The sequence below is a fragment of the Mya arenaria genome, chromosome 11, assembly GCF_026914265.1.
Source record: "Mya arenaria isolate MELC-2E11 chromosome 11, ASM2691426v1".
Lineage (NCBI taxonomy): Eukaryota > Metazoa > Mollusca > Bivalvia > Myida > Myidae > Mya > Mya arenaria.
This window is the reverse complement of record NC_069132.1, coordinates 45,773,717-45,837,975: the sequence shown is the minus strand read 5'-3', so window position 1 is coordinate 45,837,975 and position 64,259 is coordinate 45,773,717. Positions and strand designations below refer to the sequence as shown.

The 64,259-nt window shown below is 34.5% G+C and overlaps 6 protein-coding genes and 1 long non-coding RNA gene across 9 annotated transcripts in view; 4 read left to right on the top strand and 3 right to left on the bottom strand.

The window, feature by feature from the left end:
• Positions 1–4,802: 4,802 nt before the first annotated feature.
• On the bottom strand, positions 4,803–10,751 carry LOC128208074 (radial spoke head protein 4 homolog A-like). The gene is given in 10 exon segments (XM_052911400.1): positions 4,803–5,556; positions 5,802–6,061; positions 6,716–6,825; positions 7,096–7,237; positions 7,657–7,754; positions 8,474–8,639; positions 9,074–9,352; positions 9,931–9,977; positions 9,980–10,119; positions 10,484–10,751. Coding segments are annotated over 10 exon segments (1,563 nt in total). The 5' UTR covers positions 10,576–10,751; the 3' UTR covers positions 4,803–5,327.
• A 100-nt stretch (positions 10,752–10,851) lies between these two features.
• On the top strand, positions 10,852–23,873 carry LOC128208073 (scaffold protein salvador-like). Its single transcript, XM_052911398.1, has 9 exons — positions 10,852–11,004; positions 11,489–11,637; positions 12,250–12,849; positions 13,285–13,397; positions 13,687–13,873; positions 14,306–14,501; positions 15,259–15,404; positions 16,469–16,530; positions 16,898–23,873. Exons 2-9 carry the CDS (start codon positions 11,550–11,552, stop codon positions 18,050–18,052), a joined length of 2,547 nt encoding a protein of 848 aa, XP_052767358.1. The 5' UTR covers positions 10,852–11,004; positions 11,489–11,549; the 3' UTR covers positions 18,053–23,873.
• A 1,267-nt stretch (positions 23,874–25,140) lies between these two features.
• LOC128209078 (coiled-coil domain-containing protein 42 homolog) lies at positions 25,141–31,248 on the bottom strand. Its single transcript, XM_052912920.1, has 7 exons — positions 31,077–31,248; positions 30,351–30,570; positions 29,274–29,431; positions 28,533–28,725; positions 27,909–28,079; positions 27,082–27,198; positions 25,141–26,393 (listed from the first exon to the last, which is right to left on the bottom strand). The coding sequence occupies exons 1-7, from the start codon at positions 31,166–31,168 to the stop codon at positions 26,253–26,255; spliced, it is 1,092 nt and encodes a 363-aa protein (XP_052768880.1). The 5' UTR covers positions 31,169–31,248; the 3' UTR covers positions 25,141–26,252.
• A 57-nt stretch (positions 31,249–31,305) lies between these two features.
• On the top strand, positions 31,306–38,653 carry LOC128209866 (countin-1-like). The gene is made up of 7 exons (XM_052914123.1): positions 31,306–31,380; positions 34,042–34,225; positions 35,675–35,807; positions 36,842–36,954; positions 37,552–37,647; positions 38,011–38,151; positions 38,464–38,653. Exons 1-7 carry the CDS (start codon positions 31,375–31,377, stop codon positions 38,550–38,552), a joined length of 762 nt encoding a protein of 253 aa, XP_052770083.1. The 5' UTR covers positions 31,306–31,374; the 3' UTR covers positions 38,553–38,653.
• A 2,115-nt stretch (positions 38,654–40,768) lies between these two features.
• Positions 40,769–45,311, top strand: LOC128209707 (countin-1-like). Its single transcript, XM_052913876.1, has 7 exons — positions 40,769–40,831; positions 41,230–41,434; positions 42,248–42,380; positions 42,726–42,838; positions 43,179–43,274; positions 44,323–44,463; positions 45,144–45,311. The coding sequence occupies exons 1-7, from the start codon at positions 40,826–40,828 to the stop codon at positions 45,227–45,229; spliced, it is 780 nt and encodes a 259-aa protein (XP_052769836.1). The 5' UTR covers positions 40,769–40,825; the 3' UTR covers positions 45,230–45,311.
• A 10,975-nt stretch (positions 45,312–56,286) lies between these two features.
• LOC128209459 (uncharacterized) lies at positions 56,287–57,412 on the top strand. Its single transcript, XR_008256999.1, has 3 exons — positions 56,287–56,319; positions 56,655–56,718; positions 57,311–57,412. It is a non-coding gene; the product is annotated as an uncharacterized LOC128209459 (long non-coding RNA).
• A 47-nt stretch (positions 57,413–57,459) lies between these two features.
• Positions 57,460–64,259, bottom strand: part of LOC128209458 (putative nuclease HARBI1) — an 8,010-nt gene continuing 1,210 nt past the window's right edge. For all 3 annotated transcript variants that reach the window (XM_052913486.1, XM_052913485.1, XM_052913488.1), the window contains 4 exons: positions 63,924–64,118; positions 63,458–63,530; positions 62,027–62,208; positions 57,460–61,690 (listed from right to left, as the gene is read on the bottom strand). In XM_052913486.1, the coding sequence (XP_052769446.1) occupies positions 61,465–61,690; positions 62,027–62,208; positions 63,458–63,530; positions 63,924–64,118 (676 nt within the window). In that variant the 3' untranslated portion in view covers positions 57,460–61,464. The remainder of the gene's footprint in view (positions 61,691–62,026; positions 62,209–63,457; positions 63,531–63,923; positions 64,119–64,259) is intronic.

The window sequence follows — 64,259 nt, the reverse complement described above, 5'->3', positions numbered from 1 at the left end:
CTTAAGCTTAAAAATGGTTTCTGTTCAGTAACTAAAGAATGCTTGTACCCAGGAACTTCATACTAAGTATGTTAGTTAGTCATGACAAGTAGATGACTCCTATTGATTTTAAGATCACTAGGTCAAAGGTCAAGGTCACCGTGTTCTTGAGGTGAAGTAATGGTTTCCGCTCAATAACTTAAGAACGCTTGCACCCAGGATCTTCATACTTGGTATTCTAGTTGTTCATGACCTGTAGATGACTCCATTTGATTTTGAGATCAGTAGATCAAAGGTCAAGGTCACCTTGACCTTGGGGTGTAGAAAACGTTTCTGCTCAATAACTAAAGAACGCTTGCACCAAGGAACTTAGTACTTGGTATGCAAGTTGGTCATGACTAGTTGATTGCCCCTATTGATATTGGGATCAGTAGGTCAAAAATCAAGGTCACTGTGAATACTGTGAGGTAAAAAATAGGTTTCCGCTCAATAACTAAAGAATGCTTGCACTCAGGAACTTCATACCTGGTATGCCAGTTGATCGTGACTAGTAGATGACCCCTATTGATTTTCAGGTCAGTAGGTCAAAGGTCAAAGTGACCTTAAGGTAAAATTATGGTTTCCGCTGATTTACTAAACAACACTTTGGCCCAGGAACTTTATACTTGGTTTGCTAGATGGTCTTGATTATAAGATGACCCCTATTGATTTTTAGGTCAGTAGGTCAAGGTCAAAGTGACCTTCAGGTAAAAAACAATTTGTTGGTCACCAGTCTGTATGTCACACTTCTTTCCGCTCAATAACTAATGAAAGCTTGGACCCAGGAACTTCATACTTGGACCCAGGAACTGAAACAAACAATTTTCCTCTATTTCATAACTATAAAATAATTTCTATGAAAAGTCCCTAAATTCATCAATAGGGGAAAGAATGGCGATGTAAACCCAAACATCAACAATTTTTCTTTTTTATTTCATGCCTAAAATTGGAGTTCAAAGTCATTTAATTACACTTTTTTAGAAAATGCGCATATTTGTATGCACACCCAAAATCAATTTGGAAATGACATCATTGAAATTGTGTCTCAGCCCTGTGTGCGCTGATGTTTTATTTAGTACAGAGAGCAGGCTTAAGATTCCAAACCATGCAGTAAAAAATATCAAATTGATCTTTTCACTGTTTGAAAGAGTGCATATCAAATTTATTTCTCTGATAAATCTTGATGAACCACTGGGAAGCAAATATAATAATTGATCATTTTTTTGTATTTGTCAGTACCGGGTATGTCTATTTGTATATTATATACATGATATATTGAAATGGATTATATTTAAAGCATAGTTATTATGTTTCTCTCCAGAAACTATTTTAACTATTAATCAGGATTAAAGTTTTCTGCATTCGAGTGCAAGTTGGTAAAGCCTACTAAAGCAACTCATTCATGTTTTAGCATCAAAATTGATTTTCCCTTAGGTGCATCTAAAAGCACTTATTTTTTTATTATTTTTTTTTACTCTTTAAAGCTGGGCTCTCACAGATTGAACATTTTGACAACTTTTTTAGTTTTTGTCTTGGAACGAGCTAATTTTTGCGAAAATCATTGGAAACCAGTTAAATAAGACTGCTGACAAAAAAATCACAGATTTTTGTAATTAAGTTAAAAAAATTATGTTTAAGCATTTTTCTTAAACCGTTATAACGGTTTAGGCAATAAAACAATAATTTTCGAAAGAAATTATGAAAATCTATGATCTGATTTTTTTGTCAGCAATCTAATATCATTGGTTTGAAGATATTTACGCAAAAATTTGCTCTTTCCAAGACAAAAAATAAAAAAGTTGTAAAAATGGTAAGTCTCTGAGAGTGCAGCTTTAAAACTGAATTTGCAGATAAAAGTACAATTTAAGTATAAAAAAAATGATTCTGGTTGAGAGCGAACCCACACTAGTTCAGCCAAGAAAAAAATACAAAAAAATAAATACTTTATCCACTCGCCCAAAGGGACTCATCCTAAGCTAATGGATACATTATTTGAGCATATATCATCATTTGTTGAAAGGGTCTAGCCTCAGTATCTTTGTTTTAACAGTCCTAATGATTTTCCACACTTTATTTGATTAAAAAAAAGCATTGCATTTTACAAACCGTGAATAAATCCTTTTAAAGTAAGGTTATTAACAACCTATGTGCCTAAACTAATAGCTGTTAATAGTAATGTCATATTCTATTGCTAAAATGATGTCAGGCTAATCTAATCAGAGCGCAATATTAGCAAAAATGATGCCATACGCTCTCGTGGGTTATAAAATATGAATGTCTAGTTTTTTCTATACAAGATTAGAATACTTAGATAATAGGCAAGTATGAACAAAACGCAATCTGGGTTTGATCGAGACTGCTCATAGGCAGCATTGGTGAGTACACACAGTAAACAGTTCATTGGCAGCATTGCTGAGTGCAAGGCGACACAGTCAACTGTTCATTGACAGCATTGGTGGATGCAGCACAATCATCTTTTCATTGGCAGCATTGATGAGTGCAACACAGTCAACAGTTCTGTGGCAGCATAAGTGAGTGCAACACAGTCAACTGTTCATTGGCAACATTGGTGAGTGCAACACAGTCATCATTTCATTGGCAGCATTTGTGAGTGCAACACAGTCAACAGTTCATTGGCAGCATTGGTGAGTGCAACACAGTCAATGTCCCCTATCAAAAGCTTAAGAGGTACATGTATTCCATTTCCAAGAATCATTAAGTAATGCTTACACTGGGGATTAAGTACAAAGGAATCTTAATGATGTCTAGTAGAAAGAAGTCGAGTAGAAGAATACTTGGGGGGAAAAGAACATATTTTGCCTTTCAACAAGAACTTACACAATGATGGTTGTCATTGAATTGTTGACCACTAAAGGGATTATATTTTTCAAGATATAATAGCATATGGTGGGCTAATTGTTCAGGACTTTGTGGAAGTTTACAATGTTGTTAAATCATCATTGTCAACTTTCATATTGTTACTGCTTGGGAAGTTTAATGGATGCACTTGTTATTTGCTGTATTTCTAACAAGATTTGAGACAACTGTTTAAGATGTACCGGTTTATTTTTAAATATGTGAGCACATCATCAAATATTTCATGTTTAAAAGTTAACAATGACGTCTTTAATCACAGTGTTAACTTTAACAAAGTTCTTAACAATCAGCCCATTAATGGTTGTATAATCCAATACATAACTTGCAAAACAACCTCCGATAAGTGACGGGTGGAGCGTGGCTTCCATTAAGCCATTCGCTTCGTGTTAATGTGAACTTCTCAAGTACAGTGCACTTAATATATTTTGGGTCTTCTTTAATTAATTGTCTGCATTCATTATCTCAATTTTGATAAAGTTAATGTCTGTTTGTTTGATAAAAAAATCCATTCAGGTCGTTGAGTGGACCGGAGTTTGAACTTGCTGCAAATGGAATGTTTTCTGTATATCTGTTAATTTATTTAGTTTTGAAGGGCAGTTTAAAACTTATATTTAATATACTCATTATTTATATATAAATATATTGCATGTCTGCAGTAATAATTTACAAGATCTTTTCTCCTTTTTTTTTTTTTTTTTTTTTTAAGGGTACTAATTTTGAAGGGTAGTTTATTATTTTTATTTAATACATATTAGATTTCTATATTGTATGTTTGCAGAACTAACTCTTTTCAAGATCTTTTCTTCTTTATTCAATGTTATTTGGGGATATCAATTTTTATCATTACCCGATGCCCTATATAAATGTAATTCACTATTTTCGACTGTTTTACAAATAGTAATCAACATTACAACGTTTATAGGTATGTCACGGGTTTTACTGAGATTCTAGAAATAAACTGCATATCGTGAATTTAACTATGAATTCTAACTCTGAAGCAAATTAACCATTGAACAATCCGGTTGAAAATCAGTGCTTTTAGTCTTTAATTTCATATGATTTGCTTTAGTAAAACCGGTTAAAACATAAAATTTAAATATTTTAATTTGTTTTCAACATTTCTATGTAATAATGAAGGGCTACCATCATGATGTCATAACAAAACTGATCGGGCATTACTTGCAGGAGATTTTCCAAATGATAAAAAAGTTGTCAAAACGCTATCTGTGAGAGTGCAGCTTTAAAGCTTTGAGGGATAAATAAATGGACTCTAGAAGAGATAACAGTTGGTTGGTTGATTGAAGCTTGCGCTCTCAACTTGATTCTAACCTTTCATTTACTGTACATAATAAGTGTAAGACTGTTTACTTCACCAGCTTTAAGTAGTATTTTATTTTGTCACTGCATGTTTCCAAATCGTTTGTCAGCACAGAAGCATGGTTTAAATAATTTTGTGGTGCATTGGGTATTGTAAAGAGTATAACATTTGTTTGGTTATCATATAGCTGTGACACATGTGAACCTTGTTTAAGAAGATGGTGGGATCTTTTAACTAGACTCTTATGGCAAAGGGAAACAATTCAATATATTTTATTCTTTCAGGAAAATATGAGTAACTTCCCATAAGTTCTTTTCAGAAATATGTTCAAAGAAACTTGTAAATTAAATTTGGTTTAGTTTCTTATGATGTCGAACAAAAGCTTCTGAGATTTTAAACTAATACATACAATGAAAACTGTTCATGATGCCCCTCAATATGTTAAGTTAATTTTCACTTAGACACATAAAATATCTGTATTTAGCACCTGTGATGGGAGTTTTTCTGTAGATTTCAATATTGATGTTCAACTGGGTATCAATTACAATGTATGTTCAATTTTTAATGAAAAGTGAAAACAACATTATGTTCAAATTGTTATTATTTTATTCATAAATATACGAAATATCTTTACATTTTCAAAACTGCTTCAAGAAGAAAGCAGAGACATTTGAAACTGTACCACCTTTCATATCACAGTCAAAATCTCAGTCAAAGAATTGCAACGAAAACATATAAAAAATTATGACAACCGATTGCTTCTTGATAGAGAAAAGAGGTAAAAACGATACGAAGAATCATCAGAGACGTTGTTTGACAGATCTTTGGAATAAAAAGATTTCCTATGGTATACACATTCATTTAACATATGTTGTGACAAACTAGAAATTGTAACACACAGGTATCATTTTGTAAACAAACAAAAACGAGGAGCATGCTTTAAATATTTAAATTCTTTATCCTTTTTTTTCATGAATAGATAAATAGTAAACCAAGAAGACACTGTAATGCTAAATGAATAGAAATGCAAGTTTTGTCCATCACATTTATAAAATCATTCTCATGAAAAATGGAGGAGAGGAGTGTAATGTCACATTTAATAGTTGAGTGTAACCTAATCCTCATCACTCCCCTCTTCTTCAGCCTCCTCCATGTCCTCTGCAGCCTCTGCGGCCTCCTGCCGTGCCGCGCGCAATGCTGCCTCCTCTTCAGGGGTTGGGTCTTCCGCCTCAGTGATTTCAGGGCCGCTCGGGAACTCCTCCATGATTGCAGGCACTGATGGTGGGCTGTAGTTGTCCTGGGAGTACTTGTGACCATGGCCAACATACACATTCTCAAATTTCCTGCAAGAGAGAAGAAAACATGTTTTCTTATATCTGTGTTTCCTCTAAATTATTGAAATGGTTAAAGCAAAAAACTGAGATATAACTTCATTGGTCTTTTGGCCTAATTTTTTTATTTACATTCTGGTCATAACGACATCAGTCACCCACAAGAATATAACAGTTTACTTCAATGTACAGGTCAACATTTTCATAATTATAGGCAATTACAAAAAGTTAAGGATAGAAGCTCCAAGTTCACATACTTTCCAGTGGCGAAGGCGTGAGCTCCTGGCCAGAGGTTAGAGTTGATGCATGCGATGGCATACTGTGGGATGAGATTGGATGACAGTCTAGATGTCCATGGGGGCATACTGCCGATCTCAGCATCTTCTGAGAGGGGGGTAAGAAGTGGGGGACCCTGTTCAGGCTCTGGCTCGTCAGGCTCTTCACGTTCTTCCTCTTCTTCCTCATCTTCAAATTCATCCTCGTTCTTCTGGACAGGATTCCACCATACACATCGACCCTGAGAAAAAAGTCACCAGTTGAGGAAATTTCAAATTTACCAAAAAAAATATAGGTCATGAACTTTTAAAAATTGTGTTAAATATATATATATATATATATATATATATTGAAGAAAGCAGTGGTAGTAAAATGAATGTTAGGCCTTTTGAAATATAAAATTATAAAATACCTTTAGCAGGGCTTGTTATGGAATTTAAAACCAAAACATAGATCTCGTAAATTTAAGTTCTATATAATTCATGAATGATAACTTCAAGCTCTAAGTCAAACAGTAATATAATATAATGTGAAGATTGACAGTGGCTTTTTACGTAAAGCATTTATTAATTTTGGAGGCATAGGGCTATTGAAGAGAACCACATAAGAGCCCACTGAATAAGTCAACCAATGGAAAAGAGTGACAGCGGGAAATGATAAGCCCTGCCTACAGAATATTTTTTAACAGTTCATTTTTTATGCAGATTTCCTACACAACTTCCTTAAACAAAATATCGGTTAGGCAACATCATTCTAGCCACAGTGACAAAGGCGGCGCTCTCAGCTAATGTATCATTGCAAAAGAAAGAGATGTATAGATTAGGTAACACACATGTGACAGGAATAGGTCAGTGTTAATTAAGTGAGAATACATGTACATGTAATATCATGTTACCTGAGGCAGTATATGCTGAACGTGATGGACCCAGTTGGAGAGTGACGGGTCAACCAACTCCTTGACGGGGATACCCTCAAAGTCGAGGTTCTCTACAAAGTTGTCTCGGCCTGTGGGAAAACAAGAAAATATATTAGATAAAAAAAGGTTTGCTGGTAACGCTTTTGAGGTATAACATTTGTTCAATATCTATACTGGAAATGTTAGCGTAACAGTCTATTATTTCTTTGATAATTCAAGGCCAAAAATGACACTTTTATGTCTTTAAAACCATGTTGGTTAAACTTTTTACATAAAAATCCCTACCTTCCTACTATTTTTGAAATAGGGGTAGTGAAATCAGGTCATTTATTGGGGGGCTATGAAAATGCCCAACATACCTTCTCCTTCCTCCTCTTCCTCCTCCTCTTCATCAAACTGATAGAAGCCCAGTGGTGAGATGTGGGTGCCTGCAGAGATACGGCAGATCTGGGCCCGCAGGTAGTTGGACTCATTGCCAGGGAATGGTGGGTAGCTCACAACCTGGATTAAAAAATTATAACATTGGTTAAGTGGCAGGGCTTTTGACATGCTTGTTATTATGATTTTTCACAAGGTATAATATTGAAGTGTTTCTTTGTATTGTAACTTTTTTATCTTTACGACCAGTAATTCTCCAGTGTACTTAATTTTCAGGACTTTTGTTTTATTAAACTGCCCTCATGACTCCTTATTTATAACAACTGACTTTCTGTTCCAACCTTACAACAAAGGCACAAAAAAATGATCTGTAAAATCAGTATGTATTCGTAGATTTCTTGTCTAATCATATTCAACAAGTGACAGGAATATCTTACCACATGCACATGCAGCATCAAAATGTCCAAAGTTCTTTTTGAATAAAGGTTTTATTGAAGCACAAACCAAATGTAAAATTATATTATAATTGCCACACAACTTACTGGAGCATCAAGCCTGCCGGTGAAGAATTTCTTGATGCTTCTGGCTGCGGTGACCTGGGCAGGAGTAACAAGTGGGAGTTTTATCCATGGCTTGCCAGCTATAATACAGAAATTCATCATGGATTACTTCAAGAAAATCTACCAAGAAATAATACAACCAAAATATCTTTAGTGATTGTTGCTGCTTGGTTCTGCCTTTAGAAAAAATGATTGTAGCAGGCAGTTAATGATTCATTATATGAACTTAAGTTCTGAATTCTTCATATTAAGGTATCTACGGTATATCATGAACATATAGAAACTGGATCTGCTCTTATAACCATCCTTTAAATTCTGAATTTTGTTTGCACAAACTCACAGTGCAGTACTTGTATCCAGCAATCACTGAGTACTGTCCTCTCAGACAAATGTGACCAGCCACGTGAATTTTGACTAATGTGAGATACGCACATATCTGCTTTCTGTAATATGTCCTAAGTACAACTTTCCTTTTTTGGAAATTCCCTTTTTATCAATTTTTGGTATTTTACCCAGATTTTAAGGTACCACTGTCTTCAGATCTCATAAACACTAGAATATAAAGTCAGATATCCCCATTTAACACTCTGCTTTAGATTACTAACATAGTGAAAATGATTTAATTTGCCCAGGGGATGTTTCATCAAGAATCTTAGGAGCAGATTCCTAGCTAGGAGAGACTTAATGTTTCATACTACTGTTGAAAATCTCTCCTAGATAGGAAAATGTTTCTGACATCCCTGCTGATGATTCTGGTTGCCAATGAAAAGAGCGGAGTAAAGCATTTAGGGGCTCTTACGGTCATTGCAAACAAAGTATGTTTTCTTGTTTGGGCCAGCCTTGTCCTCCTTGGGCACGACAGGTGGGGGCTTAAAGTCAGGCTTGGGTGTGTCATCTTCTTCTGCCTCCTCCTCACCCTCCTCTCCTTCCTCTTTCTCTGTGTCCTCATCTGCATTCTCCTCAGCCTGAAAAAACAAGAAAATATAATTTGAAAATAATTTATATAAAATTGATTTTTCCATTGAAACAAACAATTATCCTCTAAACTTTTGAGAATATATATATAGCCAGTAATATTACCATAACCAGCCGATAAGGTAAGACAAAACAAAATATTAAAAGTATTTGATAATATCTGCCACTATGGAAGATGACTTTACTCAAGTTAAAGAAATACACAATTGACAATGGTCAGTTTATACAATGTTAGAAATGATGAATAGGGCACAGATTACTGAATAATTTTAAAACCAATGTAGAAACAATTACAAGTATAATTAATGTGCTTACGTTTATAGCAACCTTTAAACATTACATTCAACAGCAAAGATATGAATTGTCTTGTAACAACAAAGAAATAATTTAAGAAATTAAATCATAATAAATATTGGTCACTAACCTCTTCTTCCTCTTCCTCCTGTTCTTCCTCACCCTCCCGATACTCGACCTCAGCCACGTAGTAACTCTGTTCTGTACCAAACACCTTTCCCCAGAAGCGCACATGCTGCAGATTGTGGGTGTCTACCAGCTGTTTCAAAGCCATCCACACACGGATCACCTCCTCGCGGTTCAGACCTACGCCTGCTTGCTCGAAGTAGAAAGCGAGCTCCATAAGGTTGGGCAGAGGAGTTTCTGCATCATCTTCTGGATCCTGGTCTGCATCTTCACCTTCTCCCTTCTGTAGAAGAGAAATTCATTTACATGTTACTATTTGGTTGATTTTTTTTAGATTTTTCTCTGTTCTTGAACAGTCAATTAAGTATAAATAGTGTACAGCTTAAATGTACAATAAGATCATATTTAAAGATCTCATTAAAACAAAGCCATTGCAAAGTTTGTCATATGTGATGGTTACGTAATGTTTGTAGCATTGAAATTATTGAAAAACTACAATAGTAATGCACATATAGTTTACAAGCTGAACAACAGCAAAACACACTTCATTTAAAGAGATCTTGTGAATGTACCAGTATACATCAACGGTGATTTAATGCAACTGATAACAGAACAAAACAATTTGTCCATTATACAACACATTGGTCAAACCTTGAATGATATTCCCATATTAAAATGATTCTGAAAAACCTGTATAAAATATGACATATTTGAAATGGCTCAAATCACATTAGTCATAAAGTTTGAGATAATTATGCAATTCTTACATGTAATCTAGTAGGGTAAGCCCAATTATACTTCTTCAAATAGTTTAAGATTGCAAAAACTAAAGCATGTTAAATGTGTTTTTATGGTACTCACTGCAAACAATTTCCGTTGGACTTGAGCTAATGCAACTTCTGTTGATGGTCAAGTTTATCTTGGACTGTGTCTACGTTAGATGTGAATTTGGAACGCTTGGTGTCTTTGCTGATGTCCTCAAAAACATCATAGACATTTTCTGGTCTTTCATCAAGGATTTTGGTAAGACATGTGCTAAGATGGTCATACCTGAAAAAAAGATGGTATACAACATCTTGAGGTTAAAGGTTGTATAAATCACAATGCATGTGTCAAATAATTATAAACTACTATTTTAGAAAATACATGGGAGCAGCAGAATTTTTGCAATACTGTTTGTGATAAAGTGGAGGAATGCAGTTTGAGTATATGAAATATACATATAGCTTAGCTTTTAGAGCACACTGTGCTAGTGTTCAGATAGGCATGGTCTCCTGTCTAGTTATGGGCACATTTTTCCTGATATTGTTATATTTTACTGTGTACAATCATTACACGGATAAACTCTAAATGTATTAATCATTAAGATCACAAACATGTATGTACACTAATTTATATTAAATTATATACTCACAAGTTGAATCCTGAGTCTGTGCTTGTCTGTAACAGGTAAGATTTTGCACTGATGTATTCTTGATCCTTGGGGTTAATACTTGGAGTATCCATTTTTCGAGTTTTATTTGGTTTACTTCGCTAATATATAAAAGAAATCTGTTTGTTTACGTATTGTGTCACACTTCCATCAGTTGGAAAGTGCAACTTTATTCTTAACACGGAGTAAAACCTGTTTGTTTTCCGTTTTTGTTGCCCAATATCTGTTGAGCTTCGTTTCTAGCTACACTTGTGAAGTTGCTAAGGTAAACATGGCCGTCGCTTGTGTAATTCGTCACTTCCGCTAAAGAAACACAGAAATGAAGTACGTTTTGCGCAGGTCATGTTCAGCTGAACACTTCCTGTATGTCATTATTTACATTTTATTGCAATGAAACTTTCTTTCTTCCTTTCAAAGTTAGAATTTGGAATTAAATCGCCAAAGCTTTTGCTTTTTAACGTATGTGGACAAAATCAATTCGGTATGAACGTACGATTGCAAACGTGAGTAAACCTAATTGTTCATTGTGAAAAATGTAAACAATTTTGGGGCAGGTCCTTGGCTTAGTCATAAAGTATTCATTTATATAGATAATAGAGTCTAAATTTAACGTTTATACCTTAAAGTTGATGATTATTACATTAAGATCGGAAATATAATTTAGGAATTTTAGGAATACAAAAAAGTAAGAAACATGTGACTACAGGTTTGTGTAAAAAGCAAATTAATTCCTTTCAAATAGAGACATTTTCTTCTTTAATATTATTAAATTGGCAGACTGTTGTTCCTATATGTGCTGTCTGAACTGTACATTCTCGTTCAGTAGAGTGATGATGCTATGCGTTCCATGTTAGATTTATCACGATTGAATCTCTGATGATGAGAATGGAACTGATATCCATTTAGGTATTTTCAGAATTCATTGAACATCATTCGTTTTATAATAATGTACTAATTTTATTTGATAATCATGTTCTTAATTTTCAGATTTGTTGAACACAGACAGCCTCAAAAAGAAAACTGAATGTGACGAGTGGAATCCAGCAAGATGTTGTCGAAAAAGAAAGATTCCACAGGCCTAAATGATGGCATTGCTGGCAAATATGTGAAGCGAGATACTCCACCAATACTTCGATGTGAGTTTCTTTATTTTCATGGAACCTGATCAAATAGCCCCCAAGTCAAAACGCCCCAATTTTGGTCAAATTGCCCCCACTAGTAAAAAAATGGTCAAAATGCCACCGTTTACGTTAAATTTATCACTTCATTTTGTAAAAGTAAAGGTTTAAAAATGTTTTGGAATAACATAAGTATGCATACATACATAAACTTTTTTTAAAAAAGTGGGGGCATTTTTGGGGGGCTATTTCACCAAATTCAAAATGTGAGGGGCTATTTGACCCAAATGGGGGCTATTTGTCTTGAGGGCTATTTGACTAGGAAGCATTTTCATCATTACTCAGAACATAATCATTATTGAACATGTACCATTGTGTAAAAGAATAATTTTAAAATAGTCATTAAACATTGTTGCAAAACCTCTTTTAGAAAAGAAAGACAATTTTTTATTTGTTGAAATGGAATTGGCCTATAAAAGGCATTTTCGAAAAGTACAAGTTCCAGTTTGAATAATTTAGAATTGCAAAACAATGTATTCTAATTTGTAGCCACTTTAATGAATGATAAAGAAAGTCTATAATATATTTTGTTTAGTTAAAAAACATTTGTGTTCTGTTTTTCTTCCTCAGCATATTACCAGCAAGTCAGGCCACCTTCAGGTCAACGCAGAACTGGTGTAAAGACTCCTGCCTCATATGTGCCGCAGCAGATGGTCAGCAGTGCCAATTTTCCATTTGCCAGCAAACAGCTGAGTGCTAGGCCGAAAAGCCACATTGGAATCCCCAGTTTAGAGTCTATAAATACAGGCAACTCTCAGACTAATGTCCCTGTTAGTTTTGAACGACGGACAGCATCGCCTAAAACGTCTTCACCTATTCCGCACCATAAGATGGCACAGTCACAATTGATCTCTGGTGGACAGATGGCAAGCCCTGTTTCCGTTTCGTCAGCGACTGGTTCTAACTTCAACTCAGATGTTTCTGCAGATATGAACAGATTAAGCTTAGATCCAGGAATATCCGAACCGTTTCGTGTTGCTAGTCCACATATATCACACGCCGTAAGATTAAATGCTCCTGGCGGTGTAACAAAATCTGGTTCCTCTCCTGCCTTAATCCAGCATCTTGCACAGCCAGGCACCAGCAATAGTCGAGAGCATGTGGCAGGGGAAAACACATATGGACAAGCGATTCAAGAGCCCCAAACTTTGGCGTACAGTGGACAGGAAGGTGTGTAACATTGGAGTAGCAAATATTGCAATGGCACAACTGTCAAAACTCACGCCATGCTTAAAAACGCCAAGTGGAAACACTAAATGCTAGGCATTTGACTTATTTAGTTATTACCTTAAGTAGTATGTGAGGAAATGTGTCTGTAATTTACTTACATTTATTTTCATTTTTTTAAAAAGTTTAAAATACCTCTTTTTTATGTGATTAGAGAAAAAAAATTGCTTTCACCTGTTTCTATTTAAAACTGACTGACTCATTTTATTTTTCATTTTGATTTCCCCTGTTCACTCAAATTTCCTATCATTGAAATCTGTAATAAAATTTAAAATAAATTTGTGTTTCCGAATTAAACTGTCGGATATGAGTTACTGAAAACATGAGGCTTTGATGATGTTGATGTGTCTTAACATTGAAAGGTTTTTGATTATTCAGGTGAAAGGGCAGAGGACAGTAAAGGCCAACTTGTGGCTGAGGGTGGGGCATCTTACCCGGGAGCGGAGTCATCACAGAAATATGATGAACTCGAAATACAGCAATATCATCAGGTAAAAAACGTGGAAATTATATTAGAGTACAGTTTACTTTGCTCTTTTGGGTGGTGGTTATCAAAATTTTGTTTGAGGACATTTGTTACCTCTTCATGTTAGCCCTCTTCATACAAATATCATGTCTCTTATAATTTCAAAAGCTAAGTTGTGATTGTATAAATTTGAGATTAAACACATTTGGCTTTTAGTTCTTAGAAACTTTGAGTGGCCATGTTACTGGAAGTGATGCCCCTTAAAAACCATACTTAAGTAAGTTCTAAGTACTAAAGTTTTTGTTATGTTTTAGGACATACGTAATCACTATGCCCAGCAGCAGCTAGCTGCCCAGGGTGGGCTGTCCGCCAGTGGGAGTGGATCCCCGCTCACCAGTGTTGGCCAGGAGAGCAGTGGGGGTAACCTCAGTGTTCCCCTAACCAGCCACAACCTTGCTGCACAAAACTTGGTCTCCAGCCTCTCGCAACAGGGATCATCTGGTATGATTTGAAAGAGGTCTTCTAAAAATATTTAAGAACTAGAATGGTTAACTTCCTGTTTGTTTTTTCATTCCCATAAAGAGTGGCAACTTTAGTGTACAACATTAAATTTGAAAAAATTAATATGGAACGTAGATAACATCTCTGGCCAAACATATGGTATGCATCATACAAAATTTGGGATGGGTCTTAAAGGAAATTCTGCATTGTTTTCTGTGATTTATCAATGCTAGCATGCTGTCTATGGTAAAATTCTACCGTCCATTATTCTGATAAAACATATGTTTAGTCCTCCGAGTCTTGAGGACCTTCTCCTCCCTAGTGGTTGGTAAGTGGAAATGCCACAAAGGGCAGAGGTGCTACCATCGTGATCTAGTGTATTATCCATATAAGCGCATTTGTATTGTAAAATATGGTACTTGTAAAATTCAGGTAGTTCGGGTTACCTGAGTCACGATGAACTGCCCCTTCCCACTGGCTGGTCAGTGGACTGGACCGTAAAGGGAAGGAAGTACTATATCGACCACATAACGCAGACCACACACTGGAGCCATCCCCTCGAGAAGGAGAGTCTACCTACGGGATGGCACAGGATCGAGTCCAATGAGTTTGGGGTTTATTATGTCAAGTATGTGGAAGATTTATTTAGAACAGTCCAGCAAGAGCCCGTTTTTATCTGAATAAAAAATAGAAGCATCTCTAAAAATTTCCTGAAATGCCTTTAGTTTGATTTATCACTTTTCATTGCGAAAATGAAAGGTCAAAAGTTCATTTGAAATGAATGGTATTGTTTCAGTTTTGAAACAAATCATACTTTTACAGAGTTGTCTTCCAGGTCTAGGGGCATAATGATGATAAGGATAGGGCCTCTCTGAAGGAAAATTTTGACAGAATAGGAATTTTTGATAAACAGAAATAATTTTTTTTAGTTGAAATTTAGTCTTAGTAAATTGTTGTTTCATATACAATGTATGCACAATCACATTAACATTAGTTACAAATGGATTCTATTGACAGCATATTGCAGGATAAACAATGCATATGCTAAATTTCGTCTGACTTGGTGTTTTTTTCTCTTCATAAACAGGACAAACTAAGGGGAATTCTGACACAAACTTGTTCCAAAAATATACTATTAAGGTGCGGAAAAGCTGGACCATAAATCATTAAAAATATTGATTATTGGCCCTTATCATCAGTACAATGTTTGACCTTGGGCCATAGGTTGGCCTTGACCAGTTAATGAAGTTCATTGTTTTTGAGTTCAGTAAGTTAAAGGTCATGGTTGCAGCCAACAGTTATTGGGCAACTTTGTCAGCTCAAGTTATACTTTTATTATTTGTAAATAAATACATTAGTTATCTCTCATAAATCTCCTTTTTCAGTCACTACACAAAGCAGGCCCAATACCAGCACCCCTGTTCGCCCCTGACCCACTATCAGTTAGGTAACCGTGGAAACCACTTACCAATCACATCGCAAGCCCAGCCCAGGGGAAACCTTGTCCCTGCAAACCCATATCTAAACACAGGTTTGCATTGTACGGTACACTATTTTATTAGGACAGTATGGCCTTAGTTTGACAATATATATTTCTTTGAGTTTCCATTTATTTTAAATTTATCTCATAATTTCATAATTGTATTCTTTAATTCTATGACACTATTGTATGCAGGCATTAGACTGTAATCAACATATTGATGTATATGTCGCATTTTTTGCATTATTTTCATTTTTTAAATTTATATACTTGTCCATATATTTTGTCAGTAGAAGAACAATTTGCTAATATCTTGTGCTTCATATACAACAATATTATATTATGTTCTGTACGACAATTTGCTAATTAAATGCAATTTAAGGCTCTTAAAATGCTTAAACCCCATGAGCTTCAGGGGGCTTTGCGCCCTCTGACCCCCACAAGGGGGCTGCCCTGGACCCGTAAGGGGGTCGCGAAAGGCCCCCTTAACCCCCTGCGAAAAAGTGGCGACAACTTTTTAGAACCCAGGGGGAACCCTTGTACCATGTACAATTTTGAGCAGTTTTGCAGGAAATTTTTCCGTATATTTGAATATAAAAGCAGTAGAATAATTTATTTTAAAATTTAGCTAAACCATGTCATAAAATGTTCTTCCTCTGTATTTAAAACTTTTGTTTTTAGAGGTAGACACAGTTTTGGTTTTAGCTTTTTTATGTCATTACAAAATAATAACATTTTCATAATGATTTAATATTTCATAATACAAACTAATCCATTATCTTTCTTGAATGATACTGTCAGAACTGTGTCGTGTTTTATGAGGTGACACTTGTCATTTATGAAATGCAGCACTTTAACTGAAATGGAAATTCTTCATTGAATGGGCTTGAATTAATTGTTCATAATTGATCTTTAATGATAAGATGTTTTGATTGCAAGTGAATGCATACCTTTCCTGAATTGAAAATAACACTTGATGTTCATTTTTACCAGTGCTTGAACGCGTTCTGTTATACAAAAAAAAGAGTAAATTTGTATTTGTCTATTTGGTACCATGGCATTTTTTTACCATCAAAACAGATATTTTACCTTTATACATGTATTTAAAATTTCAGAGATACCAGAGTGGCTGAAAGTGTACTCAAAAGCTCCACCAGAACACGATCATAAGCTTAAGGTGAGAAAATGTTTCTTGAGATAAAACTTGCATGTATAGCATGGCCCATAATTTTAATAATTGTCTAGACAACCGACAACTTCAATATAATAATAAATTCACTAACTGCTTTACGGCATACATGAACAATGTGTGCCTACGATGTAAACATTTTGAAAAATGCCTCTCTATTTGATTGTATAAAATGTTCACATAAATACTTGTAGACCACTACAAAAACACATCATTCAGAACTCAAGGCTAATCAATCAAGTTTTTTGTTTGTTGTTTTTTAAAACAGAAAATTGTTGAGGTGTAGGTATCCAACACTATGAGAATATAAAAATAAAATTCTTCGGCTAAAATACTAGCTTTTGTTTCATTTTAGTGGGACCTTTTCCAGCTGAACCAAATGGAGACTTTCGAAGCCATGTTGAATAGACTGTACAAGCAAGAGCTCGAGAAAATAGTCATGAGCTATGAGGCTTATAGAGCGGCTCTTAACCAAGAGAAGTCCCAGCGGTTACAGAGGGAGAAACTAGAGAATCAGAAATCAGAGTCTGAGGATAATAATAAACAAGTGCCGGTAACATCTGGGTCACAAGTTCAAAGGTCAAATTCTAGTGCAAGCAAAGGTCAGCCTGGAGGTCAGGGTCGTAATCAAGGCCAAGGTCAAGGTTTGCAGCAAGGAGATGATGAGTCTGTGGGTCTGTTTGGTTCTGATCAAGGAACAGTGTATGAGAATGATACAATTCTGAAACAACACTTGAAACAGGTTCAGCAACAGCAAGAAGTTGCCCAGTTACAACAGAGGCTTAAAATGCTGAAAGAGCAGCAGATGTTGCTACAACAGCAGCAGCAAATAAAGCAGCAGCAGCAGTTACAGCAGCAGCAGATGCAAGCTGCAGGTCAGCTTTCGAGTCACGATCAACTGACGTATCAGTACATGATGATGAAACGACAACAGCAAGCTGCTTACCATCAGCAAATGCAAAAGTATCAGCAAATGTTGCTTTACCAACAGCAACAGCAGCAACAACAACATCCTGGCTTAACCCAGCCACAATATGTTATGTCCCACCCAAACATTTTAATGTCTCAAGGCCAATATGTGTCTGAGTCACAAATGCTTGCCAACCAACCAACCAATACTCAATCTGTTGCCCAGCAACAAACCATGTACAGTTCCCAGTTTCAACAAGTGCCAAACAGTGTACAGCAATATGCAGGAAACCAGTCCCACCAAGTGCAAGGTCAAGGTCATCTGTCTCAGTATCATGGTCAGCAGGTTCAACAAGGTCAACAAGTGCAGAGCCAAGGTCATTTGATGCAAATGCCTACACAGATGATGCAACATCAAAGTCAAGGAATAAACCAAGGCCAGAACCAAGGTCAAGGCAATCTGTCTCAAGGTCAAGCAGTTCCATTGCCAGGGCAACCACAGCTAGTCACTTCACAACATGTGCAACAAATGAACCCTCAACAACAGTTAACTGCTGAGCAACAAAGGCTTATAGCACAGAACATAGAAACAAAAGTGTAGATAGTTGCATGGACCTTCAACTCTGTATGGCCAGGATGTTTTTTTAGATTCTCATTCCCAACTTTCACTGTCTGAAGATACAACCCCTGCCCACCGACCCCTAACCCCCAGCCCCGCACCTTAATTTTTTGTGAAAAGAAATTTGGCCATAATGGTTGGAAATCAAGGAAATGGTACAGAAAAGAAATTTAAAAATAGTATATTTTATTCCAGTCACTGGCCCTGTTGTTTTATCGATGAGGATGAGAATTGAAAAAACCCTATTCCCTTGGTATGTTGATTTGCTATTTATTTATTGGATGTGCAAATACAGTCAGCTATGCTTTTATAAAGCAAACAGCCCTTTTTAAAAAATACTGTCTCCCCTCAAAATTCTTAGTCATGTTGACAGCAATAAGTTAATTATTGCATTATGTTCCATTTTATCATTTCTTTTTAATTTTTTAATTTTCCTTTTTGGTATTAAAAAGTCATTTTCTCTGTTTTATCTTTTTTTTAACGTGATTTTTGTCTATTTTTATTAATAATAAAGTACAGGTTTTTGTTGACATGAGTTAATTTTGATTCTTATATGAATAAGTTGTCTTCTTTCCAGATGAAATAGCTATTATTTGATTTATTCCTTTAGTCTAAGATGTAATTACCAGGCCACAACATCTCTTATAACAGGATTAAGCTAAATTCACTATTATTGTTTTGACTTACTTTGTGCCATATTTACATTCTTAAAGAGATTTTGGACTTCCAAAGAAAATCATCTATATGCTTATCAAAATGAGGTATTTTTCATATAGTAAAATCACGATTATGTTAGAAGTGTGGTTTAATGAAATATGCTACTTAAGCTTGGTACAATTAAGAAGTTTCGAGAAATTGGGGCCAGGTTATCAGAACTTAGTATGGCATTTATTTGTGTATTTATTGGTTTACAATATTTCCTTTTATTTTCTCTTGTTTTTCATTTTCGGCAAGGGCTTTGTTGTGGAATCAGTATTCATTCAAGATTAGCGATAATTCATTGCTTTATAACATGAATCAGTATTGGAAATAATTGTATATAATAGCCATCATTAGAATCTTAAGCCCATAAATGGTGAGGATGCAAATATGTTTTTCTTTTATGATTTCTTTTTCAGAAATTAAAAGAGACAACATAGTTTGTGGGTATTAAGTTTCTATTGTGATTTAGATTTACCGGTAATGGTATAAAATTTGTGAATCAATTCAATTTAACATACTAGTATTTGTGAAAACCATCAAAACACTTCAGTTATAATTATTACCATGGTTTAAACTTTTAGCTTGACAGGTTTATCGAAGAGAAAAAGTTGAGGTATTTTCATAGGGCCATTTGGCCATAACTCAAATATTTTATGAGTACATTTGTATGAAACTTGGTGCACTTATTACAAGGCACAATGCTGGTATGTGTAGATCTTCCCATAACTTGGGATTTCATTATGGCTGAAACTCCTTTTCAACTGAAAAATTACAGCAGACAAAATATGGTGTTCGCTTTGCGTCGCTCATGTCACATTCACATACTTGTATTTGTTTAAATCACAAAAACATTTGACTTGAGTTAACACTGTTTTCATGATGTAAATGATTTGTCCATGACACAGAAAAAATGTACGAGTAGGATCTAATCACCGAATATCCTGAATTTCTTATCATGCATAGTTCCTTTTTTTCTGCCACTTAATATCATAAAGATATCATCCTACATTGTGTTCCTAGCTTGTGTGCCATTGTTAAGGTGCATGTTCGTTTAACATGACATTTGTTTAAAATGAGAGTTAAACCATCATCATAAAATTGATTTCAACTAATGATGGTTTAATCTTAGATTTTCAGAGAGGTATCAAATTATATTTCAGACTGAAAATATCTTAGATTTTTGGGCAGTCAATATCTTAGATTTTCAGACTAAAATAACCTTTGAATTTTTTTTACAATTGCTATCTTAGATTTTCATAGGCATCATATTAGATTTTCCAACTGAAATTATCTAAGATTTTTGGGCAGTCTCTATCTTAGATTTTCAGAGAAGCATCATATTAGATATTCAGACTGAAATTATCTTAGATTTTTGGAAAGTCATTATCTTAGAATTTCAGAGAGGCATGATATAAGATTTCCAGACTGAAATTATCTTTGATTTTTGTACAGTCATAATCTAAGATTTTCACAGATTCATCATCATAGATTTACAGACAGTCATTATCTTAGTATTTCAAACAGAATTTATTTAAGATTTTTGGGACAGTCATTTTCTTAGATTTTCAAGTCATAATCATAGAGAAGATATTATCTTAGATTTTTTGACAAACGCAATACTAAAAACAGAGTATTAAGTAACTTTCTTTTGTTTTATTTCCTGTTATGGAAATCATATTTGAATGGTTAGATTTTTTTTCAAGTAATCATTATTTTTTCTCAAGTTTGATGTTGTATAGGCAGAAATATAATACGACGAATTTATAGATGTGGTATAAAGTTCTGTGCTGTGTCTGTTGTGTTGTACTCTACTAGAATGGTACTAGTTGAAACTGTAAATATAATGACTATGCATTAATAGTTGAATCTGTGATATTGCTGTAGGAATTGTTTTGCCAAAATAAGCTTGCTTAAAAAGTAAGAGTTAGGCTCATTCAAATAGTGCTGATATGTAAAGTATGGAAATTGTGTTATGGAATGTTTCAAGATAAAAAAGTGATACTGGAAATTACTTTTTTATGTTTTTAATGTTACATCTTTGCTGTTATCTTTGTTATAAATTCATACGTAAGTTGAAATCAAATCTTTGCTATAGTGACAACATTTTGAAAACTGTTGTAAACAAATACTCTTATATTCACAAAGCATAATAAACAAAACACCATGTTGAAATTTACATGAATAATCACATTGTGTTTCAATGTAGTTTTATAAACTTGTGTTGTATCAACATTTATATAAAGGGGGGAGGGGGGATAGAAAGATGATAAGATTAATTCCTTTATAAAATGTATAAAACACGGAAACACATTTAACATGAGTAAAACAATAAACATTAGTTAATAAACTATGTCTTCTACATTATACGCAAAGGATATCACTAAAAAAAGGGAATTATAATTCCATTGTGGTCATTGAACCCCTCCACCCGCTAATGTCACAAATTCTTTATTTTTTACTGGAGTCCTGTATAACAATATAGATCAGCTTCTTTGAGAGTCCCTGTACAAAATATTGCCAAATTTTAGTTTCTGTGTACTGTGTACCATCAGTTTAAATTCGGAATACTCTTTAAAAAGCCTCTGAATACTGCATACTAAAAGATAGGATTTCTGTGTTAGTACTGGTTTCTTCTCAAGATATGGGCTGTTGCTTAGTTCATGTGAGGTGAATGATACAGCTGTCTTCAATATGGAGCTACTAAAGAACTAGTGTAAATACTCATTGGTAAATATAGAAAATAGGACAATCCTGACTATGAGGTGATGGATAAGTGATTATAATGTAATATTTATTCAGTCACTCACCTAGTTCAACTTTGATGTGGATTTTATTATTTTTTGCCTTTCCTGGAAAAGAAGAAATTTTCAGCCTGTCTGTTTTTCAAAAAAAATTGGTGTTGGTATTTGGATAGCCAAGGATTTTAGTGAGACATTCGCATGAAATTTGGCACGCATGTTACATGACAATGCACATGAAACTTGGCACGCATGTTACCTGACAATGCACATGAAACTTGGTATGCATGTTACCTGTGATAATGCACATGAAACTTGGCATGCATGTTACCTGTGATAATGCACATGAAACTTGGTATGCATGTTACCTGTGATAATGCACATGAAACTTGGCACGCATGTTACATGACAATGCACATGAAACTTGGCACGCATGTTACCTGACAATGCACATGAAACTTGGTATGCATGTTACCTGTGACAATGCACATGAAACTTGGGTTGCATGTTATTTGTGTCAAGGCAAACAGATTATTGTTGAGCATGGATCTGCTTTGCTCTGATTTAATTGAATAGTGTATTAAAATAAACAGACTTAACTGTTTATAATGTATATGTGTTTTGAATATTCTGTCCTTTAATTTGACTTATTTTTGCTTGAAAAGCTGTAATAGTTAATACTAGCATCATTCATTTAAAAATCGATGATTCCTTGTTGAAGGCCAGAGGTCCTTGTAGTGTTTTTAGGTTTTGTTAATGAACCGTCAGTAGGCAAATGGCAGAATGAGGGCTTGGCGCATTTATATCTGGATATAAAAATAGGAGTTTTGCGTGAAGCCTTTGTGTTATGGCAAAATATTTTCAAGTTATTGCTAGGAAGTTTGAGATTACTTGAAGAGATAAACTGTTTCAATTCTGTTTGGAATGTTGACGCTGATTTAAGTGCCTTACTTTGTAACGTGATTATATGGCAGATACATAGTAGCATATACGTTGTTGTGAACTACATCAATAGTTTTGTAACATAGCATAAATGATCATAGTTAAATAAGTTAATCATGAGAACTTATTCAACGCTTTTTTTTTTTTTTTTGGAACATATACTTAAAAAATGTTAAAATTAAGATGCTTTGTAAAGATCTTGCCATAGAAATATTTCTTTTTGTGGATATCTAGAAACAGAGTGAAAAGGAATATTTTGCAGCTAAACTTTCTTCTTAGACTTTGAGCTGGGAATAAGAGTGCTGTTCTAAATAATTGGAAACAATGTTTTTGGCATTTTTGCACCTAAATTTGGTTTCACACATAGAGAAAGTGTGCTATTCTAAATGAGGTTATCATCGTGATGTGAACAATGGACACTGTGAATTCACCATGTGGTCCCAGTGGCATGGTTGTCAGACAGGGTTGTACGTGTTTCACCCCTCAGAATTTAAATAATACATTGGTCTAACGTTGCAATGAAAAATGACTTTATTACTCACAGTATCAATGATTTTGCATTAGTAACTAGTTTTTGTAGGACTTAAAAACCATAATTAGGTTGTTGACTTTAAAATTAATTTGTTTTAATATGTCCAAGTTTTAAAATGAAATGGCTTAAAAATTAGTTTGTTATGGTCATATAGTGGCTTTGTGCCATTATGTTTAGTTCAGTATCATTATGCCTAAAGTATGTAATAAGCGAACAAACAACAACATCTTTTTGTACCTATGGGTTGTTTTTTCAGAACTTTGTTAAAGTCAACAACATTGTTAATGTTATCATTATTATCTTTCCAACCTTTACTGCTCCGGAAATTTAATGGTTACACTTGTGATCTGCTGTATTTCTAACAAGATTTGAGACAACTGTTTCAGCTGTACTTGTTTATATTCAAATATGTGAGCACATTTTCAAATAATTCACAATTAAAAGTTAACAGCGATGTCATTAAACACTTCGTTAACTTGAACGAAGTACTGAACAATTAGCCTCTTTCTATAAGTTTATTACTCTTAGACTCTTTATACTTATTATACATACCAATATTGGTCTCATCATATGGCATTAATTTCGATTATGTAACAGTATGATTATTGATTTTTTATCTGCCTTAAATTATCTAAAAACGATGCAGCATCTATTGTACTGGGCATTTGTAAAATAATCATTTTTAAGGTAGTAATAGCTAAAGCTTTGACTGATTAAAACGCAATTTCATTTTTAGGCATCTTTTTGATAGTTTGGCAGGTTTAAGATAATGGCTTTTGCTTTAAAAGAATGTTTATAAAAATAATAACCTAATGTTTTTAATGAGATTGTATATTTCATTTGTGCTAAGTTATTATATCTGTTGAAGAATAAATTTTCAATAATGTGATTTTGTTTCTTTTGTTTGAAATATGAAGCAAGGCCAACATCTCTTGCTTAAATAATTATAAAATTATGCCCCTTTTTGACTAAAAAAAACCCAAGAACAGAGGAGCTTTGGCATCTGTGTGTGGTGCACTTGTATATCTGCGGAATAGCATCACTAAAGGCTTGCTTATTCGGATGTCATGCGTTGTCGGCATCAATTTTTGCATCCTGGCTGCTTGAAGGAAGTTTGGACAGAACCCCCATCGAGACAGCTTTTGCCTCTAATTCAAAGTCAATGTCATATTTGAAAGATCAAAGTTCTAAATAATGAAAAATGCTATTTATTTTGGTGTCCCTGCTTTTTATTTTACATTGCGGAAGATTTCAAAAATTATCACACTAAATGATAAGTCACATGCTAAAATCAAGAACCTACCTTACAGGTAAGGTCAAATGCTATATATTGGTTAGTTTGTTAAAAAAAATACTTGTATTACGAAATATTTGTGTCCACCAGACTATGAATTTACATAATGTAGCAAATGATTGTGAATGTCTACTTGACTCCTAGTTGGATAAATTAACGTATTTTCCCAATCTATTGTGGTTTTGATTGGAGATATTATTGCAAGTAAATGTGTACTATACAAACACATATGTCCTCAGGCATAGGCAGTTCTTTGGAAATATGCATGTGCATTTCGTCATAATCAAGTGTTAGCTTAAAATGCGAAATGAATTGTCAACATATTTAGAAAAATAATTTTATGTTAATGAGTTCATGTAATATTAACAAATTGCCTAGTTACAATGTACAGATGTCTTAGTTATAGAAATGTTGCTAAACTCTACTTGTTTGGGTTTGTAAACGTGATGGCCACTTTTTGAACACTATGTCATCCAGGTTTTTTACTCTCTCCTTAGCGGATTCTTACTTCCATGGCCACTGTTCTGCTGTCTATATCAACACTTTTTATGGTATCTGATGGGCGTCAGCATTGTGCGCCTCAACCCAGTTTTTTAGTTCATCCCACAGTGCCAGTTCTGCTTACCAAAAGTGGCCCACTTGGCACTAGACATTTTATGTGTACATAATATCAAGGTTAGAATGACATATACATTAGGACAAGGAATGAGATTTATACCAGTATCAGCAAGTCTACAAGTACAAGTGAAATGAAGAAAATCACTTAAATGCAACCTAAACACGAACATACACTTCATTTTTTGCAGCCTCTCAAAAAACTCATTTCTGGTGTCATCATATTCAAAGAAAAAAAGTTGTAACACAATGTCTGAAATTTTATTCAGATTCAATACATATTTCAATGCTGTCACATATAAAACAACATTTTTCAATCATCTTTCTAGTAGCTAACAAATCTTCAACATGTATAAGACTTAACTCTTTAAAAGATCATTTTGGTTCAACAATAAACGACAAAGGAAACGATTAGAAGACAATTTAACTTCAAACTTGTTTCCAATCATTTTGGCATATAAGACCAACTCTTTACATTGTAAATGTATAACGTGTCATTCCATCTCATACTATTTCAGGCATTTCATGCTGACAGACAAATTCTACAGTGCATAAAAACCAGTTTGTGACACTGTCAAAATCTTGAGCAAAATCTAGTCTCGTTCTAAAAAAGCTTACAGTAACAATACAGACATTACCAGGGACGCCATGTTTTGTACATTCCGACATATCCATTGAAACACAAAATTTGTGAAAATGGCTACACTAGCAGTAAACATATTTGGTGAGCAAAGGAATGACATAATTTCCTTCACATAGATTTTGCCATTTACATTATTCAGTGTATATTCTATTCTAGCATTTTAGCCACACCCAAAAAATGTCCTATCCCATAAAAACATGCCTTAGATTGCATAGAGACTCTAACCCTGCAATGGCAAGAAGAACATTAGCAGTGAAAGCTTTTAAAAGCATATGTTTGTCTGTTTTCGTCAATAAATAAAGGGCCATAACTCAACAAATATCACAGCATGAGATATGGGCCTTGCATGAAATAAAGTGTATTGTCAATGGTAACATGTGTACCAAGTTCCATGTGAATGTCTTTAACAGTTTTGAGTTAAAGTTTGGCATGACTGGCTGACAACTATGCCAAAACAGAAGAGCTACAAACCGAAAGAGGAAGTCTTAAACATTGAGGGGAAGCCTATGGGTCACTCCTGCCTGACATGAATCCACAAGACAAAGGCAAACTTCCTAAGAATGCAGCATGGATAATCATGCAATGTCACACAATCATGCAATGTCACACATCTATTCACATCATTAAGGCACCATTAGTCAAGTCTTAGAAAGCACAAAAAGTTAAGCTATATTGAAGGCCAAACAATGATCTTATGTTACCAAAGATAATTCTAATCATCCATTTAATGTCACTTTCTTTTTTGTTTTTGAGCGTTTTGAATTGTCGACACTGCCCCTTCTGCTCCCTGACCGTGATTCATCATCGCTATCTGGCTGAGCCATCAGTGCAACATCTGCCCGGTCATTCACATAATCCTGTGAAAAAATGAGGCATTATAATTATTTGGAAACTAATTGGTTCATACTACTACATCTTAGTTTGATTGTTAAGACTGTGCAGAAACAAATACTCTGTCCTTTTTGAGAACATTTCCCTGGTGGGGATGAAGCCCACGACCTCTTTAAGACCACTTTCACCATTGAAACTAATTTTACTTTGATTCTTTTTTTGACCATTTTTATACACAAAAACTTGTCAAAGTATTGTTAAGCTTTCCTAATATTCAATCTTTATAGAAATGAAAATGAAATCATTAGAAAATAAAGATGTATAAAAAAGCCAAATGGGTGTATAAAGCCTTATTGCATAATATGAGTGAGTTAATGCATCCAACCCGGAGTCCTGACATCACCAGGCACTCTGCTTCAATATTTAATGTTACAAGTTTAAGAAGAAAGAGATTAAAATGACAAAAATTCATAAGAACACAACTGATAATTAGTTTCTATGGCATTACTTGACCTATTTAAAAAACTACCACTACCTGATTTTTTTTCCATACATTCCGGTGATTATGATTTTCTAGGTTAGGAAGTTTAAAAGAAATGAAAACAGAAACTAACCTCCCTGAAAATGTTGGTAAGTTAAAGCCAAATAAACTATTTATTAATTGTGACTTAACAAGGTTAAGATTCCATCTATTTATAATCTATTTATAATTACCATAATTTTCTTGAGTTTCTGTTCAAGGGACATTTCTATAACAGGAACATCTAAACGTTTGTGACAGATCTCTGCTATATTATCAATGGCCATCATAATTACTCCAAGCTCGGTTCTCTGAAATATTCATGAAAAAATAGTAAATTTCTGTGGAAAATGAATTGAAATTTATTAATTTTTACATGGTTTTATATTTATGCATCAAAGCCACTTAAATGCCATTTATATCACCAGAAGAACGACTCAAGACAAAGTTGAGTGACAGGAACTGGCATACACCTAATTCCAGACGTTTGATTCAAATATTATGCAAGGAAAATCAAGCAAAAAAAATGACATAAAGCTGGACCAAAATGTTTATAGTTAGTCCATTAGACTTTAAGAAATGTACCTTTGTAATGAAATTGTAATTTTTTCCTTTATATATAGCTTTTTAAATTTTTTTCTGTAGCAAATAACATTATTCATTTTGAACAAAGACTGTTGAATATTGTAAACACTTTAAAGATATTCATTATAAACACAATAACATTTACATTGAAGACAAATCCTAGATCAGTTGATAATGAAGCTAAATGTCATGTTTCAGACAATCAGATTTAAGAAAAATTGACAAATTGGACCAACTTATCTGGCATAACTGATCTTATCATTGCCATTATGACTGCCTTCCACATATAAATAGACCTATGACCATTAATTTTATTGCAGCAATATACTTTATTCTCATCTACATATACTTCAAATTTTAGAAAAACTGATTACTCTCTGCATTATTTTACACTTATCCAAATGTAACTAAAATTCTAAGTAGAGACAATTCCTACCTTTTGTCTGAGACCACCTTTCGTTGCATTATAGTGGTTCTCCATTTTCTGGTTGTCCGCACTCTCCACCTCCTGCACCTGTTGTAACCGTGACAACTCACTGTTGATCGAGATTACCTGCTTGTTGTGTTCATTCTTCATTCCGTCAAGATTACTCTTTAGTTCTTCCAACTGTAAAGGAATTTTATAAGCATTAATATTTAACAAAAGAACACATAAAACATCTTAAGAAGATTGATCCAAAGAGAGCACACTAAACTGTGCTTAAAAACCAATTTACTGATTAGTCAAAGAATTTGGCGTATGAAACCAAATTGTCAACTCAAACAGAAGTTTACATTTCATTCCATGACAAGTACCAATAATATTTCCTTGCTGACCTTAAAGCCTTTATCAAACTTTAAACCAATTTTAATTACACATGCGCAGATACTAAGTTATGTGCATAATAGTAAGAATATATTTAAACAAATGTGCAAAGTTGTAAAAGGGATGTAATTTGAATGTACCATCAAGACTGACATTTATTTGATCATCATTGTAATGAAGTCTTAGATTATCCTACCAGCAGTGACTGGGGTATGTACATGATACATTTAGTAGGTTTCATGCAAACTATTTCACCTCATCTGTCATGGCCTCCAGTTTGTTGACTAGATGTATGTTGGAGTCACTCAGCGTGCGATGTCGGGACATCAACCCTTTCATCTTGTCATCAGATGCAGCAAGATAGTCTTCGGGCATCACATCAATCACCCGTAGGAGGTAGTCCTCAAACTTCTTGTACTGTTTCACTTTCTTGTCCAGTCTCAACATTCTAAATAATTATAATACATTGGTTTCATGCTAGTAGGTGGTATTTTGGAAAAAAATATATATTGGATTGTAATGAATTTATGATCATATTACTGTTTGAAACATTTGAGCTGTTTCACTGTGAAAAATTAACAGTGCTGGTAAGAAAAATAGATTTCCAGTATGATATCATTAAGCTTAAGGTTAAGTTTTGATTTCTTACTCAATGTCAATTTTCATATTGAATGAAATGATGAATTTCAAGCATAAAACAAAAGTTGTGTGTTTCAGTGTAAGATTGCAATATTTCACCTTGTGAACACCAAAGTAAATATTACGCTCATGGCACAGCCACTCTTGCAATACATCTTTTGGTGCTCACTCGAGGAACTATCATAATTTCCAATGCGATGAAACTGTTTATTTAGCCTTCTTGAAAATACATGAAAGAATGGGTCAGGGCACTATGTGGGTCACTTGGGAAACTGCAAACAAGAAATGCTTTAAAAACAATGTACGGTTCATGAATATCAGTATAACCAGCAAAAACTAAATGCTGAAAAGACTTACGTGTCTTTTAGCACTTCTAATTCATCCTGCAGCTGTTCCATTTCCACAGTTTTCTGCTCTTTCAACTTGACTTCTGTCTGGTATTTCTGAATGGCTCTCCGCCGCTTAAGTTCATTTTCTTTCAAGAAAGATCCAAACTGGGCTACTCTGTCTTTCATCTGTAATAAGGAAAAAAAAATTTCAAAGGGGCCCTTAAGGCCTAAAAAAAAAATTGTTTGGTTAGGGTTACATCCTTTTCAAAAATAGGTAGGGTAGGTAGGCTTTTAATTTATTTATTTTTATTAGGCTTTATATAAGAATATGATTTTCATCATTGGAGAATGGTGTTTAAGTTATCTTCTGTATAAGCATTTAAGGTTTAAACTACATATTGAAAAGCAATTAAAAAAACAACCGAAAAACAATTTTTTTTTTTTTAGTTTTTCATTTTTTTTTCAAACTGACTATAAAAATGGTAGGGTCGGCGCCTATTCCGTAGGTAGGGTCGGGTAACCCGAACCAAATGTATTTTTTTTTAGGCCTAACTAACCAGTCAGCATACATCATTGCTGATAACTTCTTAATGCTGACATAGTATACGAAGCAAACAACCCAATATCATTTTAACTAAAAATATAATCATATGATAGTATTTATTGTTAATGTTGTAGAATAAGGCTGGTCACATTTTCTTAAAAGATTTTATGAGCAAAAGTTTTCTCTTATTTCTTTTAGCCATACGAATTAAACTTGATTTTTGGAAATGTAAAAAAAAATATCACTATAATTTCCTTTAAAGGTCTCAAAATTCTATTTTATTTTATAGCTTTAATACCGGGTAAGTTGTGTCTAAATATCATTGTCACACTGTCTTTATAACAGTGCCATTTGATGATAACTAGAGGGCTGTAAATAAAGGATACATTCAGGCGTCTTTTAGAATGATAAACTATTGTAAAGAGATGTATCTTATAAAGGAGAAAAAATAACAGGCAGATGGCAGTAAAGACATTAGAGTCGTGTGGAAAATATTAGGGTAGATTGGGAAATTGGAAACATCTTTTTTTTTTTACACCTAATGAAGAATTTGGATTTTACCTTTTGCTGCCTTTTCTGGATTTCAATCTGGCGCTTTGCACATTCCTCCATCCTTTCTCGAAATTCATATCGCTTTGCCTCAAGTTCCGCCTGTACTCTATCGACTTCAACCTCTTTCTTGAGCAACAATGTCCTTTGCAGTGTGTTAATTCCAGTCTCGATGAGTTTGTCACCAGTCTCTTTGACAACTGGGAAGGCTGTGATGTCATCTTCATCCTCTCTGAAGATAACGTAAAAATGTTATAGATTCTTTTGACTTCTGAACTTATTTCGGTTGTTGAGAGGGTCTTGTAATAGTTAAATAGTGAAAAAATAAGTCATAAAATGTCCGAACTCATAAAAAAATTCATAACCGTTCAATAATATGATTCATTTTCTGCACAATCAAAGATCATATTTTTGTTGCAAGGGTCCCTATTATGCATTTGTAAGTAGTGAGTTTATCGTTAGGGAATAGTGGCTGTAGTAGGAATATCTTTACCATGGTATGCTTAATACAATGTACAATGTACATATTCAATCAAAAAGTTGAACTGTTTAATTTATTGCAGTATTGCATGGAATGATATTTGCATGCATGGCAGTTTTCTTACAGAATGCAAGGCACAAATAGCGTGTTCTTATGTTCAAGTGATCTAGATCATTGCTTTTCACAGAAATGTTACATGAATAAAAGATGACTCTGTTTTATTGCCAATTAACGACACGCGGTGGCATTTAGCTTACCTGTCGTGCAATTGTGTGACAAATACATTCTTTTTCTGGTTATCTAAGTCAAGTTCAAACAATTTCTGTCTGTCTAAAACTGTCTCGGCCATTTTAATGTCTTTTTATCGCACAATTATAAAATAAACAAGTTTCATCGCTTGTCCGCCATTGTTAAACAATTTTATGCAAATTGGAGCACCTTGGTGATTGACATGTGATACAGCTAAGGTCATGTGACCATGGAGGTATCACGTGACTGCAACTATATCATATCTCCCGCGTAAACGTCAACGAGAACTTGGACAAGATAGCGACAATGAAGGTACACTTTTAATTGATCAGGACTGCTCCAATGATTATTTAAAATATAATAATTCTAATTCGAAAGACAATAATGTCATTTTGTCAAATTAATATGTTTAATGTATGCAATGAATCGAATATTAAATATAATCGAGCTTTTGTATTGAATGCGCTGAAAATTGAAAAAGGACATATTTGTATCATTCCAATGAATACATGCGGAAATGCATAGAATATAATGATATTCTTTTGTCAAATTATTATATAAAATATATGCAATGAAAATTAATATGAAATTATTATAGAGTGATTGCATTGAAAGCGACGACAATTGCAAACAAATGAAAGCTAACGATACAACTATGTTCGCCTGTTGTGCTCTCAAATATAGAAATAGACACAGTATACTGAAACAAATCGGATTTAAATGTCGAACTGTATTTGTATGTTTTAATATTTGGAATCAGTCTTAAGGGGATAGGGGTGAGGGGTGGGGGCATGTAACCATAAATGAAAACTGCTGATCATCGCGACATTTTTCTGTGGTAAAGTAAAGCTGTTAAAAATTTTGTTCTAAATTATAAATGCATGTCTTAAAACAGGTCAAATTCCACCGTTACCAAATCCTTTCATTTCATGTACTTCTGGAAGCGCGAGGTTGACAGTTATTAGATAAGATCATCACTGTACCTCACATTTCTGTTATTTTCATTGCGCGACAAGGAGACAAAACAATGCGTCTGAAATCCATACACATGTACCTTTGTATTAACGTAAATAGTCAATTGAAATAAAAAGTATTTTTAATTCTGGATCGACTCTCTTTATTGTGTGGCGAACTATGTTTCCATAAAGTATCAAACGATATGTATATACCAATACTTCTATTTATAATTTAAACTCATATATGATTTACATTTACTTATGACGTTACTTTTTTCATTTATGAACATTTTCATTGCAACGGACGATAGCTTTGTTATAATAATACTAAATTATTTTAATTGTACTGACGAATAAACCAAAAGTCATAAACATATTAATGACTTTTGTATATAACTATAAATACTAGACATTTTCTTATTTCCACGGAAAGTGATATTGAAATATGCGTTTTAACTCCCCATATTTTGAGTTTTGACGAACTGTACATTTCGGATTTTTAAAAAACGAGAACTTACTTTGATTTCCTCTAGATCGGCTCAAAGAGCCGCCGCTTTTACGTGTGGTCGTGCATGGCACGAGATCTTTTGACTCTCTCTACTTCATATGTTTTCAGTGTTATCCAGCTCAGCTACCTCTAACATTTTCATCTCTCTCGCTCCACCACACCTTCCCTTAACGCCATATTTCGACACGTTCTCTATCAACTTTCTCTTCCCTCTCTTTTTTCTCTTCCCTCTCTTATCATCTATCTACCCCATCTCTATTTTCGCTTCCCGTACTTCCGTCTCTATAACATTCCTATTCCATCTCTATATTATCTTCCCGTTCTCTATCAACGTTCTGTTTTCTCTCTGTCTTCTTCCCATCCAAATATCTTAACTCTCATTTTCTACTAACTTTCTCTATATATAGTCCATGTTTCCATTCCTTCTCTATCTTTAAATGTTTCCCTTCCCTCTTTATCAACTTTCTTTCCCCATTATATTCCTTTCATCATATCTCTGTCAAGTTTTCTTCCCTCTTTCTATATTTCTCTTTCTTCCTTATCTTTCTTTATCAACTTTCTTCCCTATATCTTTCCCTTCCCTCTCCTTCCCTTCCTCTTACCTTTCCATATTTCCTTACCCTTTCTCTATATTTCCTTATCAACTTACATCCCACTCTTTATCTTTCCATATTTCTTCTCCCTCTCTGTTATCTTCTAATCGCTCTCTTTTCCATTTCCCCTATCTCTTTAAACTTTTTATCCCCTCTTACATTTTTTTCTCTATCAAATTTCTCTTCATTCACAACTCATTTCTCTTCCCTCTCTTCTCTATCTCTGTCTTTCTTTCTCTTCCCTCTTTATGTCTTTCCTTTCCCTCTCTATATCTTTCTTCATCAAGTTCAACTTACTTCCATCTCTATAGTTCTCTTCCCTCTCTACCCCCCCCCCCCCCCCCTCACCCTCTCTCTCTCTCTCTCTCTCTCACACACTCACTTTTCCTTCCCTCTTATATCTTCTTACTCAACTATCAACTATCTATTCCTTCTCTTTAATCTTTGATTTTCCTGATTATACATTTCTCTTTCCTCACTATCTACCTTCCCTTCACACTTTCTCTTTCTCTATCAACATTCTCCCTATCTTTCTTTTTCTCTTGACATATTTTTCTATCACTGTTCTCTTTCCTCCCTTAAGCTTTCCATGTTTCTCTTTCCTTTCTAATTATTTCTCCCTTTTTCCCACTCCCTCTTACACACTTCCTTATATTCGTTTAGTCTTATTCCCGCCCCCTTATTATTTCGCCCTCCAATCCATCATCTCATTCCCCTTCCATTGCTCCAATCTAACTTTCTCTTTCACCTATATTTAGAAGTTTCATGTAAGCCACAAGTATAACCGCTAGTGCGATTGATGGCAAACAATTTGCTTCGCATATAATACTTCAAGAATACCAGAATGCCTTTGTGTTCTTTCGCATGTGATATTTTAACTTAATCCTAAAATCCTATAAATATTACTATTTTATAGTTGTACTCCCTAATGACCACCGCCGTGCTCATCGCGAGCACGAGCGCCTATTATGTGAAGAACCAGAAGTCAGAGACGTTCTCGCTGAACGTGACGCCGGTTGACGCAGGAACACAGGAGGAGTGTAAAACGTGCATCACATTCGCTGGCCAGACCATCAACGATCTGCTGCAGTTTGTCCTTCGTAAGTATACAATATAAGCAACCATGGTTGTCAAAATATCCATTGGCTTCTAGTATTTGAAAGTATTCGTAAAGTTTATTTTTCATCTTGTATTGGGCAATTTATTCAAAATGTTTACCATAATGCTCCACTAATTTGAATTTTAAAAGGTCGATCTTATAGTTGCCACTGTGCCCTTCCGTCCGTCCCGTTAGTTCGTGCCCAACCTGTGTTTTTGTCATTTGTGCTGTTTTACTCGCGAGAGATATACATTATTACAAATTCACTTGAACTGAAGTGTTGGTGTTTGTGTCCACAACTTACCCCGTGCCGTACCAATATAAAGTTGTTAGTTAAAAATAGATTGAAAAATGATGGATTCCAATTTGTGCTTCCCTTAAGATTTTGTCCCCCATCGGGGAGAATACACCTCTTTTCATGATAGCATTGATTTCTTAGAGAATACGTCGTTGGAACACAAACTACTGCCCACCTGTTACAAAAAAACATGCCTAGAGCACATGAAAACACACCATTTATATTCACCTTGATATAGTAGTAACGCCTTTGCCCTGATCCATATTAACTAATGTATTGACTCTGAGGTTTTAGATTCAAAACTCCGGAAGACCACATGCTGTAACATTGCTATAAAGTATCAAAAGAGCATCCATATTAACTAACGTATTGACTGTAAGGATTTAGATTCAAAACTCCGGAAGACCACATACTGTAACATTGCTATTAAGTACAAAGCTACTGTGGGGTTTTATCTAAAGAATATCACATACACATGCCTTATGTTCGACACCATGGACACTAGTGGTTGGCACGTAACTTTAAGGGATTTAACCCTTTTTCTGTATTAAGTTCATAAGTAATTTTTTATCCAGAAAATTAGTTATAAAGTTTGTCAAAAAATAGTTATGATAAGAGGTTGAAGTTTCTTAGATGTTTTTTCCAAATCTGCATGATAATGAAGTATGATGAATACATGTCTTAACCACAAAAATACATAGAAAATATAGGGTTTGTAGAGAATCAACGAAACGACGATTCGTATTTTGCGTAATGGTAAACCAGACCAGACTCAGATAAGAGCTTTAAGATGTTTTAAACATGGCATTGTTTTAATATATTTGTGATTTAAAAGTTTGCTTGCATTTTGATTCGGAGTTTTCTGGTAATTTGGTAATTTCCTTAAGATAATTTTTGTTTTTTGGTTTCATTACATTTCTTGAGATCTTATATAAATGTGCTTAAAGATTGATGGACCGGATTGTCTTTTTATTGTCTTAATTTCACTTTTGACATATTTTAATTTTCACATTGCAGTGCAGATAAACTATCACTTAGCATCAGTTGTTACTACTATGCTCATCATAAAACAATGTACATACTGGTATGAGTGTTGGGTAGGGTATTAATGAGGGAGATGGACTCTGAATATGTTCGCTTCTTTCCGTGCAGAGGAGGAGGTAGATGTCTGCGGTGATCTCTGCCAGATCGTGGTGGACAAGACCGGAAAAGAGGCGCTCGGTGTCATCTGCACCATCCTCTGTGACGTCGTAGGCATCAAGGAGTTCATTAACGCTATACAGAAGTAGGTCACAAAATTATTTCATTTCCATAAACCAAACCCTCTGTTTAAAAACCGCTCAATGGAAATATGTGCCATCACAAGTGACGTCGCAGACATCAGCGCCATACAGAAGTAAGTCATCTTGGCATTTTATGAATCCTATCAAATCTGTTATGCTCGGATAACTCCATTAATCCGAATATTAACGCCTTGTGACTCTGTTTAATTTTGGTATCATTTGAAAGTGTCTTATTTTTAATGACTGTTATCTAATAATTGACCCAAATGCATTATAGATAGAGTTTGCTGAGTTTTGATCTTTATTTCAAATCTTAAAAGCTAACTTGAAATATTGTTCGGTTTGCCTTTTACATATTCTATTTCTGCATATAATATCTTGTCAAAATGGGCAATCTGATGCCTGCGTTTTGATCATTGCATTGTTCATGTTTAAGGGGGCTGACAATACATTAACTATACAATTCACCGTGTTTTAACATTAATAAATTCGTACTTTATAATATATATTGCAATAAGATATTCCACATTTAACGTGTTGTTGGAAACCGGGTATGACAGATCCGCTCTCCGAAATGGTTTGGGCATGCACCACCACATATTTGTCTGGCTCCAGCTCTTTTTCCACTTTGTAATGCTGAACTGTATCAATACTATCTTCTGGCAGGGCTGACCTTGATCCGATCTACTTCTGTGAGCTAGTTCCAGCTCTGTCCGCCCTGTAATGCTTAACTGAACTGTGACAATTCTATCTTCTGGCAGGGCTGACCTTGACCCGATCTACTTTTGTGAGCTAGTTCCAGCTCTGTCCGCCCTGTAATGCTTTACTGTAACAATACTATCTTCTGGCAGGGCTAACCTTGATCCGATCTACTTTTGTGAGCTAGTTCCAGCTCTGTCCGCCCTGTAATGCTTAACGGAACTGTGACAATTCTATCTTCTGGCAGGGCTGGCCTTGATCCGATCTACTTTTGTAAGCTAGTTCCAGCTCTGTCCGCCCTGTAATGCTTAACTGTGACAATACTTTCTCATGGCAGGGCTGACCTTGATCCGATCTACTTTTGTGAACTAGTTCCGGCTTGTCCAATCAACGACAACGGTGACGCTCACTTCACGTCCCTCGAGGTTATGCCCAAGAAAGGACCACAAGGTATGTACGGGTTAATCAACGACTATTTTTAAGGCTTCAACAAAAAAATGGTATATATTATACCTTTTATCTGTTTTTTTTTATTTTTTCATTTTCTATCATGGACATTTGCATTTATTTAAACAGTTAGTACAAACATATACAAACCAAGCAAAGTATCATTTATAGGTACACATTTGATATAAATGGTGTTTCTATTTTTCTTAAAAAGAATCAATTGGGTCGATTTTATAATCATTAAAGTTAATCACCGATCTGTTTTAACAATTCTAACAATTCAGCAGAGGTTTGATAATAATAAATCTAACGCATAGCACCATCACTCTGGTATACGAGAATGAAAAACAGGTGCAACTACCGGTAAATAAACTAGGGGGTCTGAATATGGCTGGTTCTATGGTCTTGTGTCATGATCTGTCTCTTATTTCCTTGATCCATGTGACTCTTTAAACGGGAGCTTGTTAACTAAAAGGCTTCTGGACTCGTCCCTGCTGTTTTGTTTCATTTTAATGCAATTTTCATTGTATATTTCCTCTTTTCTGTGTGTCTTTTTACTGCTATTATACATGCATTAAGTTCGTACGTTGTTTTTTTCAGGCGAGTTCGACATTAGCTTCGAGTACGTTTCAAACAATGGCACTGGTACCGGGATGCTTGCAATCTCCGTCGATACCGTTGATGGAATCCCACTGGGTAAGGCGGTTACGTTTGTAATAACCTTTATAAGTTATAGGCTTCATACCATGTATGATGCTTATTTAGACCATTTTGTTTGTTACAATACCGGTTGAAAGATGCATTGCACAAACTTATCTATATTTATTATTTAACAGCATAAGCGTTTTATGCAATCAGAATTACTAAAACTAAATTATTACGTGGACATTTAAAGCATCGCTAATAAACTAAATAATTATATACTAAAATGTAAATTCTTTACCAAACACATTTAGTATTCACATGTAAATGATATACGACATCTCAATGAAGAAAAATAGAATTGTACAAGGCAAAGTTAAACATTTTATTATTATTTGCACCAATTATTATTTCCAGGAGACGACTTTTTGAATTTTGCTCAGCCGGCGGGTACCTACGATGGGACCATCAAGTTGGACGCTAAGGAGAACCCTGATTGTGACCCCACCCAGGGACCGTGTGAGACATGGGAACCAGGCACATACACCATCCATCTTAGTATGTATATAGTTTACTTATGTGTTGATATTCTTAGAATATTTAGTTCATTTTAGGTGACCATAAGCTTAATCTGACCTGAGGACCCTTGCTGTTAACCCATTTACGGCCCTATGGAACCTGGATCTTTGGCGCATACACAATTCATCTAAATATGTTAACACGCCTTTTGACATTTTTTATTGATAATTCTTCTTTTTTGGGTGTGGGGGGTGGAGGGTTGGTTTGTTTAGTTATAAATAATATAATTTTACATCAGAAACTCAATATCCACAACGAAAAAAACCCTGAACACTATTGTTATTTTTTCAGGTGTCTGTAACGGAGAGTGTGGAAGCAATCACCCTCACAGCGCCATCTACGACACAAAAACGACGACCTTTGAGATCACCCAAAACTAGAGAGCTCCGGCCACTATCGCAGGCTCTTAGCATGAACATTCTGAAGCGTTGTTCTGCAGTATCACTTCAAGTATAATTTTGATGATTAAAATTAAAAGTAACCCGCTTTCTGTTTTAAATTTACAAAAACAACAACAAAAAACACACAACATTTTGTTATATCGCTGCGTTTTTAACATTCCTTATTACAGTTTCTTTTGAAGCACCAACATCATAGCAAGTATGGAAATAACAGTCTTGGTTGAGACGTGCATTGTATTGAAACAGTAATTTAATGATAGCTGTAATAATTTCAACAACTCCTAGCACAAGCTTACGTGCTTGATTGCCAGGCAGCAATTTGTCGAACAATCTTAAGCCTCTTATAACAGGATCGAACTAAGGACATTTGTTTTGGTTTTGTACGATTCGTGTAATATTCTCATTTTGAAGACTTCTGAGACTTTTAATGGGAAATACATGCTAATATATTACGATATTCATGATAAACTATATTTGAAAAACTTATTTAGATAACTGAAATAAGATTCTTAAGCTTACTACGCTGAAAATGTTTCGAGAAATTGGGACCTCTTCGGCTTTGATCTTTTATATGCCTTTGAATAAGATCATGGTTAAATGTCTTCCCTCTGGACCTGTCCCTGTAGTTAACATTGTATTATTTTATTTTCAAGAATTACCATTTCAATGATCTTGAATGACCGGAACCTTTATGACAACACCGTGGACTTAATACTGGTCAACCTGAGCAGTTACGGTTACAACACAAAAGCGCCAGCTCTACTGAACTCTGGAGTTTTAACAAGATTTTTCTATTTTTGGGTCATGTGACCATTTTTTCATCCCAGATGACCCATATTCGGACTCGCCCGAGTAATTACTGGGACAAACATCCTGACCAAGTTTCGTGATAATTGAGGCAAAAATGTGACCACAAGAGTGTTAACAAACTAAGTGTGTACGGACGACCGACGACGGACTACGGCTACGGCTAAGGTAAGCTAAAAAAGATTGAGTCATGGCTTGACCCACTTATTCCCTGTGTTTTAAAGCCTAAGACGGAAACTTACACTCAATATTGGATGCAAAACCTTGACTGCTCTGCAATGCAATTCGATCATTCACCGTTCACCTATTTGCAATTCCAGGGACGACAGTTATTAATACTTGAATCACAAGACTCTTTAAATGCCGGCGACGGGCCTGCAATGCTATTCAAATATAAATGAAACTACATATATATGGTTGCAAAATATTGTTTACAAAACGCAATATGGCACTTCAATGTTATCCCCAATACACTTGTGTTTAATAGAGGTTGGGAATGCTAAAATGTATTTTCGAAAAATCAATGTTCATATACCATCTCTTGCTGCGGAAACGCATATATGAATAATACTTATTGTATATAATTTGTACACGTATGTTGTCATTTAGCTTGTAAATGACTTTACGTTGAAACTGATGATCCTTACAATAATAGTTTCCCAAACGCTGAATGGTCGCTTTTTATAGTCGTGAGTTAGTCTCACATGAGTTTTTTTTATAAATGAACACCAGAATAAAAGAATCAATGGAAAACGACTCGCAATTAAATAATAACCTGTCCTTCTGCTTCTAAAAACTGAACGCATCCCATAATAGTACCTGCTCTTCAATGCAGCCCATATGAAGTGCATGGGAACTGACTGGTACATCATGTGATAAATTTGCAATTACGAACTATTTTTGCGCTAGTCTTCATGCTTCGTTTACATATTTATCTTTCAAGTTAAGATATTTTAATGCAAAATATGCTGTAAACTTAAATTACTAGCGTGTCCAAAATCCGTACACGAATGTGCAAGTTTCAAAGAGCATCAGTCTTCGACTACATCTATTAGACGCCTAGACAGTTTAGTATAAGGAGCTTGAAATGCCTAAAAATATAACAGGGTTGCGTTTTAGAAAGTATTTGCTTTCCTTTTTATTCCCACTTGATGGTCCCTGAAGACAACGGGTCTTTACAGACACATTTGAAGCATAATAAACTTTCAAAGAACGGTTCTCTAAACCACACTAACAGGACAGCGAAATGACCAGACCTGGTTTGAATGTCAATTTAAATGGAATGTCATCTTCGCTTACATGCTCATTTAAGTACACGGTATTTCAAAATTTTGCCAAAATAGGTGACCTAATAGATAAGGAGGTTCTGAAAGATAACACACCATGCGCCAACTTTGTGAGCCTCACTTGACTTAAAGGCGACCGGAGCGCAACACGAACAAATAATGAAGGTATCTTTGTTTTTATTTAAACAACACTTGACATCAAAATACATGTTCGATACTAATATTGGTGCAACTAAAATGCTGTTAAAATCATGCTTGCAATTTCAATAAACTACTTTCAGTCCTTTTATGATTGTGAAATAGATTCTTGTTATACTTAATGAATCACTATCTTTCGTTGAATAATATAAAAAGACAAAAAAAATCTATGCTTTTCTTTACACTGTATATTTAGCTAATAAATATACCAACATGTTTGAGACGCGTCTAAGGAATAATATAAGCATAATGTTAAACACTTGCTTTTGTTCTCAATGAGACTATGAATCATTTCACAAATGTCTCGCAAGCAACAGTTGCTCATTAATTTCATCTATTTAATAAATTATTTCTCGTGTACACAGGGAGCACTAGCTATCACGATATCGGCGCTTCTGCTGGTTCAGCCATTCCTGGCGGCACAGCTGCCGACGAAGACCAATCACAAGTTAGTGACCATGTCCATGGTCCGCCCCCTTGTCGAACACGGCCGCGTCGGCATCGACAAATGCAAAACGTGCATCGATTTCGCCGGACAGGCGCTCAACGAGCTCCTCAATATTATTCTCCGTAAGTCGGATTACTTTTTATGAATCTGAAACGTTTGTGATGTATCCAGTTCATCGGCACTCAGCCAGCCATCGGAGTTTTTTCTCCATACAAATGAATAAATATAAGATGCACTGAAAAAGTCGCATTTTTGGCTGTAAGCAGCGTCGAAAGAAAAACAAACTCAAATACATATTTTGCTATGGTTAGATAAGCCTCTATATTCCGTCATTAAAAATGAGAAAACATTTCGCCCGTTGATGACAACCAAATATTATATTTGACATTATGCATACCGTGTTATTATAGTCAATGCATTTAAGAAACTTTTTGAAACGTATAAAAAAATATATCATATTTTTTTCTATAATCATTGAAATAACACACTCAAAGTATTGTGTAAAAATTGTTTGGTGCAAAAAAATAAATGCAATTTGACAAATTTGTTCGTGAAAAACAAAAGCACCGCCCAAATACCACAGTATTGACAAATTTCGTTGATATTAAATGATAGATTATTTTGAAAGGTTTCAATGCATTTCTACATGATACGGTATTTTATATTTAAAAATGACGAATTACCTATTGTTATATCATACTAATTTTAAGGATGACCCTTAATAAAGCTGTCAATACGTATTTTTGTGATCATAACCAAGCATTATAAACTATAAATGAAGTTATCAACAATCTAGAACACGATGTCTATTGGCTGTCTCACTATCTCTTACCTATTAAAGTAGGTCAGGACAGTTGAAGGAATTCTTTGTGTTGACGAGAAGTTTATCAATTGGCATATATAATAATTGGCCTTTTGGTTTTCTCCCCCGACAGAGGGCGGTGTTGTCGGCGGCTGCGCGGACTTGTGTAACGCCCTGGCGTCCAAGACTTCCCCTGCCATTGGCACCGTCTGTAACATTCTCTGTGATATCGTCGGAATCGAGGAGTTCATCAAGATCGTACAGAAGTAAAAACAAACATTCTAATTTGGTGCTTTTAATGGTCATATAAAGCGTTCAAATTGGAACTTTTTGATGACAAGTTTGCTTTTAATATTGTCTCATATTTTCGTATCAATGGTATACATGTATATACATATATATTTTGTTTGGGATACAGTTCTTCTTTTATTAGCATTGCACGATCTTGAAAATATGCTGAAAACTGGCTTGCCTCAGCATCACGGCAAAAGTCTAATATATTTATGAAACATGAAACTATATACATTAGTCATAACTGTTGGTACACGTTCTAGTTTAATATTACTGTGAGTTTGCATACAGTAATTGTTATAATGACCCTAACCTTATAGCGCTGACCTTGACCCGATCTACTACTGCGAACTGATCCCAGCCTGTCCAATCAACGACAACGGTGACGCCCATTTCACCTCCTTCCAGGTGTCGCCAAAGTCAGGACCACAGGGTAAGTCTCCTGCGTAGTTACTGTAGTTAAGGTACATCGCACACGACCTGTAGTAAAGTGCAATATCGTCTTTCATAGTTCAAGTTTGTTAATCAGAGGCAAATTTTGTGCACTTTATTTTTGTTATTGGAGAAGTTACATAGTCGCTTCATAATTTTAGTCGTGACGTCATAGTTAATGATTGAGTTTCACCAATAAGCTAAAAGTGGATGTCGTTTTCTTATAATACACTTCGTTTAATTCGTAATAAATGAACGATAACCTATACTTAACAGGCAACTCGAAGGGAAACAATCCTACATATACTCGAACACATTATATTACCTATATATGTTTGCAGGTGTGTTTGACATCGACTTTACCTACGAGTCTAAGAACGGAACAGGCACGGGCGAAATCGCCATCGAGATCGACACTGTTGACGGCATTCCTCTCGGTAGGCAAACAAATTTGAACGAAATAAATCAATCTTGCTTTCATTTGGAACTCCTCGGCAATATTCCATCGAAAACAACCTCGTATGTAAGCCTGTACATCGATAGAAGTAGTTCGTAAAAAATAAATAATAGTATAATTTAATCGTAGTGTTTTACCATGTATGTTGTATTAATAAGTTTAAACTGATTGCCGGTGAAGTGTATTATTGAATAAATAATTAAGATTACCCAGAGTAAAGTTATTAAGTTTAACTACTAAATTGAAATTACTACGCGATCTACTTGCAGCGCAGTTAAATGTATATATTTCTGACATCGTAAGCGTCCAAATAAATCCGAGGTTGTTTTCAATGGAAAAAGGCCGAGATGTTCCGAATGTCTTGCTCTAAATCGCATATTTGATAATCTTAGATTGTGACGATTAAACCGATTAATATGTTTAAACATTGTTTTAACAAGGTAATTCATCCATCATAAGGATGCAAATTGTGCCAGTGTATTATAGATATCATCCTCGGCACCCCATCGTATCATAACCTATATACCCTGGGTGCCGAGGATGAATAGATATAAACACCATGGATTACCTTTTTGAATAACACCATTATGGCGCGACTATTATTACTTGATATTTTAAAGGGAGGTAATAAGTCATAATAGAACTATGATTTTATAGCAATTATGTTATTTTTTCTTGAATAACATAATGCGTATATTAAAAAAGCTCTAAAACTTTAAAATATTAAAAAAGGAATTATATTTTGTAACTTTAGAATGAAACTTTACAAGTATCATTTGCTGGTTGAAATGATGGTAAGTGTACCTGAAATAAATATTTTTTGAAAAACAAAAAGGGCCATAAAAATGTTAAATACCGAGCCTAAAATTCCTGTACACACACCATAGTAACTAGAATACTTTTGTTAATGTGCATGCCAAAAGCAATTAAAGAATTCTTACAGGATAAATTTACAAACTATTATTATTACAAAATACAAATCATTAATGTATACATCACAAACTAATGTCTTAACCCCACTCATGCAGGAGACACGTTCTTGAACGAGCTGGCCCCTGCGGGCTCCTACAACGGAGACATTCAGTTGAAAGCCCAACCTGACCCCAACTGTGACCCCACCCAGGGACCCTGTGAACAGTGGCTACCCGGAACTTACACCGTCAAAATCGGTAGGAATAATGTTTTGTTTAACACTTTTACTTCGTATTAATTCAATTCCAATAGCTTTTGACCATTCAGGTTTTTAAACGAAGCTTAAAAAACTACTGGTTTTGGTTACCCGACCCAACCTTTGAAATAGAGTCAACCAATTTTAAAAAAGTCCATAAAAATAATAGTTTTTTTTTAAATTATCTAAATAATCTAATTGCATGTTTTGATATGTTGTCTTAAAACCTTAAGACATTTAACACCAGTCCCGTATGATGACAGTAACTTTCTTGCAATAAAGCCTATAAAAAGCCTACCTGCCCTACTGTTTTTAAAAAGGATTTAACCCTTACCAAACCATTTTTTGCTCAACCGGCACGTTTTTCTCTTCTTTAAAACACTGGTTGGCGAGTTGTTTCTTATACATAGCTTTTGAGATTACCTAGAATTGTTATGTTCAAACTTGTTTTGTAAGTGATAAGTTGTAAATAAATTGCATGCTTACATCCCTATCCTTTGTAAATATAAAACTAATAGTTTAATACTTCGATATATTTTTAGTTGAATCACTACTGAACGTTTATCCAAAAACATTTTTAAAATGATGTATCTAAATGGTTATTAGTTTTGACTGTATTATTTAACAGCTTTAAACAATTACTGGTTTTTACTCGATTTATTTGATGACGTCTGCTTTCAGCGATCTGCAACGGTGAATGCGGAAGCAAGCACCCTCACAGCGCCATCTATGACGAGACTTCCGCTACATTCACAATCACCCAGTAAACTGTCAGAAGGATAGTTTGTTCGAGTTGATTTTATAAATATTTTAACTGATGCCAACATACAAATAAAACTGTAAAACGTTTACTATTTGTGACTGTGCTGGACTGTCAAAACGTTAATAACTTAATATATCACCGGCAAAAAAAGTCATGCGACAAGGTATATAATGGTATATAACTTTGAATGTATTAAAAAATATCTTATGTCATACATAATATGAAAGAATAAATCAAGGACAATCGTTTATTACAAATTGTAATGAAGTTTATTGCTGTGAATAATACACTTGATCGATTTGATCAGTATAGGGGTCATGGTGTAAAAGTCACAATACAGTTCGTTTAGGCCGTTTAGTTCGTATAACCGCTTTGTATAACCAACCACTGGAATGAAATGTACCGTTACAAAATCAACAAAACATAATGTAAAACAATGAAAAGTCAACAATATCAACAGAATATCACATGACTACCAAGCCTTATGTTAAGTTTATATTGTTAATAAAGTCGTATACTTTCTCTTTTTAAACGTCAATAATGTGAATATCCCTCGAAATTGTCCCTGCATTCAATCATTTCTTGATGAATAAACGAGTTTGTTTTTAATTTCCTGTTGTGGAATCGCATCCCATTCCTGTTCAAGAAATCTTCGAAGGTCCACTAGGATGCTATGTGGCGTTAAACGCAATGAAACTCGGCGACCAAGAACACCCTAAAGGTGTTTAATGCACCTTGCGCCATGCAATGCTTTCAACGTTCCATCCCGCTTCTTTAAATCCGATAGCACGTAACCGGTCGTAGTCGGAAAAATGGTTATGATTCATTTCTACCAAAAAAGTTGTTTGGACGTACACAATTAAAACAACTTGTGCCTAATTCAAAATGAAATCCTCATTTTGTAAAACGGAACTAATTATGCGAACAAAACAAGTTATACAATGTCTCCGTAAATCTATAAAACACTTCCATTTTGTGAGTTTTGACTGTAGACCCCTACCCATTTCTAACCGTATTATCTTAAAGTGAATGACCAATGAATTATCTTTAATATACATGCAGTTGTTCAAAATAAAAAGTACTTTCACAAAATAAATACCACTATTGATGAATATTTCAAGTGCCTGAAAAAATCAAAAGGGAACACGTTGTCGCATGACTATTTTGCCGAGTATGTACATGTATATAAAAGTCTAACTTCTTCCCGAGAACAATAGTTCGGACAACACCGAAAACAAGCAAAGTTGAAAATTTTAGCAAGGCTGAAATAATCTGATCATGAACATTCTTGATTGTGTTGAAATGGATGACTTAAACTCTACAGATAGGTATGCCCGTTGAAAAGCACACCCATAAAGCTTGCAGTTTAAAAGCCTGGCGTGAAGCTTGCAGTCCCACAGACAAATGAAAAGAGAAGTTTGGACAGCTAAGAGTGTTCTAGAACATAATATTACAGTCCTCATAAACTCTCCCTCAATTATTTAAGAATCTTGTTGATTCTAGAATAAACTTCTATAGATGGAATGAATAAATAAAAAAGAAAGGTCTAGAACAGTTCAAACAAATCCGGATTAATATATTTTAAAAATGTCATAAGGGAAAACCTAGACGTTCACTTTTATCGATCTATATCACCTAGGGGGTAAGGCCTAAACAAATAAATTGTGTGGTTCGAGTAACATGGCCCCCAAGAATAGGTTGAGTAGGTAGGGATTTTTCTTTCTTCTTTTTTTAGTTTGGTACAGGTTTGTTTGCTTTGTTTTTGTCCTTTTTCAGCAGAATTTCAGTTATATAAGGACATTGCTGAGCATCGCTGCAGTTAGGTGGTGTGTCATTGCCAGTTTTGTTGTCATTCGTCACACACCTTCCGAAAACAAAACATATTGATAATTAAATGTGACAATACTGACCTGCTTCAGCATCTCAAAAACATTTCTCTGCCATTCTCCAAGAAGTAAAGTTAGGAATATTTTATTAACTGTACAAATGGCAACAGACCCAGGTTTCAGTCCTAGTTTAAAAGAAATTCACATTTTGTCAGGCACCAGCCCATGTCAGAACTCCCAGTATTTTATATTTCCTTTCTATACTAGTAGTATGTTTGCCTTGCTGCTATTTTATTTAAACTATTTTTTTTATGATTGCATCTGACAACATGACAAGTGCAAAGGGTCCTGCCTTGTCCTGCAGTGGTGGGTGGGGTATATTAAAATAAGACCGCATTCAATTTTATGTTTGGGAAAACTTATACTATTATCCAGAGACATTTTGTTCCATTGTATATACCTTACTCTGAAGAGCGAAAAGTCGGAGAATTTCCCGATAAATTGTACGACAGGAATATCGTACAGCTGTTCTTCATAGAAACGGGTCCATGGTCCCTTGTCGGATGTTGACATGTCAATCTCGGATACAGATCCCGGCTCGAACAAAAACATTACCTCTTCATCTTCGAAACTCATCTTGGGTGTTATGAGCTTAAACTCCCGACGTTCTGGCGTGGGTTTTTTCGCAAGTCGTACCAAAAAACAGTAGGGTCGGCGATATTTTCCAGGTAGGGTCGGTGACCCGAATCACACAATTTATTTTTTTAGGCCTAATTAGACGATGAAGTTATTTAAAAAAACATATACATGTAACAATATGCACTCGAGTACTGTGAACTGGATATAGGCGTTTTTATAACAGGATAAATCAGTACTGTAGCTTTTCTTTTTGATTCGTCCATCCCTCTGTTATAAACCAGTGTTAAATTCAGGGACATAATATAGATATTTTGTACAGGGAAAGTCATACCAGCCGTCAAACGGATTCAACCCCTAGCAATTGTACGCTGTGTGGATGTCAATAGGCTGGCCAGGAGCATATAAACGGCTTTGTAGTCTCCCGAACAAACGTACCAGCGAAAGTCATGTCATTTGCCCCGATCAAGATATACTTTGTTTCCATATTTAGCGACGTCAGTTAGATCCATTCGGTTATAGCAGCGAAATGTGTGTAATTTTCTTGAGCTTTCTGCCAGGTACTGGTACTATTCTTATGACCACGATTAACCGTATTCATACCAGTGAGGATTGTAACGTTTCGTCCCTCGCTAGCTCGGCCACGCTACCTTAAATCAAGCTGCAAACCTATTCTCTAACTGCCTTGTCCCAATATAAACACGCGATTTACAATGATTCTGAAAACCAAATGATAATAAAATACATTTACCTATTATGGTTCAAGATTCAATGTTTAATCATCCCAAACCAGAGAACGTACCAGCAGGAAAACTACAACACCTTTGCTATATCTTCAAACAGGACCAGTATACAGATGTTCTTAAACCTATTTTACAATATATGAGTGAAACCCACAGTCCCTTTTGCATGCGTGCATACGGGGAATCAAAGCATTGACATCTGTATCGCAATGATCCAGGCTTACTAAGAGGCCAATAAGAAACCCCACGGTTGTCCGAACCTGAAGACTAGAAGCAGTAACGCAATGCTCCACTTTAATTCTCCTAGTCTCTAATAGTTAAGGATCTGCTTTAAACAATACAAAAAGGTACTTCAAAATTCACTATATATATTCTTTCATCGGCGTCGAGACACGAACTAACCCTTTCGGTGTGTGTGTAATCTTATTTATACTCGCACGCGGGCCTTGCCCATTCGGCGAGTGATCCGTTAAAATTGTTAATCATTTTAGTGTTTTTAAGCATAGTGTACAGACAGAATGTAACCCTGGTAAGAGCTACCATGGTTCTTTAGCGTGCACCAATGTATAGCACTAACATATGGGACCCCCATTTAACGCCCCTCCTGCAAGACGATTAGTACTTTTAAGGTGCGACGGGGAATCGAACCTGCGACATGTGGTTTCCTGTGGTTTAATAGAGACTAAATTATCAGTGAAATAAAAATAAATATTTATCAATTTTACATTTAACACAGCAATAAAAGGGCATTATGTCTCTTTTATTCTTTATTGGGGAAGTTTTGCAATAAAAGTAATGAGCGTAAACTTGATTGCTATATATGTGATCTATCTGTTTTAAAATATATATGTTTTTTTGTTAAGATTGTGAAAATAGTGGCTTCTTTGCAAAAGCTGCGTTTTTCATTTAAAAAAAATCCCAAAAGCTACGTTTTTTAGTAAATGAGCAGTGCTTCGCAAAAGCTGCGGTTATTTTTGCCAAAAACACGCAAAGCTTCGCAATAGCTGCGTCTTTTTAGTAAAAAGAGCAGTGCTTCGCAAAAGCTGCGCTTTTTGGCCAATACCGCACAAAGCTTCACAAAAGCTGCGTTATTCTGAGAAACCCCCCCCCCCCCCCCCACAGCTTTTAGCACCGCTTTTGCTAAGCTTTTAAGCACCGCTTTTGGGAAGCTTTAGCAAAAGCTGCGTTTTTAAGCCAAAAAACAAAGGAGCTTCGCAAAAGCTGTGCCTTTTTTATAATCAAAAAGCTTCGCAAGAGCTGCATTTTTTTGCAATTACCGCATCGTTTTGGGAAGCTTTTAGCACTGCTTTTGCAAAGATTTTTTGGCACGGTTGGTTTTCAGATATTTAACCAAAATTTGGTTCATTCCAGGACAAAAAATTAAATAGTTGTTAAAACGGTAAATCTGTGAGAGTGCAGCTTTAAACAAACAACCTAAACAAATTTCTTATTCATACAAGCCGGAAAATGGTATCTTTTTGCACAGACTGTACGTAGTTTATGTAAAGGTGGCTTTTATGTTAAAACTTACACTTCGCCCGTTGTTTTATTTCATTATATAATGATTTTGTTAACATTCAAAAAGTGGTAGTTAAAATGAAGAATCAAACATTTTCATCATGCCTACCATAAGCATAACTACATTGTAAATTGACAAGACAAGACCTGCCAGTCAAGCCATCAGATTGATACCCGATTGACCAATCAGTGTCCAAATTCTTCGGGGCTTATCAGTGCCTTGTTGCAATCCGCCATTTCCTCCCACAATCTGCACTTAGCAACAGTAGTGTAATGCATTGTTTTCTTTGCACGTATTTTCTTAAACTAAGAAAACAATTCATTAAATCAAATGTATTCCGTATCACTGAGACGAAGTTTAGACAAATAAGAGGAGCCGAGTTACCTTTAGAAGAATATTTTATCCTCCAAATGAATTCATCGTTTCATGTAACAATAAATAATAAATTTAAAATGTTCACTAGTCTTAAAATAGGAATTTTCATTTATTGTATAATCATGGAATCGTCTGAATCGCATTGAAAGTTCATAAATGTGTGATATTCTCACACTCACTCGCAGTTTGTGTACTTGGTACTATTTTTTACTGTGTTTTTGTTCTTCATCGAATTACAGCATCGGCTTCACTGACTTGTTGTTAATTGAATGACCGTTTCAATCTATTCAAAGAAGTATATTTATCATCAATGATATAATCATGAATTAAATTTATGTATATCACTGTTTAACCATTGCGTTATACATTTCTTATTAAAAATATGTCTAAAATCAAAATTCTCTCACCAATCTTGGACAAATCTTGGACAAATGAGAGCAGTTCCCTCATTAAAAATCTGACCCTGTCAATAATTTAATTTATAAACCTATATTTTGCTTGCGACAACAGTTCTGCATTTCATTTCATTTGGATATAAATACATTGCAAAGAAACAATATGGTTATTAAATTAATAATGATAATTCATTAAAATTGTATAAAGTATATTATTTATCATGAAGAAAAGAAGTCAACAAAGATTTTTTCTATACATATGTGGTGGGTATACTTTAGTTTCATAAGGAAAATTAATGTATGTTTTGTTTACCTAACACCTGGAACAGGGACCTCCGAGTCCCAGCTGACTTTGAGTTTCAAAGTAGATGCTTTCTTTCCAAGTTGTTACAAAGTTTAGATGTTATTAAGAAATAATATTAAAACATAAAAATCCATTAGTGTTATATAATTGCCAAGAGAAGAAATTATATAACTTTTGTGGATTTTTAGCTTTTATAATATGTTGAAATATCGTCGACAAATCATGATTAATAATTGTATTGTGTCACATGACGTGATAAGCAGCCCATAAAAAGTTGTATTTTTATTTTTAGGGTCAATACTGATTTTACCAAACTGAGGCCACAGACAATATATATAGAAAGCGAAGAGCAGCTGTTGGGATCTGCATCATACTTTCAAGTCTCTGTGATGCATTCTGCTAGGCTTATTGTCATTTCTAAGTTGTTATCTTGGCATAATCCAACAACAACAAAGGATGCTATCAGTTTCAGAATGCCTGGTAAGGGAAACTATTTCTCACGTTCTAGTACAGTGACAGTCATTGTTAGTAGTCCTGGTACTACTTTGATTAATCAAATTCGCATTCGGAACTCCGCAGCCATGTTCAAATTCGCTAACGGACATTCAATCAAAATACAGCGTTGGGATACATAATGTCAGTGTTAGACCATTTATGCGGCCTGAAGTTGCAAATATCGTGTGCACCACTACAAACAATGGCACAAGTGCCCTAGTAAAAAAACCTTATTTATTTGCTGTTTCATGCGTGTAAATGATATAGATGTGGGAACAGAAGCGTATGAAAGCTTAATTTATGAAATTTTGAAAAATATCCAAAATGTTTCTTAAACATTCAAGAAAATAAAATTACAAAAATACTGAAACGCAAAGAGGTAGCAAGTTTGGTGTGGTGTGGTGTGCACTTTTCATAGAACTAGACGTTGTCAACGCCTTCTTTAATAAATCTGTCATTGAACAGGTACTTTGTGTTGATTGTTCAAGGCACTGCCATCACTCATAAAGTTTATATGTATATGTTGAAATATCAGACAATTCACATTGCTTTAATGGTGTTAACATAGCTTTGAGTTCGTTCATCGAGAAAAACATGGAGAAAATTGTGCATAAGTACTGTTTTTCAAAAGCGGTACAATAAACTCGTACGTTGATGCTGAAGGAAATCCCCTCCGATTTAAAATGAGGGATGACTTTATCCGTGGAAAGTTGAAAGAATGTTTATTACATGTATGTCAGAAAGAGGAAGCGGACAGCTTGGACTTTGAAGAAGTTGTTGAATGCCATGCTTCGTTTCAAACAACATAAAGTCGCTTGCATCCAAATCCTTTGATTTACTTCAGGAATGGCACCTTGAAACACCTCTTGGTTGCCAAATGTTGATGGAGGGTTTCATTAACAAAAAGTCTTTGAACAAAGCATAAGATAAAGACTCTGCTCTTGACACTGTCCAGTGCCGAAACATCAATAACAAAAATACCATATGAAAGCACATTTGATTATACAAAGAAACAATACAATTTCCTCCAATAACCGCTGAATGTTTTCAGTTGTTCATTTAGATTTTTTTCCAGAAGATATCGTTCAGTCAATGTAGTTGATGATATGGCTGCAATTGAAGTGTCACTGCCGTCCTTGCACATAGATTAAATGAAGGTAATTATTTGCGCTATTTTGTGACATCAGTTTAATGTTTCTAACATTCTTGCTTCTGCTGTAGTGAAAATATCCTAATAATTTCCAATTGCTGAAACATATTTGTAATATTTGAGCAAGATAAACGACTAACAAAATTCATTTAAGCCAGATAACATACCTGCAACAGTCTCACAAACTATAGATAACTTGTCAGAAGAATCACTTTATGATGCTGTAGAAAGCGCAAATAATGTGTCAGATATGTATATCAGTATCATTGATTTACCACTTGAGGATACTATTACATAATTATGGAAAAGATACTCTTGAGGACTCGCTCATTTAAAAAGTTCTAGGTGATTATGATGATGTTGATGTATCTAAATATGAGTATGATGTGAAAGAAAGAGATTCACATCATTTGGAAGAAATACTCCATTATTTTGGGTTTCAGCAGAATCAAGCTCCTGTATTTTTGACTAAACACCCAGCACCCGCAATTTGAAGAGATGATGACATTAAGAAACTTAAGAAGTTCACGATGATGTTTTAGCGAAGACAGACAGTGAATAGAGTACTGACAATATAATAGTCCACAGTATTGCTGCCAATATATTTAAGTTAAGAGAAAGTCAGAAAAGTATGAACTATTTTTTACCAGAGTTTCCCTCGCTACATCTGAGAAAATCTAAAATCACTATTTTGTGCAGTGCATTCTTTATATACTGAAATACATGCGGGATGAGGAGTTTCAAGAGTGGAAAAATTGATTTCATTGGAGCATATTGAAATGGCAGCGAAGTACATAAGAAGGCTCTCAACTGCTCTCCTTCTTGCTTTTTTCATTCGTTATCTCCAAACACTCCCAACTGAACAAAAAGAAGCAATGAAAACGTGCATTCTACAAAACAGCCTCTATGAAAATGACCATGTGGAATATGACATATTTCCTTTGGATGGACGTTTAAGAAATGGGACATTTTCATTGCTCTATATGGAGAGACTGGATACACACTTTTGCTTGCCGCAGTAAAGAAAAGTCTGCCTTTTGCATTTCTGAATGGAGCATCATCATATGCTGCTTTCACAGTGAAGTTATAGAATGAGTTTTACAAGTGTGGTACTTATTTCAAAAACATAAAACATTGCCTCTTTAGCACCCCTGTCGAAGGAAGCTAAGTGAATCTTGCTCTTGATACCCAGAGGGAAATGAACCATAAAGATGCCCTGAAAGCTTTCCGCTCGGGGTCCACCATGCCTTCAATTGTACCTAGAATGTCGCTTCTAGACACAATGATAGAAGTCCATGAAACAATCATAAAGAAAAAGAACACCACGAAGAGTGTACAAACAACACAAGCAGAACTGTTGGGAGTAAAGTCGTTAAACACTGATATACTTTATGTAAAGAGAATTGTGAGTCCATTACACCGTCAGGGTGGCATATTTTTGACTGAAGATACTAATGTGTAAAATGTACATGATACAAAGAAAGTAGTGCTTCCAGATTCCATCTTAGAAATGAAAACTGAAGAGATCCGCGCATATCTAATCAAATGTCACTTCGCAAGTTACAGTTTGTTTGGTATTTCAAAAACGGACGAGCCTCACCTTGAAGCAGTACATGGACCGAAGGAGCTTCTTCAAAAAGTAAAAGCATCAAAAAGAGTGACAATCAAAAGAAGAACGCTTAAGCGGCCAGACACAAATTAAACACTGGGTGAAAAGAAGGAAGAGGCTCGCATTAAAGGTTTCAAGCGGGAAATGAAAACAATCGACTGCTTATCATCTAAAATGAATGCATGCCAAGCAGTTCTAAAACCAGACTGTTCAAAACCAAACGTTATGAAATCAACTGGTATGAACAATGCACTGAAAGATATTCTCCTGAAAAATTGTCAGTATGTCGAGAACATCAATAGAGAAAACTGTGAAAAATACTTTGAGTCAAAAGATCTTTTTCATCTGAAAAAGAAGGCTTTTCTAAAAGATTTGGCGAAGTTAACTTCGGTTGCTACAATTGAGTTTACAGGTGTCAGATTCAAATTAAGTTCAACATCAGGCATACATTACCTTAAGTATGTTGAAAATGACTACGTATATACAATTATATTTTATTGTATGAAATCACATTTTTTTTCTTTGCATTTGTTGTTTTTGGTTACAAAATATAGCTATTTTTGTGTATAAGGCTTTTGAATTAATAAATAGAAATACACAGTTATAACAAATGTTTCTTAATACTTGTTCATTATACACTGTTTTTTATATAATGTAGTAAAACGGCCCCAGCTATATATATAAAGTATTAAGATATTTATCATAGTAAATTTGAAATGTAATTTTAAACTACTAAACATGTTAATTTCTTTTCTTACATAATGTCTGCTTACTTACAAACAATAATTTGTGACCGATCGCTATGACTATGCATAAATTACGTTTACAAATGATCAAGGGCCAATTTTTACCTATTTCATTGACTATACTTGTTTGAATTGTTTAAAACGAAATAAATTTTGTTCTGTTCTGTTTCTGTTGATTTTGGTTAAGGGTGGAATATACATAACTCTGAGAGTGTCATAACATAATAAAAAAAATCTGTGTTAAGCTAATGTTAATTTTCATATTGTTTGTAATCCAATGCAAACAATGATTTATTTCTGTTATAGTCACAGAAAACTTTGTTAGTTATTATGATTATTTTTTAAATTTTACAAAAAGAAGGTTCATTCTTAACTTAGGTTATATAACTATTATGAAATATAACGGAATTAATTATTCTACTTGAATTTTCAAGTGTACACAAAATCAGATGAAATGTTCTGAACAGTAAAGACAATAATAAATGCAAGTACAGACTGATTGAGTTGCTAAATATCTGTTCTCAGATACATGTGTTGGAAATTTAATGCGGGAAGACAGTATTTATGACTTTGCGGCTTTCCTTAGATCATTATCAGTGAAGTGTCAATATACACTGACCCCTCGATAGCATTTATCAAATTGATAAATTTGGAGGGGTCGGGTCTGGGGTGCGTTTCAGGTAGATTTTACGATCTGCCATTATCGTAAATGACCAACTTAACGATAATCATGAAGGCGTTTCAGAAACGTATCGTAAACCGCCCGGTCGTTCGTTATATTTTACGATCGAAGTTCACACTGAATCCGAGTGACACAGTCTGTTTTAACCACGTGACCTATTATACGCGCACCTGTTTACTGAAACATGGTAAGTAAAACAGTGTTTTCCCATAAAAATAAGGTCTGTAGTGTATAGCAATATTTTATGATTTTATAATTATATATTTATAATTAAAATATGTAATTATGTCTCACAAAAAGTGTTTTAATAGTAAAAAAACAATGAAAAACTAGCAAATGGGCGTGTCCTTACATCTGCATCACGTGTTATTTTGGGCGTTCCTGTGGGCGTTCCTTCAGCGTTTGTTTGTAAACAGTGCATACATGTGCAAAACTTGCTAGAAAATGGAACTTAATGTTAAACGGCGCAGAAACAAAAAGTGGAATGCGGAGGAGATGTGTGCAGTTGCAGACCACGTGAGCGACAATTATGCGACTTTGTTTGGGTCGTTTGACAGTAGCAACGAGATAACTAAGACAGAGAAGAATTCCATTTGGCAATCGGTGACGGAAATGTACGTATACAGTTCTTTGAATTTCCCACTGAAAAAAATCTATGACAATCTATTATTATAACTTGAAAAGAAATTGCCACCTCTGTTTAATTAGTTATATCTGTATTAATATAAGCAGAGGAATGATATACACAACTTTATGTTTTATTTTAGTTGATTAGGCCTTCGTACATCACTGATTACTGTATTTCATTAAAATCTAACTTGCTCATTATTTTGGTAATTTACTGAGATTATTAACCGTTTTCTTAATGGGAATTTCCTGATGAAAAGTAATCATTTGTACCTTAATTAGTAATGCATAGTTAATAAAAATGATTAATTATCTAATACAGAGTTAATTCGATGGGAAACTGTAGGGACCGTGACGAGGTGTATCGGAAGTGGGTTGACATGAAGGTATTTAATTATTTATAATTAACAGGTATTTTCAATCAAATTTCACATGAGCTGATATGCTTTCCAAAAGTAACATTAATGTCTTAGTTACTAGCAACAAGTCAATAATTTAAACCATTGACAGCAAAAAAACAACACTAAAGGTAACAGTTTATATCAGGGGCTGATCCCGGATTCGTAGTATGAGGGGGCATAACTTAGGGGCGTGCCCTTTTTATTTGCGCCCCTCCCCAAGAAACGGAATTGATTTGGTTAAACTTGTTGGCATGGGGTATGGGGGTTCTCCCATGAGAAAATTCTAGTCAGAAATGGTTCATATATAAAAAGTAAACTTGGACGATTTTAGTGAGGGGGGGGGGGGGTGTCAACGGGTGCGCCCCCCTCCCCCCTATTGAATCCGCTAGTGTATATAAATTATGCCAATTAATCTAAAACGTTCATTATTTATATATATTTTGATTATGATACTTGTTTAATGTCAACAATTGGTGGAGCTTTTTTTACCAGAATTTATTAATGATGATGCCAACTGGTACATTAAGCATTGTTGCATGTATTGCAATAACCGCTTTTGACCTTTTTACACCCTAAGAGCCTAACCAAAAAGAAGCTGGTTGAGCAGGTAAAAGACAGGAACCTCACAGGTGGGGGGCAAGGCAGGAAAGACCTTCAACTCTTCAGCTGGGAAGAAAAGGTATTGTATAACAAAACAAAGTCTAGAAATAAAATTGAATTATAACTACAAATTTTAAAGGATTGGATGGTTTTTAATGGGTTCTCTATGTATAAATGATTTTTACAGATAAATAAAATATATGTCAATATGGAAGGAAATTAAGAAATGCTACGACATGATTATACAAACTAACATAATAATGTCTAAATCGTTTGTCACTTTGTAGATTGCATCAGTCATTCCCAGAGAAAGTGTATATGGGCTGACCACTCCAACGGAGAATGACACTTTCAGAGGTATAGCTAATAATGCATTTTGGGAAATAATTTCTTTGTTTTACCAGTGATTTTTTCGGTGCAATTTACTGCCTTTTCCTTTTAATTTTTTTTCCAAAATTATAACTGTTTGCCAATTTGATAAATACATATTACTTTAATGAATAAAAATACAATTAATGTCCTGAAAAATAAACACATTATTGACCAGACACACTCTTTTAGAGCAAAGTGTATCCATGAAATAGTAAAAACAAAATTAATATACTTGTAGTTACATGAGTTATTTTGGCCTGATATTGTTAAATTTCCCAATGATGATTTTTTCTCCAAATATGCAAGACACAGGCAGTGGACATTATTTCAAAAAAAAATCACTGTTTACATTCACTATCTTAAATCACATTTTTCTGTGTTATTCTGAGTTTAAATAGCAATAAAAACCATGAATTATAACACATCCATATACCACTCTTTTGATAGTGCATATTTTATGTACATGTATAAGGGATAAATAACGTATTGTTATAAGTACAATGACATATGGAATTCAAACAATACAGGGAATATACTAAAGATGTTAACAAAATACATGTACATATTTTCATTTGCAGATACAACACAGCGTTCCACAGCAAAACCAGATCTTCTGGTTCGTACAGGTATAACTTTAACTCAAAAGATATGTTTTTGGTAACATTTCACTGTTTAAATCAGTAAAATATCATTTTTATTTCACTTATTAACATGCATAAAACACTTAAATATATTTCAAGAATTTTTTTTATATTACTTTTGAATTTCAGAAGCAGAGATATACCTAGACAAGCTGTTGACCGAAAATATTGAAAAGTCCAGTGTGCAGTCCCGTTCGTATGAAACTGATTAATCTGGTATGAAACTAGTTAAACCAAATTTTAACAATTTGTCATAACAGTATTTGATACCCCCAATATATAGTGATTTTACTTTATTGCATTGAGTCATATTACTTTCAGTTAATATTTAAAAAAAAATGTACGGTGCATTTAGAGATGGGCTTCATGACATACTATATAAACATTGTCATGAGCTCCCACACATTGTTTTGTTTTAACTGGAAACAATTAGCAATGTATATAATCCTTTATGTTTGGGTAATTTATGTAACTTATGATGACACCTTATTCCAGTCACACCCAGTACCAGTACAATGCCAGACAGAACACCAAATGATGAAGTGTCTATGTGTATGTATCAATAACTTAGATAACATAGACTTTTAACAATAAATAACCATGGCAGAATTCAAACACAACTTTATATACATTTCACATATAAGTGCTATTTATCTCCAATAAAGATCTTTGAACAAAAGAAGTACATCAGTATATTAAAATCACAAAGTCACATGGGCAAGTTACAACAGTAAATGATGATTCACATAGTCACATGTGTAAGAATGTGCTTAATGCAACTGTTTTTCTCATTTTTTTATACATATCAGGGAAATATATGCTGAAATGTAATTAATACATTTGTTCTTAATATCTAGCATGTGTGGAAGCTCCTCCCGTGAAAAGGAAGATGGAGGTGAAACGGAAAGGTGGGTATTTTTGTTAGAAGTTTGATTAACCTATAACAATTAATTGCATTTTGTTAAGATTATAATAAACAAGAGCTGTTGTAAGACAGCGCGCTCGACTACGCCGCTTTGACTTAGAAGTGAATAAAATAATGTAATATTACCAAGTTTGGTCTCTTCATGTCAAACCTTACTAAAATTATTAGATACATAAGGTGACTTTGATGCTGACATCACACCAGCCCGCCTGAACAATGAAGCAAGTCATTAAAATAACTTGGTTTCCCTTTATGAAAATGTGGTTAAGAATATAAAAATGTGCCTTTCAAAAGAAAAAAAAAAAAAAAAAGTAAATTAAAATATCAAGGGCAATAATTTGTAGTAAGGACTAAAATGGACATATGTTCCTTGTAAGATGGCCGTAAATAATTCTGAATTTTATTATGTTCATTGAATGAAAGGTATATAAGTTTTTTTATTTAAATCCCAACTTGCCCTAACTTTAACTTGCCTAAAACTTTATCCTAAGCCAATCAGGGGCCATAACTTGTATTAAGGATATGAAGTTATGTAACCTCATTGTGTGATGGTCCTGAACAACAGTGTGAAATATTAAGTCAATTGAACCAAGGGTATAGAAATTATTAATAAATATCCCAACCTACCCTAAAACTTTAAACTAAGTTCCATAGTCAATCAGGGGCCGTAATCTTTGTAAAGAATACTATTGAGTTATCTAACCTCATTATGTGATGGCCCTGAACAACTGTGTGAAGTATAAAGTCAATTGAATGAAGGGTATTAGACTTATAAGTAAAAATCCCAACTTTCCCTAAACCTTTAACTGGACGCTGGGGCGAGTAGTATAGCCCCCCTTATTCTTCGAAAAGTCGAGCTGAAAATCACCAAAACACTGTTTATTTCCATTATTATAAGAAGCTAATTATTTGGGTCATAAAACATCTTTTTCCCACATTTTTATAATAACCCGATTTGAAACTTTCTTTTACAGAGAATAACATTGTGAGAAAAAGGCAAAGAGGTATCATATTTACTTTTAAATATTTTAACTACTCATACAAGAACATCATTTGAATACCTTAAACAATTTGTGAGTCATCGTCAGGGTTAAATTTTCGAACCATAACTTATTAAAAATGAACTTGTTCTGTAATCATCAGAATGGTTAGTTGTAATTCCATTCTTAATTGTAATTACTGTTTGTAAGTCATTTCCAAACGTTGTGCTTATAACAGGGAATTTGATTGTATGATTATACACAGAGTCAAAACTGTTTCATATAGTGTGCAATTCTGTTTATTTGTAGCTGCATGTACCTGCAGTGCAGAACTTATGGATGTTGAGAGGGGCATCTTGCAAGAGAGCAAGCATAGAAATGAACTGCTGAAAGAATTAAATTCGAAAATGGACGCCATGCTGGCAATAAAACAGGAGAAAATGAGAATTTTAAAGGAGTCGCACTTGTTGACTAATGATGACTCTTTTGTTTACATATAAACACTCAAACTTTATTCTGACAATAATTCATGTTAGTCTGTCTCATTCAGGGTCCATATGCACCCATGTCTCAAGTTTAAAACTAATTAAGCTCTGAATGCTGATTTTTTTTTTACTTATTCAAAATAACTGTAATGTAAAACATTTTGAACGAATATCTCTTTACAGTACAACAGATTATCTTGTACAGATGCAATTTTTATCATTTCTTTTCTTGTATTAACATTATTACAACTGAATTAAATCAGAGTATTTAACTTACACTAAATTTCTTAATGAATATGGGCCAAAACTCTATCAGTCGGTGATATATTTGGTTAATGTAATTAAAAAGTTTATCTTTATGTACCTAGATGTTATTTATGTGTGTTATTTTGTTTTTTATTGCAATTATTGTTAACATTTTATAGAAAAGTCATTAACAGTTGTTCCTTCAGAAGTGTTCATTATTGTAAATATTAATATTTGAAATCATAATTGACTGATGAACGTATGTAAATACAGTCCACTAAACTACTTTGTTGTTGTGAAAAAGTGAACAAAAGGTATAAAGCTTTCAAGTATCTATGTAAGTTAAGGTTGTGACACTGGACAATAAGCAAACTTTGAGATATATGAATGGTTTTGCTTTGCCAAACAAGGAGTAGCATAATATGTAATAAGCAGTTACCAAAAACATTTTTAAAAAAATGTTGACATTTTAAAAAAAAATGTTATCTCGAGAAAAGTTGGGTGAGTTCATTTCGCCTTTGTATTCCTCCTCTTCCACATTCATGTATGAATTCACCAGGCGTTTGGCTGTCATCATTGTCTGATGAAATGTCCGGAAGAGGCAGCCCTCTTTCCAAGCACAGATTGTGCAGCTTGAAACAACACAATATTATATTTGCCGACTTCTCTGGGGCGAATGGCAGACACCCACCGCTCTTGCTGAGACATCTGAAATGGCATTAGTTAATCGCTTATAAATGGAATTGTATTCAGGATGTTATGTCTTTCTGGGGCTAAAATCTGTCAATTGACACAACAATGAAATTTAAATGTTCAAGGACCAAATCTGACGAAGAAAATTAGATATAACGCCCGCTTATTAGATATGTACAAAGGAATTATCCTGTTGTCTGGAGTTCATCATTGTACAATCATCTATTACCAAGAACTAATGCGTTTGATTCCTAGCTTTTGTGGATATAAGTTTGGGAAGTCATCACCAAGTCTTACGATTTGTCTCCAGCCAATATAATCTTAACAATCAGACAACCATGATGTACTCACCGAAATCTTGCCTTCAGCACGCCAAACGAGCGCTCAACTACTACTCGGCCCCTTTTATGGGCCTTGTTGAAGCGTTCCTCTGCAGGAGATCCTGGATGTAGGTACGGTGTCATCAAAAAGGGTTTCAATGGGTATCCACTGTCTCCTAATAGGTGGCCGATGTTTGTTGCCTCAAGATGCTCCTTCAATACAGACACAAAGGTTTTAATGTTACTATCAAATAGACATAGCAAAAGTTATGTAAATTTTAATAACATATGTAAAGCCTAACACTACAACCTTTCATATACATCCTAGTAAGACCAATATAATGTTGAAATGATCTGACTGTTTTTGCTGCAATTATTTCAACAGTAAAGTGATTATAACCTGCCTTTTGTATGACGGACAGATAAGGTAAGAAAAGTTTGGTTATGGTTACATCCTTAACGGGATAACCATTTGTCTAATATAAGTGAGAGTAAGTTGTTAATTTCCAAATTTATCTATATTTAAACTTAAATAACATTTCTTTAAAAGTTACATATTTCATTGGCAAAGATTTTCTGTTTCAAAAATAAAAAGTGTGCTGGTTTGACCAAGGGAAAGGAAATACAATGGATTTTAAAAGTAGTTCTGAAATTTCATATTTTCACTCCTTTTTTGCAGTGAAAATTGATATTTTCTCTGTTGTTATTTCACTGATATTTACTCCATATTGCATCACAAAGCATGAAAGAAAAACATTGGGTTTGGTAACCCGAACGAAATGTTTATCTTTTAGGCCTAAGTTTTGCTTTCATTTAATTGGTACCTCAGAAACATCTTGCGGTTTGATCAAAGGTTCCTGATGGACCATGCTGTTTCGGTGATTGGGATGACTCATGATTTAAAAAAAAAAGATGTACATATAACAAGTTCATGAAATAAACAATTGGAGTGTTTTGATAAATAATTTGAAATGAAAAGCAAACGAACATGAGTATATGAAACACACACATGCTTTGTTTTGCTCAACATTATGCCAAAAAGCAAAGACAGGTAAGAGGCGGGATTTTTTTAGGGTGAATCATTTAACAAAAGTCAATGATTACTTAGCAACCCCATCCCCAATCATGTAAGTCATTTGCAAGTGCCATATTGGAAATATGTACACATCACAACTAACATGAGTATAATAGTACACACATGCTTTGTTTATTTGTGTTACTAATATGAACATAGTTCTCGAGTATATACATTTATTTTAGTATACGCCTTACTGAAACGACCATGAAAATGAAATGGAAATATCAGATTTTAACCTTGTGACATTATACCAATGTGAAGAATTACCAATGGAAGGTGGAAGGGGGGGGGGGGGAAGGGGGGGGGGGCTATAACAACTTCCCCAATTCAGTAGCTATAAGCATATCTTATACACTTAACAAAGTAATGCAGTTTTAAATGTACCTTCAATGCGCAATTATCAAACACCATTGCATCATGTGAAGCGCCTGGCCATCGACAAACTACATCCGTGAAACTGTAAAGTGAATTATTCATAAATTCAGAAACGTATGCTTCAAAAATAAATAAAACTTTATTAATCTGGCTTGATTTTATTTCGGAATGGTGGAAATAGGACAAAAAAGGATGCAATGACAATGCCTAGATTGCAGTAGTTCAAAATAGTACTAAATAGGTAATCTGAAGAATAGCTTTGTCATGGAGAATCATCAAACTTTTAACATTATATTATATTCTTATAAAAAGTACTTTTAACTTGCTATTTTGAAACAATAACAAACCTGTAAAACCATATGGTGCTTTTGAAAAAAATAAATAACTAATACATACGAGTATTTAAACCAATAATTTACATACAAATATTGGTAAAATGTTCATAAGCAAAAAATGTAAAGCCAAATTTTCAAACCGCATGTCAGCATCTGCTACGGCTTGTACATTTAATGCATGGCATCCCTTCCTTGAAACAAAGGCCTCTTCATTTTGTTTAGGGGCGATGATTGGCACTAAAGTGCCATCAACGGCACCAAGGCAGTTGGGCAGTCCACAGCTGCGCTGAAACATGACCTTTGTATGAAGAATATCTTCATTGGTTCTTGGAAATCTGAAAAAATAATATAATGCTGAAAATAATAAAGCGTGCTTTGATCAAAATTGTTTAACTTTGACCATCCATATTCGGTTCCATCCAAGTATCTGACAATTGATCGTACAATCTAATTCTGACAATAACTTAATTACAGTT

Coding starts and splice junctions, on each gene's coding strand:
- LOC128209866 (XM_052914123.1), top strand. Junction 36,955..37,551: donor GCCCAAGAAAGGACCACAAG/GTATGTACGGGT, acceptor TGTTTTTTTCAG/GCGAGTTCGACATTAGCTTC. Junction 38,152..38,463: donor CACATACACCATCCATCTTA/GTATGTATATAG, acceptor TTATTTTTTCAG/GTGTCTGTAACGGAGAGTGT.
- LOC128209707 (XM_052913876.1), top strand. Junction 43,275..44,322: donor TGTTGACGGCATTCCTCTCG/GTAGGCAAACAA, acceptor CCACTCATGCAG/GAGACACGTTCTTGAACGAG. Junction 44,464..45,143: donor AACTTACACCGTCAAAATCG/GTAGGAATAATG, acceptor GTCTGCTTTCAG/CGATCTGCAACGGTGAATGC.
- LOC128208073 (XM_052911398.1), top strand. CDS start 11,550: ATGTTGTCGAAAAAGAAAGATTCCACAGGCCTAAATGATGGCATTGCT. Junction 13,398..13,686: donor AAATACAGCAATATCATCAG/GTAAAAAACGTG, acceptor GTTATGTTTTAG/GACATACGTAATCACTATGC. Junction 14,502..15,258: donor TTTGGGGTTTATTATGTCAA/GTATGTGGAAGA, acceptor CTCCTTTTTCAG/TCACTACACAAAGCAGGCCC.
- LOC128209078 (XM_052912920.1), bottom strand. CDS start 31,168: ATGGCCGAGACAGTTTTAGACAGACAGAAATTGTTTGAACTTGACTTA. Junction 30,571..31,076: donor GTCACACAATTGCACGACAG/GTAAGCTAAATG, acceptor CGTTATCTTCAG/AGAGGATGAAGATGACATCA. Junction 29,432..30,350: donor TCCAGAAAAGGCAGCAAAAG/GTAAAATCCAAA, acceptor TCCTTATTACAG/ATGAAAGACAGAGTAGCCCA.